Genomic DNA, 71305 nt, shown 5'->3' with positions numbered 1-71305 from the left:
TATGTCATCCTGCATGGCTTGGAGGAAGGTGGGGTCAAATGGCATAGAAAAACTGATGAAGCAGAACTTTCTTTTACCGAAACTATGCAGTTTCTGCTATATGTTTCATAGTTCGGACTTCACTAACACTTAAAACCAATTTACCTGGAACAGAGGCTGCATTAACCGGCCTGCAATTGCCTGGATCCCCTTTTTACAATGGTGGCACAGCAGCTGTCTCCCACTTTTCCGGTAAGGAAGCCTATCTTTGTGAAAAGTTGCACATTTTCATAACAGCAGCAAATACACAGAGTCCTTAAAAGGTTTTTTTGTTATCTGGACCTGATGAAGTTAATTTTCAATTTGTTATTTACTCCTAGAACTACATGTGACTTCACACCTCTATTTGTCAGGCACCACCCCTGATTCAGCCACAGTTATCAGACCTACGTCTTCCCCAGTGAAGATAAATGCAAAGAATTCATTCAGCTTCCCTGGTATTCTCCCTCTTGTACTTTAGTAATGCCTTTCCCACTTCCTGACCACCTCCATAGATTTCCTGGCACTGTCTTTCAAGAAATGTTGGGCGGGTTTAGCCATGTGCTCTTCAAATTCTTTTTTAACTTGCCTTGATTTGCCAGAATTGGAGTGCTTTTCAAATTTCCCTACAATTTTAAAAGGAAGCTTTCTTGCCTTTTATAATTTCCTTGACTTAGTTAGCCTTGCTGGCATCCTCTTAAGACTCCATCACTTTCCTGATGCATGGCAGACTTTCTTTCTCCATTCCTATTCCAGGGCTTTCAGTTATCTCCAATCTTCAAGGACAGAATCTGCAAGACCCCGTGCCCAACTGCTTGGAGTGGCTGCTCAGAGTGCATGAAAAGACACTCTGCACATGTTCAGGGGGAACTCAGTCACTACTGCACACTTGCAAGGATTCTTCAGTCTTTAAAAAAGAATAAGTTACCACATTAAGCTTTTTTGGGAAACAATTTTCACAAGAAGCCCTATTCTGTCCCTGGGTCACATCTATAGGGTTGCCAACATCTAGGAGGTAGCTGGAGATCTCCTGCTATTACAACTGATCTCCAGGTGACAGAGATCAGTCCACCTGGAGAAAATGGCCACTTTGGAAGGTAGACTCTATGGCATTATATCCCATTGAAGTCCCTCCCCAAACCCCATCCTCCTCAATCTTCACCCCCAAAATCTCCAGGTATTTCCCAACCTGGAGCTTGCAACCCTGTCTGCCTACATGAGGGACAACAGATCAGCACTCTAATTTTTTCTCATTTCCCCCCCTCATTTTCTCCCATGGCCACCACTAAATGAATCCACAAATGAGGAGAATGATCAGGAAATTTCCCTTTTCTATTTGCCCCCCAACATCAGGGAAGAAAATGACTTCTGGTGAGCCATTAAGTAAAGCAATGAGCAGGGCAAGATTCTTCCTGCCAGGAATAGGACACACCTGTAAGAGGCATAAGCATTATCAAGAGCTCTTCATCATGACTTAGGAGAAAGAAGATAATGTCTTTCTTCTGAACACCAGCAACTTCTCAGAGATTCTTCCTGGTTTCATCATTTCCTGTTGCTTTGTTACCCCCAGGCTCTTAATCCAGGTTACAGGTGAATTTGTGGATTCTCTGTCACAATTCAGGAACTGTGTCTCCAAAGCAGGTAACTTACTGTGTCCACTGGCGCAGAGTCAAGAGGGCCGGCCATACCTATCCCCTTATGCGCAGAGCTGCAGTCAGCAATGCCCAGCCTGGTGGAGGAAGCCTGGCTATGGGTTGGGGACAAGTGGAGCATTTAACCAGGACATAGGACATTTAACCAGATGTTAAAGGGAGACAAACACATAGTCCCCAGTAGGGTTGCCAACCTCCAGGTGGTGCGAGAGAGGGCAGCACGAGGCTCAAACTAATTTTAAAAAGTATATATAGATAAGACAAGGCTTATTTTGAAAGGTAAATTACTTCATTTAATAATTAATCAAAGGAGCAAAAAAACATGTATATGTACACTCAAAAGAAAGGTCGTGTTATCTTACACATTAATGCCTCGCAGGGCTTAAGGCTAAGAATCCCATATCGGGTTAGAAATTCATAAGGAAAAAAGTAACATTGCAAATATCAGCCACGGAGGGCTAACAATTTTACAACGTGACGCACTGTATAGGTAATGTTCGTATTGAGATTGATAGTGCTTTCATGTATAACTAATCACAAAGAAACAAAAGAAAACAGCAGGTCAATAGCAAGAACGTGTTTCGGATAACCTTCTTCAGCTTGCCGACACGGTTGCTGATGTGGAGATAGTCATTGTGAATGCTTTCAGCTGTTAAGATTTTGCAAATTTCTAAAGTGTAACAGACAGAGTATAATGTAACAACGCATTTATAGGTTAAGGTAAAAATTATTAAGAGAAACATAGTATAAGGATGGCTAACCCACTGCTACAAGAAATTTTTGTGTCAGTGCAGCTCAATAGGTTTCCATGGTGTCTTCAAAGTGTACGAGCAACATGAAAAAAAGCCCTCCTTCAAGAACATTCAGCTGAACGAGCTCAGTAACAATCAAGCATAGCAAGAGATCCCTTTAAAGAAACACTGGAGAATTAAAGAAAACAGGAGAGATCAAAATCCGTGTTCAGTCCGCTAGGGGCTAGGGTTTTAAATAGAAATATGAACCTTCTTTCTTGACAGTTTAATATCTTCCTTACGTCTTGAGCTTGAAATGGTTTTGGCTGGTATTGCCATAGGACAAAAAATCTTATGTCCCAATCATTGTGGCCATGGCTAATGAAATGACTGACAACTGGCGCGTTTTTTACTTGAGCTCTAATTCTGGCATGGTGTTTCCCAATGAGCAGCCTCACCTGTCTAATTGTGCAACCAACATATATTTTTGGATTGGTACAGGAGCAAATTAAGGCGTAAACAACATTGGTAGATGCACAGTACGAAAAATGTTTTAAAGTATAGGTAAATTTGCCGTCCATGGATGTAACCTGTTTTATCGGTAGGCTAAAGGGACAGGCGGCACACCCGTTACATTTGAAATGGCCGCAAGCAGAGGTCTGTGTCCTTAAAGTCAACATGTCAGTTTTTACAAGTTGGTCCCTTAGAGAATAAATTCTTCTTAATCCTAATGTCAGGGGATCTGTACAGCCAGGAATATGGTCAATGATATGCCAATGCCGCTGTATAATCTTCCTGATGTCATATGACAGGTGAGTATAATCAAAAGACGCTGTCAACTTGGAAAAAAACTATTTTGCGGGTTTTTGTGCAATTAATTTGCTACAGTCAGCATTTGCGGCTTTCTGAAAGGCTTGTGATAAGACTGAAACTGATATTGACGAGATCTAAGATCCTTCGTTAAGGATTGAGCTGCTGACAAAAAATCCTCAAAGTTAGAGGCATTGTGCTTAAGGTGTAGATAACTGGCTGTAAGGGAGATTTTTACAGAGGTGAGTCAGATGATGTGACAAAAAATGCAAGCCTCCTCCCCAATCTGTGGGTTTTCTGTAAGGTTTGATCAAGATCTTATCATTCTCAGAGCAAACCGTTTCAATATCTAAAAAAGGTATTGCAGTAGCGTTGCAGTTGCCAGGAAATTTTAAATGAGGATCTAGGTTGTTGATCCAGTCCAGGATAGCTGTATATGATTCTGTAGATTTACAAAGCAATTATAAATCATCCACGAATCTGCGGTAAAGAAGAACATGGGTCATAAAAAAGGAAGAAGATGACAAAAGGTGTTCTTTCTCAAAATGGACCATGAATAAGTTGGCTACCGATGGGACGCAGGCGGCGCCCATTGCCACACCTTTGACTTGAAGATAAAATTGTTGATCATATCTAAAGTAGTTGTAATCAAAAATTATGTCAATCAAACTAAGAATGAAATGGGTGGGTGGATCCTGACAGTTATGTGCAGACAGCCGGCTCTCTATAATGGTTCTGACTTCTTCCAGGGGGATATTGGTATAAAGAGCGGCAACATCTAGGGTGGCAAAAACTGAGTCAGGAGGAATAGAAAGACCTTCAACCTGGGAAATGAAATCTTTTGTGTCAGCTATGTAAGAAGTGTCCTGGGAGAGGCTCCCACCCCCATCTCCCGGGCCTGGTCTCTGCCCCCTCACTCACCCCCGTTCCCTCCAGGGCCGATCCGAAGGGTCTTTCTCTCTCTCCAGTGGCCTGGGGATCCGGACGGGAAGGAGAGGACCCGACTGCCGCCGCTGCTGGAGCAGCGCGACACCGACCCACGAGAGTTGCTGAGGGAGCAGCACGCCCCTGCGCCGCTGCCAACAGGGCGTTGGCTGTAGCGGCCCTCTCCGCGCCCCAGCTGATGAGCAGGCGAGCCAGGGCAGGAAACAGACGCGGACCGCGCCCGGCGTCTTGGGGCTGGGAGGGGCCGTCTTCCAGCCCTTATATGGACTTCCGGGGGGAGGGCTAGGGGCGGAGTTGGGGGAGGAGCTTCTCTGGCCTGGAGGGTATATAAGACCAGAGAAGTCTGACTGCCAGGGAGGAGAGAAGCCAGAGGCTGCCTGCAAGGTGTGTCCTGCGGCAACCTGGCGACGTCTGAGGGAGAGTCGAGCTCTGACTCCCTCTCGGACTGGTCTGAGGCGGGAGAGACTGTCTCAGCCCCAACGTCCTCCCGGGCAGAGACCCACCCAGCGCCTGGGCCGAAGCCCCCACGCGACAAGAAGGAGTGTCAATGGATAAGTCATGCAAAGAAGATTCAAAGTACCGAGAAATAGGTTCGGTGGCAGAGCCTATGGCACTGACAATAGATGTGCCAGGAGGAGAAATTAAAGATTTGTGAACCTTGGGAAGAGTGTAAAATATAGGGGTCCTGTATTGTAAAGGAATAAGGAAGTCAGCAGTTTTTTTAGGAATGTAGTATAAAGCTAGACCTTCCAGGACAGTGGTTTTTATGAGAGAGACTACAGCTGGAGTAGGATCCGTCTTGATTTTTTTTGTAAAAGGATTCATCAGACAGTTGTCTGTGGTTTTCTTGGTCATATGCAAATTTGTCAAGAACGACCAATCCTCCACCTTTATCGGCAGGCTGAAAAATGATAGAATCATCATTGGACAAGTCTAAAAGAAGTTGTTGTTTAGAAAAGTTGCTTCTGTCCTGTGTTCTATTAGCTTTCCTATTTTCCAACTTGTCAACGTCTCTGAGAACTAAAGATTGAAAGTTAAGTACCTGGTGACTGGAGTTTTTAGGGGTAAAAGAAGATGTAGGTTTAAAGGGTGTTTGTACTGAAGGTGAGTTATGAAAAAACTCTTTGAGCTTCACATTTCTAAATAATTTAAAAAGATCTACTCGGGTCTGAAATCTAGAATAATTGGGAGTTGGAACGTACCCAATACCTAGGTTCAAAATAGACAGTTCCTCCTTAGTAAAAATACGGCTGGATAAATTAATTACTGAGTCTGCTTCTTTTGCCGTCCCTGGGGCCAGGGAGCGTAGTAAAAATCCTTTTTCCCAGATCGAAGAGAGTAGGAGGAGCCAGAACTGGAAGCTTTGGAGGAGTCACGTTCGGAAGCAGAAGCGTCCCGGGAAGAAGGTTGCCGAGGGGGATTCCCTCGAAACCTACGTACGCCTTGTCCTATCCAATAGTAAATGCGATTTTGTGCATAATCTTCTTGGTTGCGAGTAAATTTCCTAGTTTTATAGGATTCAATGTTGTTAGCATATTGTTCTAGTTCTTGGTCAATTTTTTCAATTTGTGTGTTGAAGGTTTCTTCCGGGGTAGATTGTTTTAATTCATCTTTACTTTTGTTGGCTTCCTCTCTGGCATTTTCAGTGACTTTTAGCGATTCCTCAATAATGAGGGTCATGAGATCTATTGAACACTTATTAAGTATCGCTATCCATTTGTCATTAAAATCCTTGTTTCGTTGGTATAAGGCTGGGTCTTTTTGCATCCTTAAAACACGAGGAATGATATCTGCCTGTAGATATTCAGACAAGTTTACTGCATGAGCTTCACTCCTAATACTGCGTTTCAAGTGATTAGAACCTTAGTCCCCAGGCAGGAGAATGAGTTACAAGGGGACAGTGCTGAACACTCAGTTTGGGCCTAGTCTGTCCTCCAAAGAGCAAACCTGAAGATTTAATCTCCTTGCCTCATTTCCTGTTGAGGTTTTGCAATGGAGGAGTGGGCATGCAGGAGGACTAGGCATTTTTTAACTAGGCATCTTTTCCCTCCCCAGTCCCAGCCCAGTCTGTAACCAGAGGCAGTGATGCCACCTGCTGGTGAGTGGCACAAGAAGTGGGCAAAGCCAGAGGGCAGTCCAAGAGTATCCCTCCCTTTCCAGTTTCCTTTACAAACAATATTTAAATGGTCAGTCACCCCCTTGGATTAGCTCCATGTGCCCAGATATCATTGGGGTGCCCATTAATGCAATGGGGCAATTGCTCCCCACGCCCTGCCCTACTAAATTATTGATTTAATTACTTACAGAAGTTTAGTTTAAAGAGATAGTACCTCTCTCCGACTGAGGATCCAGGGACTGCAAGACATCTTTACCACCACAGGTCAGCCATAGAGAGAGAAGCAAGATGCCAGGTGGGAAGGGGGCACATAGCAGCCTTTATTTACCCTCTGTGGCTCCAGCCCTGGAGACTCCACAGGGGCTTGCCTGTTCCTGCATCTCCCCCCCCCCTTTGCAGGGGGTGAACAGAGCCATTTTCAGCCACTGCAAAAATGAAGCCTGTGGGGAAAGAAAGAGCACCTGAGTGCGCTAGAGTCATGCAAGAAGAGGTAAGTCCAAAAGTCTAGAGCATCACTGCAACACCCACTTTGCCAGAATGCACTAGCCAAAGTCTGCTCTCCAACCTCTACCCAGTGAAACAAGTTTCATTGCTGGAGAATTTCTGCAGGAAAATGCCCCCAGTATTAACTTGCCTAAGCCAAACTCAGCATCCCCCCGTGACATCTCAGCAAAGCTCCCCAGGACTCAGATCCTTCCCCTCTCCAGGCCTAGTCTGTGATATATTCCTGTAGATCCTCTGCCCTGCTTAAGGTCCTCAATGGCAGCCTGATCCTTATCTACACCAGCATGGTGTAGTGGTTAAGAGCTGTGGTTTGGAGCAGCAGACTCTAATCTAGAGAACCGGGTTTGATTCCCCACTCCTCCACTTGAGTGGTGGAGGCTAATCTGATGAACTGGGTTGGTTTCCCCACTCCTACATATGAAGCCAGCTGGGTGACCTTGGGCTAGTCACAGCTCTCTTCGAGCTCTCTCTGCCACACTTACCTCACAGGGTGTCTGTTGTGGGGAGGGGAAGGGAAGGTGATTGTAAGCCGGTCTGAGTCTCCCTTAAGTAGTAGAGAAAGTCAGCATATAAAAACTAACTCTTCTTCTTTTTCTTACCCATGGAAGTGCTGGTGTCTAAGGAAGCCAAGAGACTGGGTGCCCCCATCATGTCTGGGCCCACCAGAAAGCCAGATGCAGAGTCAGAGGTGGCTTCTGGGTGTGAGTCGCTGTTCTTGGTGATTTTACTTGAGGATATCCAGGTAGGCATCATCCTTTTGGCACGAGATGCTTCTTCTGGCAGAAAATGCCAGCATGAGAAGGAACCCACTTAGTGGGTTCAGAATGGCCTGGGAAGAAAAGACCAAATGAGTAAGGGGAACACAAGCAGTGTGGGAAGAGGCAGGGAGCGTCCTTACAGTTTCCCCTCCCATAGGAAGTGGCTTGGCTTGCTTGCCTGCCTAATCTGGGCACACAGACATCCTGATGTGGCACAGCTGGCTCATTCCTATCCTCTCTGTATGGCATGTCACAGCTGTAAGTCACCCGGGGAGGGGGGGTGCTGCTCTGTGGAGGATACTCTGTCAAGTCAGGAAGTAGTAAGTTCCCAGCCCTACAATTCTGCAGTCGCCTGATGGGGAGGAGAACATACGAAGACCTAACCTTGAGGCTTCAACACTGTCTCAGAGAAGGAGGAAGCAGAGTCCCTTAGGCAGCTGTGGGGCAGAGGCTCAGAAGATGCACCTGCAGAATTATTTTCTATGTACCATTTAGGCCAACTTTCATTCTTGTCTCAAGTATCCAAAGACCCACTAGATACACTCTGCATTACTGTTGTGGTTACTGATACCAACTGTAAAAGGCATTACCTTTTAAATGCAACCTTGTCAGTGAGAAACTCAGAGGTTTTTGGCTACCCTGATCTACAGAGAAAGAACCTGTTCCTCGACAGAGGAACCCAGCACCACAAGAGCGGATGCTGCTCTAACAATCAGCATCCAAATGTGCTGCTTCGACCACAAGCTGTCCCCTCTGCTCCTTCAAGCAGCCAGTGCAGCGCAGTCCCTTCGCCCTGCATGGCGCACGCCTCTGAGACAGCAAGAGACCGCTTCTGAGACCATTTTCCCGCAACACCTCCAACCCACCATGGCAGTCCAGCAGGTAAGAGCAGCCATGTGCAGGTACTGGGTCTCCTGCCTTCATGCGGGCCCCGACTCCAGCCGTAAAAGTATCTCATGCAGTACGTTTGCTGTCCAGCTGAAAGGAAATAGGAAAGCAAGCAGCACTGATCCACAGGCTTCTCCTCAACCCCTGCTTGCTCTGAGCCACTGGAAACAGTCATGCGCACCCCATTTTAACAACTGGTAGCCATCATGTGCAGACACAAGATCACCAGCAGGGGGAGTAATTGTCCATTTCTTCCCGTTATCCACAATGTGGCAGGAAAGCTTGGGAACTTTCCAGATGATTTAAACACAACACACGTGTTTTACACCTACTGAACACCTGTAGTGAAAGTTGATCCCTGTGTACAGTTAGAGAACAGTAATCCAGCTGCTGGGGAAGATACCATGCTGAGCTATATATGGGGATTGCTATAATGCTATTTTTCCAAGTTTCTGATCTTGCATAGATTCCTATAAGGTAAGGAAGAGTTAATGTGAATTCCTTGCTACAACTGGCAACCACTGCATTATTTCTGTTTAAATCATTTGGAAAACATCTGATTATTGGAGACGAGATCAGGATTAGAAGGGCCCTTTCATACCAGGCAAAGAAGGCCACTGAGATGCCAATAAACCTCCTGCGAAGCTTTGTATATCCACATACCCTTCTGCAGCAATGCTGGTACTGTGAGAGAAAAATGTTACAACAATTATTGTTATGCCAAGGCTGCCCACACCTGGGATAGCCAACTGACCCGAACACCAGCACAACTTAAAATGTACACACACCCATGCCCACTTCATATGAAAACACCTTCAATGTCTTACAGCAGGAAATGGCAAAAAGAAAAACTCTTCCAAACTCTTCAGAAACAAACCCCATGCAACTTCACACATTGCCGGGAAGTAGGGAATGAGGAAATATGTTTTTTTCCCCACTCCTTGGGGAAATATGCAAATAGAGAACACCTGCATCTTCCCCCTGGGCAGATCCGCAACACCTAGATCAGTGATGGCGAACCTTTTAGAGACCGAGTGCCCAAACTGCAACCCAAAACCCACTTATTTATCGCCGTGCCAATACGGCAATTTAACCTGAATACTGAGGTTTTAGTTTAGAAAAAACAACTCATACATTCACATATTTTGCGTTAAAAGAAAAACAATGACAGAGCTTTCAATGATACAAACAACTTTTTATTGAAAGGTAAAAGTTTGCATTTGGCATGCATCTCTCCAGGACTCGTCCTCTGCTCAGCCACTGGACATTATTGTACATAAGTAAACAATTATACTGTGCCTGAACCTCCTCAAGAAGTGCTTGAAACTGTCGACAATTCAGAGCACGAGCCATGATGTAATTTACCATTTTTGTGACATCTTTGAGGACATCGTCAATTTTTTTGAACAATTAATGTGATTTTTGCTGTTGTGTGCATGCTGATAATTTGTCTACCCTTGGCTCATACTTTGTAAGTTTAAGAGCAACACATGCAGCACTCAGGTCATCTGTTAGCCTGTTTCTGGTGTCAGATTTGATATAATTCAAAGCTGAAAACAGCTGCTCACAAGCATAAGATGATCCAAACAAAGTAAGGAAAGCAATCCCAAGTGCTTTCATTGACTTAAAATTATTTGGCAGAGAATTCCACACTTTAAGGATTTCATTTTCAGAACTAACTGTGCTGTCCTTTGGCATCCCTTCTATCTTCTCAAGTGTTTCACGCAGGTCATAGAATTTATTTTTCCAGATAGAGCTTTCTTGAAATTCTATTAGCTCCATTTCCAGATTTTCTAAATCTAACCAGTGTAGGCAGGAAAGATCAAGTTCTTCAAATTTGGCTTTATCTGGAGAAGTAAGAAAACACAGGGTTGTCTCCATCTTATGGAACTGTAAAAATCTGTTACTGAAATTCACCTTTGCAGCTGCTACAATGCTAGAAAATTCCTTTCAGATTTCCTGATGGCTTGTAGGATTGTCTGCAAATGTTGTAGAATTTTCTAAATGCTTTTTTAGACAGGTGGGGCCCCAGACAAACTGAAGACGGGTGGGGCCCCCGCAGCTCAGCTGAGAGGGGGGGCGTGGCAAGGTGCTCAGCCACAGCCTTCCGGTCCAAACTGAAGAGGGCGGGGCTCCGACAAACAGCTGAGCTGCGGCTGCAGCTCAGCTGAGAGAGAGGGAGGGCGCCAGCGCAGGCTTGGGGAGCATGGGCTTGGGGAGAAGAAGCACCGCCCTCAGCGCCCTAACCACAACAACACGGCACAGCCCTAGGCAGACGTGACGGATCCGCGCGTGCCCACAGAGAGGGCTCAGCGTGTTGGCTGCGGCACACGTGCTATAGGTTCGCTAACACAGACCTAGATGCTCCCTTTCACATACACCATCCTAGAAGGATGAAGAGGAGCGCAACTTCTTTGCATTCCCTTTTGTGCAGTTTCCCTGTTGACAAATTGGTGCAGGCAACAGCATGCTATTAACAGCAGTCAGTTCAACTTCTCCCCCACCCCCACCAATCCCAAAATTGTCCCCAGGCCCACTCTATAAATCAGATAAGATACCAGTGGCAATGGAATAGCCAGGGACAGGATCCTGTCTGCATTGTGAACCTGCCTACCTGACTAAGGCATTCTGCTTCTAGTCCAATCTTTGCAGCGGCCCCAAACCTCTGCAGCTGGTTGCTTAGTCCAATATTAACATTCTCGGGGGGGGGGGGGAATCACAATTGTTATTGTTTGTGGAGTTTTCTTTTAGTTTTGAGGGGGAAATCTGGAGTGTAGACGTTCGTTTGGTGTCCTTCTCTTGTTTGTATCTTTACAGATATTTCACTACAGCTTTAAAGCTGTTTTTGCTAGTTGTAAGCAGCCTAGAATTAAAAGTAAGGAAGAGTATAAATATATAAAACACTACTTGCATTGCTTTTCTGTTATTAATCAAGCATACAGTTGCACAGGAGCAACTGCATGTCTAGCAGAAGTTGGGGATTTGGGGAATGTCTCCACTAGCTGAGTGAGGTATAGGCTAAGTTGCAGTTTCCCATTACAGGTATTTAAGCCTGGATGGAGAGGGAAGGTGGCATGGTATAGACTGATCTCGTCAGATCACGGAAGATAAGCGGGGGTCAGTACTTGGAAGGGAGACCTATAAGGAAGGCTCTGCAGAGGAAGGCAATGGCAAACCACCTCTGCTTCTCACTTGCGTTGAAAGCCCCTGGCTGGGGTTGCCATAAGTTGGCCACAACTTGACGGCACTTTACACACACACACACACACACACACACACACACACAAGCCCGGAAGTTCAGACAGCTTTTAGCCCATTCTTTGCAGCCTGGTAGCTCTGAGTGAGCTGGGCCAAGGGGACCTGGAAGCTGGAGTTGTACTCCATGTTTTTGTTTGCCTAAATTATGTTTCCTTGTATGCTACATCGGAGAATAATTGGCATAGAAATACTTAAACCAAAAAAGTCCATCACAGACACAGTAATTACAACGCTGTAATTACAAAGTTTCTGGCAGCAGTGATCGTAGACGCACATCCTCTAAACTGGAGTTCAGAGCCGAAGTCAGACACCAAGCCAAAGTGGGGTTTGGTTGTAGACAGAAGGTTATTCCTTTATTTATTTACAGTATTTATAGCTTGTTTTTCTCAAATCCAACAGAAGGGTAAGACCAGCGTGACATGCATCACACTCCTGATAACGGCTATGCAGAGGAGCTGGAAATTTCAGGAAATGTTTCTTATTGGCTGATCAAAATAGCAGCTAATTTCCCACCAACCCTCCCTGTCCCTTCTCACCATACAGCCACCTCTATTTCCATCACCCTCCACCATTACAAAGTTCTGCTAAATCCTGATTAGAAGCAAACCAAACCAGCACTCAATTAGCCAAACACTAAGTCCTTGTGATTACTATCACAATAAATATTGCAATGTTATTATGTATTCAAGACCAATTACAAAAGATCATCCATTGTAAATACAAACAAGGTTACAAAATAACGAATACAGTAAACCGTTAAACATTCAGGGTAAACTACTCGCTTGAGGGCAGTCTTTAATGTTACGGGTTGAAATCCCGCGTTCTGGTAATGCTCTCAGCGTCGGTAACTTGTGGTTCCCTTTGTAGGATGGGGTGCAATTTGCAGTTATACGAGGGTCCAGTTATCACCCTGTTTCGGCCTTTGAGGCCTTCCTCAGGGACCAACGCTAGCTGTTCAGTAACCTGCTCTCGCGTTGGCCCTGATTAGAAGGCAGCAACCCCACCAGCCATCTTGGGGTTCCAGAAGCAGCAAACGTGAGCACGGAATGGCAGCGGGCATAGAGGTATGAAGTGTGGCTTACCTGCCTGGAGTGCCCTGGAAAAGAGCACAGGACTTCCCAGAAACACCAGGGTAAGGGCAATGTAAGTAGCAGGACTTCCAGGACTTGTGCCAGTGGCCAGGGAGAGCTGCAGCTGGGATAGCAGAAGTGGAGCAGCCAGTTGAAAAAGAAAACAGGTTATGCGGTATTTGCTGTTTGCATGAGCTTCTTGCATTTATCATAAGACTGGGTTTTGGCCCAGCAGGCCATGGGATACTTGACAGCCAGCATGGTGTAGTGGTTAAGAGCGGTGTTTTGGAGTGGTGGACTGTAATCTGGAGAACCGGGTTTGGTTCCCTGCTCCCCCACATCAGTGGATGCTAATCTGGTGAACCAGGTTGGTTTCCCCACTCCTACACATGAAGCCAGATGGATGACCTTGAGCTAGTCACAGCTCTCTTAGAGCTCTCTCAGCCCCACCTACCTCACAGGGTGTCTGTTGGGGGGAGGGGGAGGGAAGGTGATTGTAAGCCAGTTTGATTCTTCCTTAAGTGGTAGAGAAAGTCTTGTATGGAAGAAGAGATGCCATTTAATGATCACTGAGCACGCTCAAGAAGGGTCCCGCCAAACAGGGGAGGGGTTTTTCCTTTCTCCCACAGAGCCTACAAAGATGCCTTCATGTAATTAACCGGAATGCTTTGGAGATGTAACCATATCACTGAGAAGAAAACTTCAGAGCAAGTGTAGGGAGCTAGACACCAGCTGGGGATGAAGGTCATCTCCTAAGCTTACAGAATTTGGAGCCTGAAAGGTGAAGAAGCAGGCACTGCAGAATGCAGTATGGGAGGCTTCACATAGCGACCACACCTGGCCAGGGCCTGCAGGAAGCTGACCAAAGGGGCCTTCAGTGTTCTGAAGTGGGGAAAGAAAAGACTATCTGATTGGCATAGTTATCAGGCAGCCAAGAGAGAGTTTCTTAGGGCTCATACATATTGTTCTTTGAACAGTGCAGAACATAATTTCAGAGGGGGTAGCCAAGTTAGCTGGATGCAGCCAAAACAGTCTTGTGACATGTTAGACTCACACCATTTTATTCTAGCAGAAGCTTTCAGGGACAGGAGCCCAAATTTTTGTGGATCTTCACTATGCAGACATTTTATATGGAATTTAACACACATGCGTGTTAACTGTCTTTGCCAAACCTGGAGTTCCCCCGATCCCATTAGAGGTGGTTAACTCTTAGCATAACCAGTGAACAGTCTGTACATTTTCCTTGCTGAGCTTTGAATTTTACACCAAAATATTTTACTCTGTACTTTCATGGCCTCTTGACTCAGCTTTTCATTCCTCCTACATAACATAAGAACGTAAGAAGAGCATTGCCGGATCAGACCCGTGATCCATCTAGTCCAGCATCCTGTCTCACATAGAACATGACTACCTATTGAGGGTTCATTCATTGAATGTGTAGAAGCAGGTTCCTGTTCACAAAGATTTATGCTGGAATAAAATTTCAAGAGTCTTTAACTGACCAAATGTTGTCCCTCTAGCCCAACCCTGAGCCATGGCTCAGTGGGAGAGCATCTGCTTGGCATGCAGAAGGTCCCAGATTCAATCCCCAGCATTTCCAGTTAAAGTAGGTGATGTGAAAGACCTTAGCCTGAGTCCCTGGAGAGCCATTGCCAATCTGAGTAGGCAATACTGACTTTGATGGACCAAGGGTCTGATTCAGTATAAGGCAGTTTCATATGTTCACTCCTAGAGCAAGAACACTACAAGCAAGATTTAAAATCCTCAACTAACTTGTGTCCCTACTTTACTCTTTTACATTTGACGAATAGCAATGAAGAGAAGACTTGCAAACTGTCACAAAAAGCAGATGTGGTATGGTTCATAAATAAGTTTGCCACCACTTCAAGCAGGTTGAATAGTCCTCTGTTTCAAATAAATGCCTCATGTATAGAAAAGAAGCTTGTCTGGGAGATGGCCAGGCTAGGAAGCTTCTCCCTGAAGCACTACTTTTCTGAACCAGGGGATTTATTTGTATGGAGGAACATTCAGTCATGATAGCCTCCACTTGAAAGTAGAGGTATAGTCCAGAGACAGGTCTTCCACCTGTTTGTGAGAAACAGGACACATTTACACCTTTGCCTTGGCCCCCTTGCTGAGGGCCAACCCAGTTTCTTCTCAACTTAGTGCAACTTATTTTGGTAAAGAACAGGTCACCCAGTTCAACAAGTTTCTCTGCTCTTTCCAGTCACATTTTGTTAATTGCTGCTTGTTGGTAATCTTGTGTTGCACCATACCACCTTTGTGAAATCTGCTTGTCAATTGTGTGTGTGTGGGGGAGAAATGATTACCAAGCATCTGCAGCAGACATCAGCAGTTGAACACCAGGAAGACAGTGAGTGTCTGGCACACCCCAACAAAATAGATAGTAAATGGCCAAGGGCCTGGGTAAGAACATAGAAAAAGACCGAAGGCATCAGAGCAAGGATCCAGCAAGTCTAATAGACTGTTGAACACACATCAACCCATGAAACTGCCTTATACGGCGTCAGACCATTGGCATATCTCAAGTTGAGATCTTTCACACCTCTTTTTAACCAATCCTTTCAAGTGGAATTACCGAGGACTGAACCTGAGACCTTCTGCATGCAAAGCAGAGGTACTACTACTAAGCCTTGGCCCCTCTGCTGTTTCCAACAGTGGCAACCAGATGTCTCAGGGAAGTCTGCAAGCAGGGCTGCTTCTACACACAGATGATTCCCCATGTATCTTTTGTTGCTGTTGCAAAAACAGAGGCATCCATGGTGGCCCAGAAGGTCAGACCAGAACCAACGGGTTAAAATTAAATCAAAAGAGTTTCCATCCAGACATTAGGAAGAATTTTCTAACAGTTAGAGCAGTTCCTCAGTGGAACAGGCTTCCTCGGGAGGTGGTAAGTGCTCCTTCCCTGGAGGTTTTTAAGAAGAGGCTAGATTGCCACCTGTCAGCAATGCTGATTCTATGACCTCAGGCAGATCATGAGCGGGAGGGCATCTTGGCCATCTTCTGGGCATGGAGTAGGGGCCGCTGGGGGTGTGTTGGGGAGGTAGTTGTGAAATTCCTGCATTGTGCAGGGGGTTGGACTAGATGACTGTGGTGGTCCCTTCCAACTCTATGATTCTATGGCAACTGAAAACCCACACAAGTTTCCCCTGCATTTTCCGTGCCACTGCCATTCCCTCTGTCAGCACCAGAGGGCTTTTGCATACTTTAAAAGAAAATCAAGATTGAGTCCAGCAATGCGTTAAAGACCAACCAGAGATCCAGCGCAGTATGAAGGTGGGCTTATGGTCTGCAGGTCCCCCTAACTCCAGCTCTACCTCCTATGATCTCAAGCCACAGGAATTAACCCCAGCAAAGTGACCCTGATGGCCTACCACAAATCACCTGCAAAATGAGGCAATTCCAACCCCCGGGCAAACTCCTGCTCCAGGTTTCCATTCCATTACTCCTAACCAACATCTAAAAAGTTGCATAGTGGAAATTCCAACATTACCTGCGGCCTGTTGGGTTGTGCAGCAGCAGAAAAACCTCAGTGAGTAGCAGAAGAAGGCCCAGAAATGGAAGGTAAACCAGTATTGCACCCAGGTCTGTAGGGGAAGAAATCGTCAAGGAGCGAGAGCAAGCCCCCCCACGCTATCCCCTGTGTCTGCCATCATTTCCACAGCACCCTTTGTACACCATCTTCCTACAAACAAGCCACTGTTGTGGCCATTTTACAGAAAAGATGCCGCAGGGGTGCAGACCGCGTGCACCCGCAGAGGAGATGAGGCCTCCCGTAGCCTGACCAGCCTCCCCCTCCTCCAAGCGACCCTTCGCTCCACTTACCAAGATCCCAACACAGAGCAGAGAGGCTGCCCCAGGGCCAGGAGGCACTGCTAGCCACAGTGCTGAGCGGGCAAGGATCCCTAAGGGAGAGCCACACAGTTAGGGCTCAGCCTGGCATGGGCTTGGGAAACCCCTGCTACACCCAGGAAGCCTCTGAGCTTCTAAGGAGAGCCTTCTTTTGACCACTGCAAAAGGCTTCCAAGGCCATTTATGCCTGGGAGGTTTTGCCTTGGATTTGTAGGGTTGCCAACCCCCAGGTACTAGCTGGAGATCTCCTGCTATTACAACTGACCTCCAGCTGATAGAGATCAGTTCACCTGGAGAAAATGGCCGCTTTGGCAATTGGACTCTATGCCATTGAAGTCCCTCCCCAAACCCCGCCCTCCTCATACTATGCCCCAAAAACCTCTCTCCGGTGGCGAAGAGGGACCTGGCAACCCTATGGATTTGCCACTCTCTAGATGCACATTTCCCCATCCGAATCCTCAAACCTCTGTATGGGGGGGCGGCTTATTTTTGAGAATTTGGATGGGGAAAATGAGCCTCTAGAGAGCGGCAAATCCAAGCCGAAACCTCCCAGGCATAAATGGTCCAAGATTGTGGCTCCCTGGGGCAGGCTCAAGGCCTAAGCTAACATCTCCCCCCGAGGAGCGGTCCCCTCTAACCACAGCAGGGCCCGCTGTTCACTCCACGGGGCTGGGACAGGCTCCTGGGCCTTGAATTCGGACCTGCCCCCTTTGGCGCTCGCGCCCGGCCGTCCCAAGCCCCGGCAACGGCCTTCAGCCCTGGCTCAGGAGCTGGGCCAGCCCTCCTTCCGCTCACCCACTGTGCCCGGGCCGTGGATGGAGGCGCATCGGGGCAGGCATCCCATTTCTGAGGCCAGCGGGAAGCGCCGAAATCTCGTGCAGATCGTCAGCCGACCACGAGCCTGTGTTCATTGCCCGGCCCGCCTGCGTCTGAAAAGGACTCAAAGCTCCAGCGCCTCTCTTTTAACAAAGAAATTCATTTCTAAGAGGAGGTGTGGGGATTAAAAACCCTGCAGAAAGCTAGCGCTGTGGCCATTTATGCAGGGTCGGTTTTGATGCTCACGCAAAGCTCCTTTTTTAAATCCGACCTTTAAAATGCCTATTCACGGTCCCGATGCAAGAGGAGAAAGTCAAACAAATTACACACACACTCGCCTGCTCCTTTGTCTGCATAGCCATTAGCAATCCTAACCCGCGACCGTGATTCTTCATGCTTCTTTGAGTGGATGCTTTGAGGCGGGGATGGAGCAAATAAAAAAGGTAGTGTTATAGGGGCTCTTAAGAAAGGAGAAGCAGGTATGTGCTGGCTTCGCAGTGACTTCTGGAATGACAGTTCAGCATGAAGAACTCAAAAAAAATATGCGGGGCACTTCAGCCTGGAACATGCTGCTAATTACCAAGCATAAACGGCCACTGAGTCTGTCTAATTTTACTCAATGTTGCTCCCAGAGGTTGGGTAGTTGGTTCTCCATTCCATTTTTTCCTCTCAACAGACCTGTGAGGTAGGTTAGGCTAACAGGACCAAGTGGACTCAGTGTCATTTTATGTATTTATTTTTTTTCAAAAATTATACCCCACTGTTTCTGCCCTCATCAGGGCCATCAAGACATCTCACAGATTAAAAGCATAATAAGAACACATCTTAAAAACCATTAAAACAAAAAAGTATTTGAACAATTAAAACCAATTTGAAATACACATACAATAAAATAAAACACATGTAACATAAAAACAACAAATGAAAACAGGGCAGGAAGGAGAGATCGCTGAGGAAATGCCAAATGAAAAAAAAAAGTCATCATCTGTTGGCAGAATGAGGGAACAGAAGGGTACAGGCAATTTTCTGAAGAGAGTTCCAGAATTTTGGTGCCGTGTGTGTGTGTGTGTGTGTGTTAAGTGCAGTCACTTCCGACTCATGGCAACCCTATGAATGAAAGTCCTCCAAAATGTCCTATCTTTGACAGCCTTGCTCAGATCTTGCAAATTGAAGGCTGTGGCTTCCTTTATTGAGTCAATCCATCTCTTGGGTCTTCCTCTTTTCCTGCTGCCCTCAACTTTTCCTAGCATGACTGTCTTTTCCAGTGACTCTTGTCGTCTCACGACGTGACCAAAATACGATAGCCTCAGTTTAGTCATTTTAGCTTCTAGGGTCAGTTCAGACTTGATTTGATCTAAAACCCACTGATTTGTTTTTTTGGCGGTCCACGGAATCCGTAACCCTCTCCTCCAACACCACATTTCAAAGGAATCTATTTTCTTCCTATCAGCTTTCTTCACTGTCCAGCTTTCACACCTATACATAGTAATAGGGAATACAATGGCATGAATTAATCTAGTCTTGGTGGCCAGTGACACATTCTTACACTTCAAAATATTTTCTAGCTCCTTTATGGCTGCCCTTCCCAGTCTCAATCTCCTTCTGATTTCTTGGCTGCAGTCTCCCTTTTGGTTGATGGTGGAGCCAATAGAAAGTCTTGAACAATTTCAATTTCCTCATTGTCAACCTTAAAGTTGTGTAATTCTCCTGTAGTCATTACTTTTATTTTCTTGATGTTCAGCTGTAGTGCCATGAGTAACATAAAAACAACAAATTAAAACAGGGCAGGAAGCAAAGATCACTGAGGAAATGCCAAATGAAAAAAAAAAAGTCATCATCTGTTGGCAGAATAAGGGAACAGAAGGGTACAGGCAAGTTTCTGAAGAGAGTGCCAAAATTTTGGTGCCATGAGCAAGAAGGTCCTGTTCTGAGTTGCCGCCTAATCTTAAACGGCAGAGACACCTGAAGCACAGCTTCAGAAGATGACTGTATCTGTTGGGTAGGAGAAAAACCTGTTAGTTACAGGCATGTAGAGGGCTGATTCGTGAGGAGTAGGGGGTTAACCAATCCCAGGCTGTCTTTCCCATCTGAGAGACCCTGGAGAAATCCTGTTTCCCCTTTGGAGTAAACATTGATTTATTTAGATATGTATACTAGCATCTTTCTTCACTGTGGACCCAAAGCAGCTTACAATATCAATCTCCTCCCTTTTATCCTTATACCATCACCGCTCTGTGTGGTGGTTTTGGGTAAGAAGGAGTGACCGGCCCACAGTTGGTCACACAGCAAGCATCCAGGGCAGCAAAGTTGGAATTCAAACCTGGGTCTCTCAAATCCTAGTCTGTGGCTCAGTGCATCTGCTTGGTATGCAGAAGGTCCCAGGTTCAATCCCCGGCATCGCCAGGTAAAGAGACTAAGCAAGTAGGTGATGTGAAAGACCTGCCTGAGACCCTGGAGAGCCACTGCTGGACTGAGTACATAATACTGATTTTGATGGACCAAGGGTCTGATTCAGTATAAGGCAGCTTCATGTGTTCATGTGTACACCACACTAGCTCTCCAGCATGCATGTAATGATGGGGGCAATTTGAATCTAACCTGTTCCTAGAAAAGTTTGGCTCCTGCATCGTGAAGCATGAATGGCAGCCAAAGTGGTGAGGAGAAGGCACTTTGTGGTGAGGAGAAGGCACTTTGCATATGCTCATATGAAGTCTTCTATATTACTGCTTTGGAAATTTGAGTTTGAGAGACTTTTCTCTGCCACTGTTGTGTCTGCACAGAGCCAGCTGACTATACTGTTGAGGGTGGGAAGAGGTCTTTTTGCAAACTGAACGCCAGGAACAAATAGCAGAACATTGTATAGCTCATTGTTACCAATTTGCTAGTCATTTTACTGATAAAGCTGCTTGCATCAAATCCAGCTTGGGCTGCATTAATGGCAGAGTCACTGAATGTTCCTGTGGTTTCTGCTTTTGAGGTTCATATGGATACCTCTCAGTTAATTCAGCCAGAGAAGAGGTGAAACCTACCACCTATCTATTAGTCCCATGCACTTCATGGGTAGTGAAATCTGCCAGGGAGGGTCTAACAAATTGGATGATGCTGAGTATTAATCATTCCCTGCAGGAAGGCACAGTGCCTGCAGTGTTAAAAGGCTGTATTCAGATCCCTCCTGAAGAAACTGTAATTAGTTAGCATGGAACTAAAGAGTTATGGGCCATCCATCTCCATTGTGGGGGCGGGGGCAGGGGAAGAGGTCTTGGAAAGAGTTTTGGCCAAGGCAGGCATTGTTAGATGAAATCACATATCTAGGGTTGCTTCCACATTTCCCATTGTGGATTCATTACTGCTATGTATGCAAACGTGTTTGCAGTGGTAAAGAAACATCCACGTAGGTGTAGTTCTCTGGTTTTTCTTCCCCATCCACTCACACCTGCTTTCCTCTCCCCTCCTCCTGTGGTCCTGGAGGGATTTTCATCTACTTTAAAAAATATTGCAATATACTTATTATTTTTAACAGTTAAAAAGTCCATGCTGAGAGCCAGTATGGTGTAGTGGTTAAGAGCAATGGCCTCTAATCTGGAGTACTGGGTTTGATTCCCCACTCCTCCACATGAGCGGCGGACTCTCATCTGGTGAACCGGGTTGGTTTCCCAACTCCTACACATGAAGCCTGCTGGGTGACCTTGGGCTAGTCACAGTTCTCTCTGAACTCTCTCAGCCCCACCTACCTCACAACGTGTCTGTTGTGGGGAGAGGAAGGGAAGGTGATTGAGACTCTTTTTGAGGGAGAAAATTGGGGTATAAAAACCAACTCTTCTTCTTCTTCAGCAGCAGCAGCAGCAGGGGAGAATGGCAGATTCTTTTATTTAATTTTTAATTTTTATTGAAGTATGCAAGAATATTACAGAATATGTCAAAATATACAAAGAAACAGATTCAAGGGGATGGAGAAAAGAAAATGACCCTGGATGTGGATGGAGTGGTCTGAGAAACTGCATCTTCCCATCCACATGAGGGCTAACCCACTTTGACACTACTGTTTCTGGAAAGATCAGAGCAAAACAGGTTCCAGAGACATCAGAGCAAAGAAGGGGAAACTGAGGAAGGAGAACAGGAAGAGGGTGATGTCATGTAGATGTTTTTTTTTAGGGGGGAAACAACCACCCTGCATTCTCTTGAGCAGATCTTCAGTGCAGAAGAAGCCTAGATCCTTTTCAGCCTGGATCCAGTCCTGATTATGGCACAGAAACGGCATTGGTTGCCCTTAGATGCCTTATGTCAGTTGCCCAACAGGAGGTGTATGTTCCCATCCGTCCTTCTAGATCTCCCAGTACTGGCTTGGAAGGAAAGGATTGGCTTATAGGAAATTGCAAGGATCAATCTTGTCCCCGTGCTTTTTAGCATGCACAGGAAGCTGCTGATGGAGATTATCTGAAGATCTGGAGCACCGGGTCATTAGTACATATATACCATGCAGTGCTAACTTTTCTTTCCATTCAGGGAGGCAGAGGGTAAAACTGATGGCTGTAAATAATGAAGGGTGGGGTTAATAAACTGAAACTTAATCCAGACAAGATAGGAGTGCTAGGAATGAGGACGAAGGCTGATCTCGGAATGGGGGTTCTCCTGATGCTGGATGAGATTATATTATTGAAAGCTCAGTGCGCAGCTTGAGAGTACTTTTTTTTTTTACAGTTGGTCTCCAGGTGACCAAGATCAGTTCCCCTAGAGAAAATGGCTGCTTTGGAAGGTGGACGCTATAGTATTATATCCCGCTGAGGTCACTCTCCTCTCCAAACCCTGCCCTCCACAGGTTCCGTCCCCAAAAGCACCAGGTATTTCCCAACCCTGAGCTGGCAACCTTAGCCCAGAGTACCTGAAGGACCTCCTCCACTCATGTTGACCAACCAGAGACTTGACATCAAACCAAGGGGGACTTTCCTCTGGGATCCAGACTCAGTGTGGGGGTTCAGCTGGCAGGAACTGAGGGGAGGGCTTCTCAAGCTGCTCCCAACTATATAAGTCGCCCCCCAGCAGCTGAGGATGGCAGTTTCTGTAAAAGTCTTCAGGTTGAGTCTTAAGACTGGCCTTTTCTGGAGGACCTTTGAGGTGGATCACAGTGCTGGTGGTGCACACAGAACGTTGGTGCTACCTGATATATGTGTTTTAAAGTGATTTTAATGTATTTCACAGTGTTGTGAACTGCTTTGAGTTGTTTTTAAGCTGTAAATGAACTAAATCGTTGAAAACTTGTCCCTGGGCAGAGCCTTGGCCCAACTGCAGGCAGCAGATTCTGCTTGGCACACCGCCAGATCCAGCAGTCCAGTAGCAGGAGGCCACTCAATTGGGTTCAGCATCACCCCAGATTCTAGACTTGCTGGTTAATTAGAGAGTTGCCCTTTCTTCTTCGGGCTTAGGACGCTCTCAGTGTAACCAGTTACTGCTGGGATAATTAAATTTAATGCAGTAATTTGTTATCTAAAAGTCTCTAACTGCATCTGAGTGGCCACCTGGGGGAATTAACTTCCCCCTACAGTTAACTTCCATGCCTCTCTGGGGACTGGATATGAGATGCCACCTTAGCTTTACATGCAGGGGACTTAAAGCGGAAAGAACCAGGGAAGAGGGCCTGGCAGAAGGTCCCCCGTGTTACAGGGAGGCGATTCATCCTGGCATCTAAAGATGGCAGCCTACAGACCACATGGGCCTGGGAGTCCACCAGGTGGTGATGGTTGCCGCACAATAAAATACTAAATGTGGCCTCTAATGCATTGCTGCTTGGAAAGGCTAAACTTTTAATGTTCTGCTAAAAAGGCAAAACATTATTTTGGTCACGTCATGAGACGACAAGAGTCACTGGAAAAGACAGTCATGCTAGGAAAAGTTGAGGGCAGCAGGAAAAGAGGAAGACCCAACAAGAGATGGATTGACTCAATAAAGGAAGCCACAGCCTTCAATTTGCAAGATCTGATAAAGGCTGTCAAAGATAGGACATTGGTTCTTGTAGGTTATCCGGGCTGTGTAACCGTGGTCTTGGAATTTTCTTTCCTGACGTTTCGCCAGCAACTGTGGCAGGCATCTTCAGAGTAGTAACACTGAAGGACAGTGTCTCTCAGTGTCAAGGGTGTAGGAAGAGTAATATATAGTCAGAAAGGGGTTGGGTTTGAGCTGAGTATTGTCCTGCAAAAGTATTGTCCTGTAAGTATCAAGATAATGTGCTAATGAGGGTATGGTATGTTAATATGGAACCATTGTATCCTGAAGTGATCTGTTAATGTGTGTAATCCAAAACTAATCTGTATGGCTATTGTTGAATGTTGTCTTTGTCTGGAGGTTTTTCAGGGCAGGAAGCCAAGCCTTATTCATTCTTAAACTCTCCTCTTTTCTGTTAAAGTTGTGCTGATGTTTATGAATTTCAATGGCTTCTCTGTGCAATCTGACAAAATAGTTGGTAGAATTGTCCAGTCTTTCAGTGTCTTGGAATAAGACCCTGTGTCCTGTTTGTGTCAGTCCATGTTCAGCCACTGCTGATTTCTCAGGTTGGCCAAGTCTGCAGTATCTTTCATGTTCTTTTATCCTTGTTTGTATGCTGCGTTTTGTGGTCCCGATGTAAACTTCTCCACAGCTGCAAGGTATACGATATACTCCTGCAGAGGTGAGGGGGTCTCTTTTGTCTTTTGCTGATCGTAGCATTTGTTGTATTTTCTTGGTGGGTTTAAACACTGTAGGTTATGTTTTTTCAAAAGTTTCTCCATCCTATCAGTGACTCCTTTAATAAATGGCAAGAAAACCTTTCCTATGGGAGACTGTTTTTCTTGAGTTTTCTGATTTTTGTTTGGTTCAATGGCCCTTCTGATTTCATTCTTGGAGTAGCCGTTTGCTAGCAGTGCGTGATTTAGATGATTAGTTTCTTCCTTGAGAAACTGTGGTTCACAGATCCGTCTTGCACGGTCCATTAATGTTTTGATTATTCCTCTTTTCTGTCGGGGGTGGTGGTTGGAGTTTTTGTGTAAGTAGCGATCTGTGTGAGTTGGTTTCCGGTAGACCTTGTGACCTAACTGAAGGTTTGATTAATGGACCGTGCAAGACGGATCTGTGAACCACAGTTTCTCAAGGAAGAAACTAATCATCTAAATCACGCACTGCTAGCAAACGGCTACTCCAAGAATGAAATCAGAAGGGCCATTGAACCAAACAAAAATCAGAAAACTCAAGAAAAACAGTCTCCCATAGGAAAGGTTTTCTTGCCATTTATTAAAGGAGTCACTGATAGGATGGAGAAACTTTTGAAAAAACATAACCTACAAACAGTGTTTAAACCCACCAAGAAAATACAACAAATGCTACGATCAGCAAAAGACAAAAGAGACCCCCTCACCTCTGCAGGAGTATATCGTATACCTTGCAGCTGTGGAGAAGTTTACATCGGGACCACAAAACGCAGCATACAAACAAGGATAAAAGAACATGAAAGATACTGCAGACTTGGCCAACCTGAGAAATCAGCAGTGGCTGAACATGGACTGACACAAACAGGACACAGGGTCTTATTCCAAGACACTGAAAGACTGGACAATTCTACCAACTATTTTGTCAGATTGCACAGAGAAGCCATTGAAATTCATAAACATCAGCACAACTTTAACAGAAAAGAGGAGAGTTTAAGAATGAATAAGGCTTGGCTTCCTGCCCTGAAAAACCTCCAGACAAAGACAACATTCAACAATAGCCATACAGATTAGTTTTGGATTACACACATTAACAGATCACTTCAGGATACAATGGTTCCATATTAACATACCATACCCTCATTAGCACATTATCTTGATACTTACAGGACAATACTTTTGCAGGACAATACTCAGCTCAAACCCAACCCCTTTCTGACTATATATTACTCTTCCTACACCCTTGACACTGAGAGACACTGTCCTTCAGTGTTACTACTCTGAAGATGCCTGCCACAGTTGCTGGCGAAACGTCAGGAAAGAAAATTCCAAGACCACGGTTACACAGCCCGGATAACCTACAAGAACCAATGAACTCTGACCGTGAAAGCCTTCGACAATAAAGATAGGACATTTTGGAGGACTTTCATTCATAGGGTCGCCATGAGTCGGAAGGGACTTGACGGCACTTAACACACACACACACAAAGGCACACTTCTAGGCCTTGTGGGAAAATCTACTGCGTGGGCAGCATTTGCGTTATGCCACTAGTTTACCAATTCTGGCACCCTGGAATTGCTCAGAAGTGGAACACATTCATAACGGCAGACAATCTCCTGTGAAAGATCTTGCCCTTCACAGACTTGACACATGCCCTTTTAGCAATGCACTGCTTCAAGGCAGTGTTGCATGTGTTATTTTCAAGTGGGGGCAATGGGGAGGTATGAAATAGCATGTACCCCAGAAACACCATGGTTGCATGGTAGATGAGCAGGAGGACCCTGAGGAAGATGAATTACGCAGAAAGGGGACCCTGCCAGTAGTCAGTTTGGAAACTATGGCAATACGTTGCTTGGGCTGGTCATTAGTAATGAATTTCTTTCTCTGCCCACTCATGTTTAATGTTGTATGGTAGGGGGGTGCAGGTTGGGAGGAGGAGGTTTTACTGAATGGTAGGGCCTATTATTATGTATGGGTGTGAAAGCTGGACATTGAAGAAAGGTGAAAGGAAAAAGTAGATTCTTTTGAAATGTAGTGTTGGAGGAGAGTGTTACGGATACTGTGGACGACCCAAAAAAACAAATCAGTGGGTTATAGATCAAATCAAGCCTGAACTGACCCTAGAAGCTAAAATGACTGCTTTCCACATTATGAGAAGGCAAGAGTCACTGGAGAAGACAACCATGACAGGAAAAGTTGAGGGCAGCAGGAAAAGAGGAAGACCCAACAAGAGATGGATGGACTCAATAAAGGAAGCCACAGCCCTCGATTTGCAGGATCTGAGCAAGGCTGTCAAAGATAGGACATTTTGGAGGACTTTGATTCATAGGGTCGCCATGAGTCAGAAGCGAATTGACGGCACTTAACACACACACACACATATGAAGGGGAGGGCACAAGAGAAAAGAACCAATCTCCTTGTGCAGATTCACATGTGATAATCTTCCTCTTGGGAAAAATATGCACAATAAATACCAACCTTCATATGAGAAGAATACACAGATGTCTTCTTTGGATGCATTAGAAGGCTGATAGGGGAACATCCTCCCTGACCTGGATGGCCCAGGGCAGCCTGATCTCATCAGATCTCAGAAGCTAAGCAGGGTCAGCCCTGGTTAGTATTTGGATGGGAGACCACCAAGGAATACCAGGGTTGCCGTGCAGAGGAAGGCACAGGCAAACCACCTCTGTTAGTCTCTTGCCATGAAACCCCCCAAAAAAGGGGTCGCCATAAGTTGGCTGTGACTTGACGGCACTTTACACACACACACGGGAACGTCCAATTGGAGGTGAGGTTCTCATGAAAAGCACGGCCCAAATTGGTAAGGCCCCAGTGGCTGTCTCTGCCATGCCACAGATCCTAGGGGAAGCAGGTTCCCCCCACCATTCATAGAGCAGCCTGTTTGCTATCTGAATGCTGGGATCTGAAGAAAGGCCTGAAAATGCCACAGGAAAATGTGCTTTCTGTTCAGCAGAAAAGGGCTTGCAGTAAGATGACAGTCTTTTGCTTTCTAGCAGTTCTCAAGTGTGTTGGCCTGCCAGAAGTATGGTAAATTTTTACAGCTGTCAATTCTACCCCAAAGGTGAAAACCAGGTATGGCTTACCCATGTGTCAAGACTGGGGTGCTGCTGAATTCCTACAAGTTGGGGAGGGGGAGTTGAATTCTTCCCCTGCCTGAACTATCCCCCCGCCCTCCCAACATGTGCAACCACATCCCCTTTAGGGGCTTCCAGTAGAGTTTCATGGCCTGATGGAAGAGAAATGGGAAAAAGAGTGTGGGGGGCGGAAGCAGAAGTGGGGAGGTGGTAGTGGTTGCTCACCCATGCTGCGCATTTCACTCACCCTGACATACACACATGGGCATTCCTAGGGATTCAGCACAAAGTTGATTAGTGCCGCATCACATTGAGTCTCAGCCAAGAATGCTATTTCTTTAAGAAGCAGGGCTATAAAGACAGCTTGATTAATGAAGCTAATTAGTCTGAAGGGGGGAGTGGGTATAGGAACATATGTAGCTGCATTATACTGAGTCAGACCATTGGTCCATCCAGCCCTGCTTTGTCTTCCCTGACTGGCAGCTGCTTTCCATGATGTCGGCCGGAGAAAGGCCTTTCCCAGATGCTTTAACTGGCATTTGCCTCTCTCTTTTTGCACGCACACCAGTTGGGAAATTGGGGAAGGGGGGGGGGAGAAAGGGAAAGCAGACCCGGGGAAGGCCTAGAATAGTGCTTAAAAGCATGTTTGATTGCCAATTCTGGATTTTGAAGAAGAAGAGTTGGTTTTTATATGCCAACTTTATCACTTAAGGAAGACTCAAACTGACTTACAATCCCCTTCCCTTCCCCTCCCCCCAACAGACACCCTGTGAGGTAGGTGGGGCTGAGAGTGTGTGACTAGCCCAAGGTCACCAGCTGGCTTCATGTGTAGGAGTGGGGAAACAAATCCAGTTCACCAGATTAGCGTCCGCAGCTCATGTGGAGGAGTGGGGAATCAAACCCGGCTCTCCAGATCAGAGCCCACCGCTCCAAAACACTGCTGTTAACCACTACACCACGCTGGCTCTCCATTTTGATAGGGCTCCTGTGTTTTTAAAAGCCGTCAGACTGTCAGAAATTTGGCAGAAGAAGGTTTCCCTATCCTTACATCTCCTAGTGAATGTCTGCTTGTCCAGCAACTGCCACAGACACCCAATATCTAGCAAGGTCTGAGTGCAAACTCAGTTGTTATCAACTCTGGTGAGACCAAGACTCCATCATCCCCATTCTAGGCAAAGCTTTGCAACGCAGATCAGACTTTGTAGACGTCAGTATACTGAGCTGGCACTGCCTACCTTTAAGAGCAAGGTGTCCCTGGGATTCTGTACAGGCCAGGACAGAGAAGGAGGCTTGGATGAAACTCCAGAATGCCACATGCGGAAGATTACACCTTGGGTAAAGGTAAAGGTAAAGGTCCTCTGTGCAAGCACCGGGTCATTCCTTACCCATGGGGTGACGTCACATCCTGACGTTTCCTAGGCAGACTTTGTTTATGGGGTGGTTTGCCAGTGCCTTCCCCAGTCATCTTCCCTTTACACCTTGGGTAAAGGTAAAGGTCCTCTGTGCAAGCACCGGGTCATTCCTTACCCATAGGGTGATGTCACATCCTGACGTTTCCTAGGCAGACTTTGTTTATGGGGTGGTTTGCCAGTGCCTTCCCCAGTCATCTTCCCTTTACCCCCAGCAAGCTGGGTACTCATTTTACCAACCTCGGAAGGATGGAAGGCTGAGTCAACCTTGAGCCGGCTACCTAAAACCAACTTCCGTTGGGATCATACTCAGGTCGTGAGCAGAGCTTGGATTGCAGTACTGCAGCTTACCACTCTGCGCCATGTGACTCCTACACCTTAGACCCCTCCCTTAATTATTGCGGGGGGGATGCTATGCTTCAGTTACAGATTCTTCCATTGAATAAAATTCCCACTTTGTCCATAAAAGTGGGAGGATACAAGTTTTTGCCAACCTCTAACACCCTGGATTGGAGAGTAGTTAAAGGGTAACAAAGGCCCTCAGGTATACACCTGCCCCATTCGCTTGGTCTCCGCGCAGTGGGGTGGGAGGAATACACCACTCTGCTTCCTCTCGCAGTGTGGAGAAGATGGACTGAATTAACAGCTGCCAAGCATCGCTGTTGCCATGGCAACTGTATCAGAAATAGACCGTCAATCTCTATTTGAGTTTGCCCTAGGGCTGGTCTACGTGTTACCTTATTATCCACATGGGAGGCCACGACTCTCCATGCCTGGTGGGGCTGTCTAGTTTGGGCTTGCTGTTCAATACACCAGTTACAGATGCTCAAGGAACGTTTGGTGCTAGTTGATGTAGACAATTGCTGCTGAATTAGGGCGGAGTCTTTGTGGCAAGCTGTGGCTGGAAAACAATACAGGCCTGCTGTGGGAGAAGCAGATGTCTCCTTTCTGCTAAAGGAGTGGGGTCTTGAGTCCCTCAGAGGATGACAGAAAGAGGCGCCAGCAGTGACTGTCTGCCCCTGAGAAAAACAAACGGACCCGCCAAGGGAGGACCATGAAGTAGGGTTACCAACCTCCAGGCACTAGCTGGAGAGCTCCTGCTATTACAGCTGATCTCCAGCCGATAGAGATCAGTTCCCCTGGAGAAAATGGCCGCTTTGGCAATTGGACTCTATGGCGTTGAAGTCCCTCCCCTCCCCAAACCCCACCCTCCTTAGGCTGTCCCCCCCAAATTCCCAGGTATTCTCCAACCCAGAGCTGGCAATCCTACCATGAAGAGAGGCAAATGGGGGAGAGGCTAGCAGGAGGGGCTATGGGGTCAGCCACAGGGAATGCTCAGAGAGAAAAAGTAGCGGAGGCGCTGGAGCTGTGGCTCAGTGGTAGAGCATCTGCTTGGCATGCAGAAGGTCCCAGGTTCAATCCCCGGCATCTCCCGTTAAAGGGACTAGGCAAGTAGGTGGTGTAAACAGACCTCTGCCTGAGACCCTGGAGAGCTGCTGCTGATCTGAGTAGACAGTACTGACTTTGATGGACTGAGGGTCTGATTCAGAATAAGGCAGCTTCATGTGTTCATGTGAGCTGGGATAATATGGAACGTGGGTCAGAATGCAGATGTCTGTGCCAGGGTAACTACAGCTAGCCTTCAACAGTTCCACAAAATAAACATAGTTTAGTTCCACACAAGCGCTTTTGATTTTTCCACAATGTACCAACTAAATTTGCCAGTTCCCCAGTCTGCCAGACCTGCTCGGTGGGAGCAAAACTGCTTCTCTGCTTCCCTCAATTTCAAGGTACTTTAAAGTAACCTTCAGTGTGATCTGTCAGTCTATTTATTTATTTAAAACATTTATATGGTTCTTTTTCATATGCTGGAAGTAAGTGACTTTTGAAACTGAAAAAGAATCAAACATTTGAAGAAGGCAAAGACCCAAACCAATCACCAGCTAAACCCAAACTCATGTGAGACAGCAAAGCTGAAAAAGAGGCTGCTTCCACAGTTCTCTGTGCAAACCTTAATCGCTGCTGCAAACACATCGGCATTCATTACAGAAACGGCGCACCCACAAGACAATTTCCCCAACACTTCCCTGGTCTCAGTTCCAGCAGCTGCTATTCACCACCATCACCATTAGAGGGCAACTTTTTAAAGATCAGTAATTGCTAGACTGTTATGGAATTATAATGATCTATTGCCATGATCTAAATGCTCTTCTGAATTCCCAGGTTTCTTTTTTTTCCCTTTTAAGTCTCTAGACCTTTTTGTTGTAGAAATACTTGATACAACATGATCCAGCCCAGGCGTGTTGCCGAAACAGGATTAATTATGGAGGGATTTTTTTTTGCTGTCTAGTCACAGCTGAGTTATGGTGACCTCCTAGGGTTTTCAAGGCAAGAGACGTTCAGAGGTGGTTTGCCATTGCCTGCCTCTGCGCCACGACCCTGGTATTCCTTGGTGGTCTCCCATCCAAGTACTGCCCAGGGCCAACTCTGCTTAGTTTCTGAGATCTGATGAGATTGGGGTGGGGCTGTGGCTCAGCGGTTGAGCCTCTGCTTGGCATGCAGAAGGTCCCAGTTAAAGGGACTAGGCAAGCAGGTGATGTGAAAGTCCCCTGCCTGAGACCCTGGAGAGCTGCTGCCGGTCTGAGTAGACAATACTGACTTTGATGGACCAAGGGTCTGATTCCGTATAAGGCAGCTTCATGTGTTCATTGGGTTTGCCTGGGCTATCCAGGTCAAGGCTATATGGAGGGATACCCAATTGATAACAATCACCATGACATCTCACCTATGGACTTTGAAACTGGATCTCACTACTTTGCTAGCACATACAAACATTTGAAATCCCCAAAATAAACCCACTTGCATTGTGGGGACAAGATACGGTGTGACTGTTGTAAGATTTAAGATGCAGAAAGTGCCCTTGCAGGATTGTTACATTTTGCAATGAATATTTCCAAGGCGTGGGAACACCAGACTCCATGGAGACAGCTGGATGGTTTTGCTGCTGTCCCGTGAAGCATTTGGTATGTAACTTAAAGCAACAAATATAGCAATTTCCCTCTGTCTAGTAAAGCTTGCCCTCCTTCCCAGCACTCCCTTGGGAGGTTTTGTGGACACAGAAAAGTTGGGCAGAATCCTAAAAGCTCTAAAGCCTGACCTGGATGTGCCTTTCTTGGATTTGTCAGGGATGCTTGGGACTAAAATGCTCCAATTCAAAAGCAGCTGCTAGGCAGGCCTAGAGCGGGGGGGGGGGGGCGGGGGGCGGGGAGAGAGGGGTTGCTGGTCTTCCTGAACCAGCAGAATCACAGAGCCCCGGGCTTCTGCGAGAGCCGAGACTGGCACATCTGGACATTCAGAATCTACAAAACATTTGCCACTCACAGGCTTGTTTTACAAAACATTTGGCAAAAGACGCAGCCCTCCCAGTGGGATAGCGAGCAAATGGCACAAGCAAGCTGCTTTCTCCGGGGGCTACTCTGTGGCTTGACGTCCCCATACAAGCGTTTTGGACAATCGCCAAAATACACTTCCCCTCCAGCCCCTCTGCAATTCGTATTCTTCTTTCAGGTCATATTTTTAGCAACCCCAAGTCTGTAGAGAATTCAGCGCATTGTAAAACGAGAGCTCCAAATTCTACAGCTATCAGAAATTATTAATATTAGCAAAGCCGTTCAGTGCAGTCCCAGAACGGGAAAGCAAGTGGGCAGCCAGATGGGTATGCCTGGAGGGTCACTTGGTTATTATTAGGTACAGATTCAGCACACACCAGTGATTGGCACACAAAGTGAGAAAATGGGTGGTGTGTGCTTCTGCAGATGGTGCAGCTGGGGGAATGTCGAAGATCAAGGCCGGGTTCTCCACCTCATTGCTGCTCACCACCCCACCCCACCCGGCTACTGAGCCACTTTCAAGGGGGAAGGAAGAAACAGAGTCTTCTTACAGCTTCCATCAGATGCCCTAGCTAAGGTGGGCTGGCCCTCTATCCTGCCCCGCCCCAATGCAGGATGCAGTCTATTTCCTAAATCCCCCCAATCCCCCCTATTTCCTTGCTCTGAAGCCTGGTACCTACCGAGCCCTTTCTATTTAGAGCAACGGCTTATGCACCTCCTCCCTACTCTACATATACATTCACGGCTCCAGCCAACATCTGCATGCATGCACCGTTAGCCTAGCCCGGCTCCCCTGCCCCCCAACCCCTCACCAGGCGCAATGGACCATGTGCTCGGTGGAAAGGACTCGGCCCTCAATTCCTGGTTGCCATGGAAACACCATTAGAAATTGCATTAAAAAGAAATGAAACTGGCAGCTTCTTGGCTGGGCACAAAAGGAGATGGGGGAAGAGCATCTGTGCGTGCACTGAGTGGGGATACCCCCCCCCCACACACACAGTTGAACTGGTGCACGAACAGCAGCAAACTGAGAAGAAGCACCTTTCTCCACTCTATCCAGACACACACAGTAGCTCTCTCTCCCAGCATGGTTTGATCTGCTTACTTTCCTGTAATGAAAGGCCATGTGAAGAGAGATCTCTTCTCTTCCATCTGTACCAACCACAAGGTCACCACTTTTTAAACGAGATGGATAGAGGCTCAGTGCTTCATCAGCTACACAGCAGACACAAATTCAACAGGTGTTGTATTCCCTAGCAAGGCAAAAGCTTTGCATGTGGAGAGAGGGCCATAATTTGAGCTTCACCAGAATCAAATTCCTTTGACTTCAGCACTATCCCTCAGACTAAAGGCATTTGGATTCTGTTCTTGAATTGGGCATCCCCCATTTGGAGGGTTATCCCTGTTTCCCCACCTCCTGCTTGCTGGTATCAGTAGTTCTTTCTAGGCAAGCAGCTGCTGCTGGCCATTTTGCTTGATGTGGGGAAATGATGTGGTGGTTGCTAAGTAACTATAGGATGCAGTGCATGTCTTAATTCCTGGTGTTTGTAAAATGAACCAAAACCTTCTACTGGGAATTTGTTGTGGGGGGTGGGGGGGAAACACCTTGGAATGAGGAGCCACAATGAAATTTCTACACAAAAGTCACTTTTGCATAGATATTGGCATGAAGGCTGTGTGAGCATACTCAGAACTCATGATCCGACATTCCCTCAGTTTGCACACAGCAAATTACATGCATGTAGGATCATCATCATGCCCTGACCTGGATGGCCCAGGCTAGCCTGATCTTGTCAGATCTCAGAAGCTAAGCAGGGTCAGCCCTGGTTAGTATTTGGATGGGAGACCACCAAGGAATACCAGGTTGCTGTGTAGAGGAAGGCACTGGCAAACCACCTCTGTTAGTCTGTTGCCGTGAAAACCCCCAAAAGGGGGTTGCCATAAGTCGGCTGTGACTTGACGGCACTTTACACACACACACACACACACACACACAGGATCATCATGCACATTTATCTACATACAGCACTCATGCAGATTCCTAAAGAGAAGCAAGAATTTTGGCATGCATGGGGCATCCTGAAGGACATCATATCTTCTATTTTAAAAAGAAACAGAACAATATTGTATATTTTATATTGGTCAGAAAGGGACCTATTTCATGGAACATGGCAGTTCTGGCTAGAATATGCTGAGGTTTCTGAAGATGGTTTCCTATTGGTTAGAGAGCATTTGCTGGTGCCCTCCAGTGGGGGAGGGGGAGCTGCGCTCAGGAACATCCCTGATCGTGAAATGTAGGACCTCCAAAGGGACAGCCTGCTGCTCATCATCACCAGCCGCAATTATGGGGTACCACCAAATGGCTAGCTTAGGAAGACTCTGGGGAAAGCAGTACTAAAAGAGAAAGGCCCTAGGAGCTGGCTAGACTGGGCTTGGAAAAAGGAGACCTTAGGCTAAGTACTATTTCAGAATTGCTAGAGGCGACCATACCTTCCTGGATCAGACCCCAGCACCATCCTCCATGGGTCTGTGTAACCATCTGTGCTGCACCCGAGCCTTACCTTGGTCCAGGTAGATCTGTGCTGCTGCTGACTAGACAGCAGCTAAGTCATTTGACCAGGGGTATTCGGCAAGCACCAAGCTTGGTCCTGAGTGCAGAATTCAACATCCTGAGACAGTCAGCATGTTCTCTCTCTCTTTTAAAGCAGGTGTCTCATCCTTGGGGCTGAGAAGACAGAGCAATGCTTGGTGAGAACTTAGAATCTAGGCTAAAGAGGAGCATAAGGGGGCACAGCCCCCTAACGAGTAAGAGTACATTTTGCCAAGCCGGCACATGAAGTTTTTCTCAGCGCCAGATAATTTGTACAGATTGCAGAACCCACTTTTTTCATGTGGCTGTGGGACTGTGTGTGTGTTTGTTCCCTTTTAGCAGTCTTGGCTAAGCAATGGATCCTCTTTCCCTGAAACAGTCACCTTCCCCTCCAAGCTGTGGTGTTGCCTTCTTGTTGTATTATGACCCTTCTGCTTTCTTTGTTGCCAAATTAAGAGCATCTCTCCAAGCTGAAACAGTACCATTTTTAGCAATCGGATCAGGGACTGCCCTCCATCCAACAAAAAAAGGTACTTTCGCGCTAGCTCCCTTTCCCCCAGTGAAGCAATGGGGTTGAACACGAGACCCCCAGGAGCCCCTCAAGCTGGAAGTGATTTGGGAGATCGAGCATTGCTTCCAACAGATCCTAGAGATAGTCCCATGAAGCTGCCTTATACTGAATCAGACCACTGATCTGTCAAAAGTCAGTATTGTCTCCTAAGACTGGCTGCAGCTCTCCAGGGTCTCAGACCCGGGTTCTTCATATCCTTAATGTATATTTTGGAGTGGTGGAGTCTGATTGGAGAACTGGGTTTGTTTCCCCACACAGGAAGCCAGCTGGATGACCTTGGGCGAGTCACACTCTCTCAGCCCCACCTACCTCACAGGGTGTCTGTTGTGGGGAGGGGAAGGGAAGGTGATTGTAAGCCAGATTGATTCTGCCTTAAGTGGTAGAGAAAGTCGGCATATAAAAAACAACTCTTCTTCTTCTACTACTTCATTTCAACTGGAGATGCCAGGGATTGAACCTGGGACCTTCAGATGCTCTACCACTGAGCCACAGCCCCTCCCCACTCGTCCAAGATGGGGCCCTGATGCACCTGTGCCCAGTCAACAGTGGGAAGTCCCTCCCTTAAAGCAATATAGACCATTGGTTGATCTATCCTAGTATTGTCTACTCTGACTGGCAGCACTACCTGAGATTGCCTAAATTGGAGATGTCAGAGATTGAATCTGGGACCTTATGCATGAAAAACAGATGCTCTGTAAATATACCAATGCCCTTCCCCAAACTCCTTCCCACTACTGCCCTGTTCCCTCAAGAACCAGACAGGACGGCAGATGGTTAAAAATACCCCCTCCGTTTTATTTGGAATTCTTTACTCTGCGCAGGTGATTGACAGGGCTTAAATACATTCTCAGCCAAAAATGCTCATCTTCCATCCTTACTCCTGCTAGGTAGGATACTGCCCTCTACAGCAGGGCTATGGCAGGGACAGGGTGGGGGGGACTTAGTGCAGAAGGGTCCACCACAACCCCTTCTGAATACTTTGGCTGTGGGGCAGAAGCTATGAGGCTTCTGAGCAAGCCAGACTAAATCCTTTTGGCTCTGCCCCCACATGCCCCCACAGCCGCCTCTCGGGGGGGGGGCAAAGCTCCTGTTTCTGCTTCTCCAACCTGAAAGGCCGCCTCCCGCAAACCGATTCAAGTGTTCTGGTCTCTCTCATGGGGCTCCTGCCTTGCTGTTTGTGCAGTGCAGTCTGATACAAACCAGGCCGGATTCCTGCCCACGCCCGGCTCTGCTGCAAGTCTGTCACCTCAGCCACCTTCCTTGAACTCCACCCCCTATCTCCCAAGCCTGACCCCTGTTTATTGGGCTGCCTTTCACTCAAAAACCTAGAGCCAGCTCTACGCCTCTTCTGTAACACAACTTACAGCCTCCTTGATACCAGTGGATAAGGCTGCCCCCTGAAGGGATGGGTTTTGCCAAACGATCTCGCGGCCAGCTGTGCGGGAGCAGACAGCCCTTCTCCTCCATGTTTCAAGCCCCATTGCATTCACACTGTGCCACTGCCCTCTTCCAGGGTTTCTCCTCGTCTCCACTGGGGACGCACCCAGGTACAATGAAGGAACTGCAGCACAATCCAATTTGGAAAGAGGAGAAGGACGTGGGAGGCAGCCTATTGGAGGTCAGAGTAAGTCGTGGGCTGGCAAGGAAGCGGGGGAGGAGTGAGCTGGCAGGGGGAGGCTCGGGCAACCTGTGAAAGGGTTGAGATTTGGCACAGTGGGTGGCAAGGGTAGTGGCGTAGTGTGGCCAGAGCAATGGGGACATTGGCAGAAGAGAGAAGGGGTCCAGCTCATCCTCAGATCCAGGTTGCTTGGGTGAGACATACAGATATGAATGGTGGCAGAAGGGCGTATCAAAAATACAAAAGGGTCTCGTGGCCGGCTCCGGCCTGCCGCCCACCCCGAGCAAAGTCTGCTGGTTTCTCGGTTTGGCACAGGGCGATGCTGGAGGGGCCCGCAGCACAGAGGTGGCTGGCGTGTATGTGTCTGCATGTGTATGTGTGTGCACGCGTGTGTCTGTCTCTCTGGCTTTATCAAGAACACTTAGTTTAAAATCTTTACAAAGGACCAAACACGGGCATCTCCGTTAGTGTTTAAAGAACTAAAGATCTGCTTTAAAAAACCTCTTTTGGAAAGAAACAACAGACAGAAATTTTCTCCGCAACACGAAGAGCGTGGGGGGGGGGTAGGGGGGGTTAGGGGACCAGACAGCATCTGTTGGACCCAGTACCAAGTCCAGGCTCTCCAGAACCCATTATCAGTACGTTGGGGGGGGGGCAGTGCCAGACCACGCCTGTCTGGTGCTCCCCGGGCACGGTGCCAGCAATTCCAAGCAGCTACCTCTCACGGTGACTCAGCTTGCAAGAGCAGTTTCCATGGCACTTCGATTGGTAAATCTCTAGTGATGACAAGGGGATGGCGGGTGGATGACCATTTGGGTGGTGCCGAGCCCCCCGTTCCCCCCCCGTCCCCCAGCAGGGTCAACATGGCCCCATAAGGCCCTTGGGAGCCTCCTTCAGGACAGAAAGCCTCACAGGCTCCAGATCTCCTCCTGCGCAGGGTGTGTCTGGACTCGGGAGCAAAGGGTGGGGTGGCTCTCGGAGCACAGTTCACCTCCTTTGCCCTTGCTGGGCTGTACCCCACTGGGCCAGGATGGGTCCCGCTGCCCCTGCTGGGCACTAGGAGAGTCAAAAGCACTTGATACAAATGAAATCCCCAAAGAGCGAGCCAGCGGAGCTTGTCGCGTCTGCCCCCCGCAGCGCCAGGTCCAGTGAGCATGGAGTATATGTGCATGGGACTGCGGGGTGCTTGGGGTGCAGCTATACCCGCGTTGTGGAGTGTGAGTGTGGGAGCCCGGTATTGCTGAAGCTGGCAGCAAAGGTGTTGTAAGGGTGCAAGGTCTGCAAGCCCACCAGGGAGTTGGGGATCATGGTGATCGTGTTGGGCGTCATTAGTGGAATGTCGTCCGGGGAGCGGCGCAGCGTGAGCGTATAGTCGGGCAAGGCGGTGAGGCGGAGGGCGTCGTGGGGCGGCACGGCCTCACAGTCCCCGTGGTGTGTCTGGTTAGCCTGCAGCGAGGGCATCTCCTCCTCTGGCGTGTGGCCAATGTCATTGTTGGTGGTGGCACGCTGCGGGCTGGGCTGGCGGTGGGTGTCCTGTCGCCGTTTGTCCTTGCGGTAGTACAGCGCGGCAAAGGCCAAGACGTTGAGGAAGAGAAGTGAGGCCCCCACGGCAATGGTGACACTGAGCTCCGTCGAATAGTCGCGGGGGTTCTCAACCAGCAGTGTGCCCGCGCCATCCTGCTCCGGATTCCACTTCTCCTGGGAGCCCTCACTGGTGTAGGCGGTGGAGATGGCTGGCCGCTTGGTGCTCCAAGTCTTGCCGTTGGGCCGGCGCGTGATGTGTGAGTTCTGGGTGGTGTCGGGTGGCGGCACCTTGGTGGTGGTCGATGTGTAATGAAACATGTCATGCAGGTTGTACAGGTGTGGGACCAGGTGCTTCCAGAAGGCAACCTTGGTAGCCCGGTAGTGGTCGCGCACCCGTGGCTTGAGGCCGATGTGCAGGTAGAGCTGGTCACGGGGGTTGTATTTGGACCAAGCCACTTCTTCAAAGCGGTTGGCCTTCGTGTGGATGAATTTGGTGTCTTGGGGCACGGGCTTGTTTGGGTCCCTGAGAGAAAGAGAAACAGAGAAAGAAAACCATATGCAGCAATGTTTGATGGCCACTGTGGTGTAGTTGTTAGAATACTGGACTAGGATCTGGGAGACCCATGTTCAAAATCCCACTCTGCCATGAATGGTTGCTTGGTTGCCTTAGCACAGTCACATACTCTCAGCCACATCTACCTCACAGGGATGTTGTGAGGCTAAAATAGAGGAGTGGAAAATGATGTCAACCCCCTTGGGTTCCCAATGGGAGAAAGGTGGTATGTAAGCGAAGCAAATATATAACAATGGCCATTTTTGCATGGTCAATTTTGATGCTCGCTCAAAGCTGTTTTTTAAAATGCGACTTTAAAAATGCCTTTTCATGGTACGAAGCAAAAGGAGAAGTTCCACCCCCCCTCGCCTGCTCCTTTGTTCCTGTTTGCATTGTCATTAACATATGCATAGCTAACGCACCTCTGTTGTTTTGCATTGTCCTTGAGGGGGATTCTTCGAGGCATACACCAAAGGTCGCGTTAAATGGGCTTTTTTGTAACGCGAAGCAGGTCTGCGCAGGCTTCGCAGTCACTTCCGGAATGACGGTTCAGGGTGCAAAATTCAAAAAAATATGCGGGGCAATTCAGCCTGGAACGCGCTGCTAATTATCATGCAAAAATGGCCAATGTGGTCCTCCAGGGGGAAGAAGCCTGTGCACGTTCAGAGTAAAAAAGGTAAAGGTAGCCCCGTGTGCAAGCACCGGGTCATTCCTGACCCATGGGGTGACATCACATCCCGACGTTTACTAGGCAGACTTTGTTTACGGGGTGGTTTGCAATTGCCTCCAGCAAGCTGGGGCCTCATTTTACCAACCTCGGAAGGATGGAAGGCTAAGTCACCTTGAGCCGGCTACCTAAAACCGACTTCTGTTGGGATCGAGCTCTGAGGGAAAACAGAAACCAAGAATGCCATTTTCGCTGCAGCACGTGTGGCTTTTAAAAGCAAACTTGCGAATGTAGATACTTTGAAGGACAGGCCCTATCCTTCTTAGTAAACAGTAAACAGTACCTTTATTGGCATTAACAATAGAAAAACAAAACAAAGAAACAGTTAAATATAAAACTAAAAACAAAGAATTACACATTTCATCAATAATTATATTATAAAACAGTTAATTGTGAGCCCCCTCCTTCTTTCTTCCTCCTTCAGAACCTTGGCCAAAAACTCAGCTACCTGGTTGGTAACTTCAGGACATTTATCAGCAAGTAAATGATCTATATCTCCGGTGGACACCGCATTAATAAATTGAGGAAGAGAACTAATTAAACTGAGCCGAAGCTGTGTGAAGAGTGGACAATACAAGAGAATATGATGTATTGTGTCGGGTTCTTTACATTGACACCTACAACATCTGGCTTCTCGTGAAATTCCCTTATATCTACCACTAACAACAGCTGAAGGAAATATGTTGAATCTGGCCATCAAAAATGCTCTACGGTGAGAGGGTATAATTAAGTTAAAAAAATACTGAGCCATAGAGTTTATTTGGTAAGAAAGGCCTAAAAAACATGGGGAACAAATATCTTCTGCACCAGCTTTTATTAATTGAGAGTCAATGTCCCAGATCCTTTTTTGGATTGTCCTAAATATATAGATTTCACTAGAGTTGGACAAGGAATCAAGATCGATCCCAAGTCCACTTCTTCTGAATTACCTAGTGGTTATAGAGGAATCTAGTGCTGGGAACAGACACGGATGCCTGCGTGATCTCTCAAAGCATATTTTAGTGGCTTTTTTGGGAACAGCGATGCTATATCTCATCAGCAAATCATTTGATATGCGTGAGGGGAGGAGGTTCAGTTGTGCTGTGGCCCAGCCCTTTAAAAATATTAAGCTAGATATGTGATTCTGCATAGGAGCTGGCAGCGGGGAAGTGCTGGAGTGCACAGCCTGTCCACCAGTGGTTCCCAAAGTGGGCAGTACCACAACCTGGGGGTGGGTGGGATTACCTAGGGGGGCATTAAAAGGCAAGGGGGCAGCAGGGGGGCACTAGAGGTGGCCCCCTTCAACTGTTTGTTGCATCGGGTAGGGGGCGCTGGGGTTGAGTTTGTGGAACCAAGGGGGCAGTGGCCTGAAAAGTGTGGGAACCACTGCTGTACACCATAAAAAACCTTGTTATTCCAACTCCTGTCCCATCCTTTGCTTGGATGTTGGCTAGCACAGCCAGCTGGAGGAGAGTCAGCATCCCCAACTGGATAGCATCCCCTATGCAGTAGTCTAGACAGGCACAATACAGAAGAGCTGGAGGAATGGAACCTACCCTGTCTTGGCAAAGTTAGTCCAGTAGGTCATGACCACAGCACTCAGCATGACGTCATTCTTGGAGAAGTTGCAGGGAAAGAGGTCGGTGGGGCCGATCATGGGAATCCCAAAGACGTAAGGCACCTCATCCCCATGGGCAGCGTCAGACCAGGCTGGTTTCATTATGCTCTGGCAGTGGTGATAAAAGGCGTAGAAGTAAGTGGGGGAGCCATAGCGGGCGTGGAGATCGGCGGTCACCACTGATGGCTCCACCCACTGGTGGTCAGTGAAGAGAGCCACTAGTGTCTTGCGGCGTGTCTCAGGGTTGTCCCGGTCAGCCCAGTCAGTGTACATGAACTTGATGGTCTCGCGCAGAGTGTCTTTGCCCTCAGGGTAGCCGTACAGGTTGTCCACGAAGTTGGAAACAGAATAGTCAAAATCGCTGCCTGAGACCCCATTCTCTTGATCTACTACCGACTCAACAAACTTGAGGCCCTCGCCCTGGTTAACGCCCAGCATGATGTCATAGTTGAGGAACTCGCCTTGCTCCATCAGGATTTCCGGGTCATCTGGGATGACGTCCCCATCAATGACGGGCCCGAAGGCCACATGGTAGCGTGCCGGCTGGATGTCCTGCTCCACTAGTTCCTTGGCGCTCTTCTTCCGCAAGCAGTCCACCATGTCCACTGTGTCCAGGACATTGCAGCCCACCTTGTCGGCCAGCAAGCTGGTGTATTTCACAGGTTGGTAGTTGACAGCCCAGCTTGACAGCGCTGAGCCACTCTGAATAATGGCTCTCTGGAAAAGGCCTGCAGGGGAAACACAGGCAACAGCAGACATGAATAGTCCATCAAGCTGAGTCTAACGAGCTCTCCCATAGACTGAAGAAACCCTTAAGACACCCCATGTTCTTACCCATGGCATGGGACCATCGATCTTAGCCTCTGTAAGAAAGTTAAGATATACAGGTTAGGCTGCCTGCTGACCTATTTTACTCGTGACTTTTCCGAGAAGCCAGGAGAGCTTCTCTTCCTGGTAAAGCTTTCCAATAACTCCCCAGGAGAGGAAAAGAAGGGGACTGTGTGGAAGAGCTAGACTGTCCCCTCTTTGCAGAATCAGGCCAGTGTTGTATTTGTTCTAGGCCTTGCTGGAGGCAGTGCATTCTGGGCCTGTGGCATTAGCATAAGCCTGCTCCAGCGCCCATTAATCCATCACCAGCAACTAGGATTACCAGGTCCCTCTTCACCACCGGTGGGAGGTTTTGGGGGTGAAGCCTGAGGAAGGCATGGTTTGGGGAGGGGAGGGACTTCAATGCCATAGAGTCCAATTGCCAAAGCGGCCATTTTCTCCAGGTGAACTGATCCCTATCGGCTGGAGATCAGTTGTAATAGCAGGAGCTCTCCAGCTAGTACCTGGAGGTTGTAGCAAACAAACGTTACCTGGCAACCCTAGCAGCAACTCCTATGCTCTGGCAAGGCTGAGTCCCATTCCTCCCCAAGCCGCCTGCTGCTGTGAACAATCCAGTGCGGGAGGGCTGGCACAAGCCTAGCCCTTTCACGCAAGGCTGCTCAAGACTGGCAGCTAATGGGTTAAGCCTGTGCCACTTAACCCTGTGTATGCCAGTGAGCACAGTCCTCACTTCCTGCCCAGCTGGGCCCCTGCTCTGTGCCAATGTGGGCTCGGAGAGCAACACATTCCCCAGTGGCACAAAGAAGCCTTTTTGCTGGAGGGAACATGAGAGGCAGGGGACGCTGGGTCTAGGAAGCGGGCCCACAAAGGCCTTGGGGCTGGCAGAGGAATGCTGGGCCCTGCGCCAGTGCCTTTTCCAGGCGGCTTGTCCTTGGAATACAAAAAGGCCCCAGGAAATGCAGCCTCTGCAGCTGAGACAAGAGGAAGGGGGCAGGGGGCACTGTTCCCCCAGCACTAAGAGGCCCGGGATCTTGGCCTCCGCTCTTTGCACTGGTACCTCACACATGCAGAGGATCAGGGCCATGCCTACTCATCCCACTACCCCCAAATAAAGGAGCAGAGCTATCTTCTTGTAGGCATGAGAAGAATATCTATTTTTGTAGTTGCTTTCTCCAAAACAAAAACAAACAAAAAACCCTCATCCAGCTGTGTCTTTGGTTAATGTTCAGGGGTTCCCACCTATGTTTCTCTGGTTCACTTGTGAAAAGTGGTATGTGTGTATGTGCAGGAGAGAATTAGTCAAAAGGATTACTTTTCCAGGACCCTCTTCAGTGAGTCTCAGAGTGTGTCTGAATCAGCCAATTCTAAACAAGATTGTGCACCTGAAAAACATAGCTGGCACTTTCTGAGGTCCATCACATCTCCTCCTAGCAAGCGTGGTGTATGGTGGCCAAACTGTGCACCGGAAAGATCCTGTTTCAACTCTCACCTTAGCCACACACTCACTTAAGCAAGCCATTTTCTCAGCCCCCCAACTTCAATGTAGGGTTAATACCACCAGCCTATTTTGCAGGGCTGTTGTAAAAACTACAACATGACAATTGCATGAAGTGTTTTGAGCATTCACAACACCCCTGCATGTGACACATTCTCCTCCTACTCCAGGTTTCTTGGTGTGCAAAGTTAGCACCTCCTGAAGCAAGGGGCTCAGCAGTGAAGAGAGGGAGCAGTGAACTGAGGAAGGCCTTTATCTATCTATCTGTCTGTCTGTCTATGCCTCATTTATGTTCCCTGCCATGACTTATTCCTGCCCACTGCCCAGCTGTTCATTTGAGCTGGATGCACTAAACTGACCTCTCGTCTTTCTCACCCTGCCTAGCTCCTGGCCCAAATGCCCCTCCTTCAGCTACCTGACCACTGTACATGCTTCAGCAGCTGACCCTGCATGTTGAAACCCCTCCTAGAGGCCATGCCCCTGCAGGAAGTCACCAAGATCCACCAGAAACATGACAGGGGGCCAATAGGCATACAACATCTGTCCACTATGGCACTACAGGTTGGAAGCTACGATAGGTTGCCTTTGTCCTGTATCTTGGAAATGCCAAGAGAATAGGCCCACCCATCATCTGGACACGATCACAGCCAATAAGGTATTATATTGTTCATTAGCACCAACAGCAGAGAACAGCACACACATTCCTCCCCCCTCCCAGCTTCTTGCTTATCCACCCGTTCCTAATGTGTGTGGTGCATCCCCTTTCTTGGTGCTTGTTTGCTGTGACTCATCTTGGGCCTTTGCCTGGCTGTATTCAGTCCTGACATCTTTGTGCCATTCCTGTATGCACATCTTTAGTCACACATAACAGCTCTCCATTTCCTGTAAGCTTGCCTTTTCGGGTTCAGGCTGTTAGAAGTCTCCTTGCGCAACCACCAGGGTCTCACGGGATCCTTCTGGATTGTCCTTTGCATCAGAATAGCATGTGGGCGTGTCTCTGAGATTGTTCCTTTGAAGAACCACCAGCTGTCTCTGGCTCCTCATCCCTGCTTTGTTGTCCTGTGTGCAGGACCCGATTCAACAGTTCACTCAAAGATGTTCTAGTGAAGCCCTTGCTCTGCACACACACACACACCCGCCGCCGTCATGGAAAAGTACAGAACAACACGATTTGCACTCTCATGTGAAATTCAGCATTGCACTTTTACCTTCTCCTGTGCACACTGGCTGCACTGGAGTGACATCTGTGCCTCCCAATTTCGTTTTGACTGTCATATTCGGTACAAGGCATCTTTTGGGTTGTGCGTTTTGCTTTCACACCACGAAAACCACATGTTCTAAAATGATCTCATGGCCACCAAGCTGTCCAACCCTCCGTCAGATGCAGAATCCTACCAAAAAGCTATGCTCGCCCAGGGACAGCTGCAGCTTCACTGCACTGGTGGATGCTTTCATTTTACCTGGTTGATAATTGCACACACATTTTATATGGGAGACATATACAACCCAGTATAACAACTTGTAGACAATCCAAACAGATGTTTGTATAGTTGGAAATATACTATTCAACCTATATACATGCCTGGTCTGACATATAATAGTCAATATATGTGTATATATCTGTAAACATGTGTGTATGTTTTACATGGGGTTCAATTGACCACTGAGGAAGGCCAAACAGGCCAAAACACGTCTGGCAGGTGGTTATAGTATATCAACCTAGGAGATGCCATTGTGCTGTTTTAATGATAATTTAAGATATTTTCTATCCTGACATAGCACCTTAAATAAATTATATTTTCTTTATCTATTTATTTTATTTATCCCACCCAACCTTTGGTACCCAGCTTCTGTTTTTCAGGTTGGGTCTCATTCCCCTTCTCTTTTTTTCCTTGATACTCTTGAATACACACATGAAAAGGCTCGTCTGGTTTATCTTCTTGATGTGGTGGTGGGGATAACTACACTAGTCCCGCCAAATGCCTCTCTAAGCCACTGCTAAAAGTCTTCAAGGACAAAGTTTCCTTATGCCCCTCGGTAGCCTTACCCAGTGCTTTGCTATGCTTATGTTTGGGGAAATACTTCCCGAGGTACAACCTGTAACGTAGCCTGCTTAGCAAAACTGTTTGCTGCAGAGAAATCTGCAACAGTCCTAACTTGCTGCTTTCACCGAGCCCACAGAGACAACCGTTCCAGCTCACATGGGATCCCATAGTGGCAGCAGATGCACAGTGAAATTCTCCTTACTGCTCGGTAGGATGATACATATAAGCAAGCTACCCCAGGATAATTTGATTGCCTGTGCAAGCTCTCTGTTCGCACCCTCCAAAGCGGTAAGGGGAAAAAGAAATATGTAGACGTGTGTTAAAATGGTCTGCCTCTCCCCCTCCCCCGCAACCCTTACAGTTTTCCCACTACTGAACAATAAGTGGTTGTTGTAGCTCTTAATGTAGCTATTTGGTATTTTCTTGACTAGCTTATATTGCTTCACTGCTCACAGGGGCCATTGTCCCAAACGGGCTCAAGTTTGCACCCTCTGGCCTTCTTGGTCTTTGCATTGGTCAATAGGGGGTGTTTTTGTTGGGGTAACACCAGAAGCCAGGGTCTCTCTTCTCATGCAGAGTAACAGAAGAAAGAATTCCAGCTCGGCCACTTTTATTCTACTCCCCTCTGCAGGGGCATTCCCAGGCCACGGACAAACCCACAGCTGGCCCCCTTCTCCCAGGGCCTCTTCTCCACTGCCTGGCTCAGAGGACCTACATATTTCCCCTGCCTCTGGGGGCTGCCAGACGGCATGCATCTTCCTGCCAGGTTCATTTTCAAGCAAACAAAGGCTGGATTGGATCCCCATCTTGAGCTACAAGCTGCTTTTTTGTTTGTTTGTTTGTTTAAAGGCTGCACAATGGAAGCAAGAGAACAAGCAGAATCTCTCCTATTGCACACTGATTAGCCAGCATCTATAGGGCAGCTCTAGGGCCAGGCCTTCACCCTGCAGGCAGGAATGCAATGGAAGCTTTAATATATTAGAGCAATGGGGAGAGAAGATGCAGTCCTGGGTGGGCTGAACATGTGCAGTATCTGAGCAAGGGCTCCCACCTTCTTTCAGCACACAAATGCACCGCTCCTCCCCACGCATTCTAGATGACCCTTGATTAATATAGCCATCTGGCCTTGCTGCACACTCATCTCATTAATTCAGCTTCCATTTATATATTCCACCAACACACACACACACACACCTCCGAAGATCTGAAGATCCCCTGTAGCAAGGAACACATTCTTGAGCAAGAATGTGCTCACCCTCCCACTTGCGAGCCTGCTGTCAAATGGAAGACATAGGAATGTATGAGGCTGCCTTTCACTGAGTCAACCCATCAGTCTAGCTAGCCCAGCAGAGGAAGGTCTCTTTTAGCATCTTAATGGGCATGGATTGAACCCAGGTACATGCAAAGAAGCAGTAGCAGTGTCGTGGTTTTACCATCACTCTCTCGAGCAGCCAACTTCACTGGGCAAGGGCATTATGTAGGGCTGCCAACCTCCAGGTACTCAGTTAGTGTTAGGGTAAGAGTAATCTTCCTTGTCTGTGCTGTATGCTGTAAATATATATAGACTTTGAGCTACGTGCTGTTTGTTATTTCTTGAGACAACCTCCAGGTACTAGCTGGAGATCTCCTGCTATTACAACTGATCTCCAGCCAATACAGATCAGTTCCCCAGGAGAAAATGGCCGCTTTGGCAATTGGACTCTATGGCATTGAAGTCCTTCCCCTCCCCAAACGCTGCTCTCCTCAGGCCTCGCCCCCAAAACCTCCCACCAGTGGCGAAATGGGGCCTGGCAACCCTAGCATTATGTGAAGGTAGCTCAAGGGACCGCTCGCAGGCAAGGGTGGGGTTTCCCTAAGTATGCAAGGAAAAAAACAGTTTGCAAATTAAAAAAAAAGACCCCCTCCCTTCTCCAGATTGATGAGGACCGAGCAAATTCATTGTCTTTGGAATTTTGAGAGCAGCTGAGAGTCAAAGGAAAGGTGTGTGTGTGGTGGGGGAGAGAGGGAGAAGAGAAAACTGGTTGCTCAAGCTCTTGAGAGCATGTAATATCCTGGAACGGGAGGGTTAGGGTAATGGGGGGGGGGAGCTTTCCCAATCATTTATGCCCCTGCAATTCCCACAGGTCCCTAATGTATGCCCTACTGCTAAGCTATGGACCCTGTCCATAAAACCTCCTCTTCCACAGGCCGTGTTTCATACATAGTAACAACCAACATCCTCCATCCTATTCTCTCTTCTTCAGTTACAATCCATTTGAAGCATTTCAAAGAAGCATACAGTCACCCAAGGCAATCAGAAAGGAGGGGAGCCTTTCTGGAGAGGGGAAAGGAATCTTTTGCTCTATTTCCCTATGGCTACTGATCCACCAATCTCAAATAAGTCAATGAAGCAATGAAATTAACAAGGCTGAAGTGTAAGCTGCTTCTGGTTTAGTCCATTTCAACCCTAAGGGAAATATTAAAACGCTCTTAAATGGTGAGGGGCATTGTTTTGAGGAAGATGTTGCTTTCTCCTAACTTAATTTTTTTTTAAAGAGGGTTCTACAATCGCTTATTCAGTAGAGGATAAATACTCCACCTTTACTGTGTTAAATTAAATAAAGCTAAGCTAAGCAAAGCATTGGAGGGAGGGAGGGGGTGATCACCAATGAGGTCACCGACACTGTCCAATAGGGGCCAGTTATGTTTGTACACAATCCAGTGGCAGTTGTGCTGAGACAGTGCCAGCAAGGAGAAAACTGGGTTTTGCTGGTTCCCACATTGTGCCTGATGACCCAGTTTTGAGTTCAGTTTGCTAGTTTCTGGCAGCACCAGCCTCACCCTGTCAAGTTAGCCTGGAGTTCCTGTTGCTCAGAAAGCTGGGTTCCCTCTAGTCTCAAGCAGCATTTTTGTCCAGGCCAGGATTTTATATGCAGGCCAGAGAGCATATATCCTGGGCGCAGCATGAGTCAGCCCTACAGATCTTTTATATTAAAAATAATAATAATAAAGCAGGTAAGAACATAAGAATGGCCCTGCTGGATCAGACCAGTGGTCCATCCTGTCTCGCACAGTGGCCAACCAGTTCCTCTGGAGGGCCAACAACAGGACACAGAGGCCGAGGCCTTCCCCTGATGTCACCTCCTGGCACTGGGATTCAGAGGTTGACTGCCTCTGAATGTGGAGGTTCCCTTTAGTCGCCACAGCTAGTAACCACTTATAGACCTCTCCTCCATGAATCTATCTAATCCCCCTTTAAAGTTGCCTGTTCCTGTGGCCATCATTACATCCTCTAGCAGCGAATTCCAAATTGAATCACTCACTGAGTAAAGAAGTATTTCCTTTGTTCACACCTTCTTTAGCTATGGAGGGTGAACTTTACAGAGTCACTTGGAATGGACAGATGTGGCCTTCTGCTTGGCATGTGCAAAGAACCAGAAGCATCCCGCAGTGGGCTTGTCCTGCAGCTCGTATCTTTAGTTTTTAAAAATGCCTCTGCGTCAGATTTAACCCCTCTTGGCCTTTTGCCATTTCATGGGCTATCAAGTTGCTTCCCCTCATTGCAACTGACTTCCCCCCTTAGGCTAGTTTCACAGCTGCCAATTCTTAGCGCTATGCTTCTGTCCTTCCGGATATAGTTGTGGCCCTGAGAGTTTCTTATGTTCCCTTCAACGAATGCCTGATGAGAATCTGACCCTGTCCAACCACTCAAGCCACCCCCCTCCTAGTTTTTGTTGTTCTTCTCCCTCCCTCCCTCTTGCAACATAAAAAGCCATCTCCCCATCCATCAATCCTTTCCTGGACCACTCAGGCCAGAGAGGCACTACTTGCATGTAGAGTTTTGGCTTCAATATCCTAAGAATTGTCCTTATTAAAGACATGCAAACTTGAAGAAAAAGAAGAAGAGTTGGTTTTATATGCTGACTTTCTCTACTACTTAAGGAAGAATCAAACCGGCTTACAATCACCTTCCCTCCCCCTCCCCACAACAGACACCGTGAGGTAGGTGGGGCTGAGAGAGTGTGACTAGCCCAAGGTCACCCAGCTGGCTTCATGTGTAGGAGTGGGGAAACAAATCCAGACCACCAGATTAGCCTCCGCCACTCATGTGGAGGAGTGGGGAATCAAACTTGGTTCTCCAGATCAGAGTCCACTGCTCCAAACCACTGCTCTTAACCACTACACCACGCTGAGATGTTTTACAGAACAACTAAAACATGGCATGCCTTAAAGCTGCAGCTGAATCCAGACAAGACAGAGGTTTAGGTTATGATATTTGGAAATGCCGATGTCCTAGAGGAAATTAAAGGTAATGTTAACTGATGAGAAGGAAAGCTTTGAGGCTCTTCTGGATCCTTTGTTATTATTTAAAGAAGTAGGTTGGGATAGTGACACAGAACACCTTTCTTCAGGTAATCTTATCCATAAACTATCCTCTCTTCTGGACACAACCAATGTAGCCGTATTAATCCATGTTACTGTAAGCCTGTGGCTGGACTACAGCAATGTGTTCATGAAGGAGCTGCCCTTGATGACAACTTGGATGCTTTAGCTAGTGCAGGCTGCACTTTGCCTGCTTACCGGTACTAGGCATCATGAGCATTTTACACTGGTATCATAGATAACTGCTGGCTATCAGTTTGCTTTAATTAAGTGCCAGTTTTTACCTGTGAAGCACATCGACCCTGACCCATGAAGGATCATCTCTCCTGGTATCAGCTTAGACCTTTCCACCAATCATTTTTACTTATCACCTTGACCACACTTCCACACGGCACTGCTGCCACTATCGTTGCACTATAGCTGTCACTTGCAACTGGATTTTTCTGTGTGAACAAGACAATCCACAGCAACAAAATGGCTGCCGCAGAAGGCAGTGCTAACCACAAAATGGCTGCCACAGGAGATGGAGCCAACCACAAAATGCCAGGGAGAGTTATGCATAACTCTTCAGCATTTAAGGCAGAAGCTCTGTCTAACAGGATGCCTTTTATTCTGCACAGCTGATCAGTTCTCCAGTGGCCAATCAGAAGTCCTGCTGAGTGCCAGCCACACCTGGCCCTGCCCACTTTCTAAAAACACCTGGGAAGCACAAAGAAAGGTGCTGGCAGCCATCATGTCACCTGTGGGCACCATGTATGGGCACGTGGGTAGACAATACTGACTTTGATAGACCAATGGTCTGATTCAGTATAAGGCAACTGGATAACAATAGGTTACATACAAAAAATCTACAAAGCTTTAATACATTTTACAGTATACGGCAACTTCATGCATATGATTTTTAAAATAAATTCTCCATCCCTCTCTTGCCCCTTCTCTGCCTTCACACTGGAGTCTTTTAATTTTAAAATGTACATTAAAAACAAAGTGTGTGTGTGTGGGGGGGGATTTGCACCACTGCACCGCCTTCAACAAGATTCCTTGTTAATTTCATCTGCTATTTGGAAGATAAACTCAGACACTTCATGATCCCGGAATACAGTTAACTCACAGTACTTCATTATCTCCCCCCCACCCTGGGGGACACTTTTCACCAACTGATGTATGGCAAGAGTATGGGTACAGATGCAAACAAACAAACAAAACCCCATTAAAAACAAAACAAAACCTTGAATCCTGAAATTCCAGGAGGACAAAATGCATCCAAATGGCAAATGCACATAGGCAAGTGCCAGCTCTCTTCGTGTGTTTCCATAACCTGGCTTTCAGTTCAAAATGGGTAGAGAAGCCCAGGAATGTTTTTTTTTTGGGGGGGGTAGCCTCTTTTCCAGCCACTCCATCATCCTGGTAGATACAGCACTGGAAGACTGTGGGGAGGCTTGCTCTCTTACCTTCAGAGTGGTGAGACAGGGTGAGCAAGCTAACACAGGAGGCGCCGATGCCTGAGCCGAAGACAGTGATACGCAAGGGGTCGCCACCAAAGAAGACAATGTTTTCACTGATCCAACGCAGTGCCTGGATCTGGTCAAGCAGCCCGTAGTTGCCCTTGGCAGCCTGGTCCCCAGTACTCAGGAACCCTGTGGGCAAGCAGAGGGTGGTCAGCTCTAAGATGACTTAGGCCCATCCCCATCCTCCTTCTTCTCACACAAGGCAGCATGGGGACAGTCCCTTAGAGAGAGGGGCCCATAAGATCTGATAGCAGTTGCTGAAAATGCCCTGAGGAGTACAGCTCATCCAGTTGGGACCCTAAAGTAGAGGAAGGGCTGAGGCCTAAGGGGTTTCCTCAGCATACCGGTGAAGTCCTTTTAAGGTCCAAGATGATGGAAGGGTCCCAGCCGGGTTCAGGCTGACTATTGGAGCCAGCTGTGAGTGAAGAAGGGCCCCCAGCCTTTGCTATGGAGTGTAATGTACAAGCCACACCACTGGTTGAGTTGGCTATTTTCTGCAGCTGCCCACCATTCATGGCAACTGGGTCATCTTGATTGACCATCATAAGCACAAACTGGCATCTTGCTCAGCCCATGTTCAAAAGGTTTGCAGTGGGGGGAGCCATTTAATGCATATTTGCCACAGGCAGAGCCCCGTGGGGCCGAGTGGCAAGCTGCAGTACTGCAGTCCAAGCTCTGCTCACGACCTGAGTTTGATCCCAACAGAAGTCAGTTTCAGGTAGCCGGCTCAAGGTTGACTCAGCCTTCACTCCTTCCGAGGTTGGAAAAATGAGTACCCAGCTGGCTGGGGGTAAAGGGAAGATGACTGGGGAAGGCACTGGCAAACAAAGTCTGCCTAGTAAACGTCGGGATGTGACATCACCCCATGGGTCAGGAATGACTTGGTTCTTGCACAGGGGACCTTTACCTTTAGGGATGGAAAGCTGCAAGCAGGGGGCAGAATATACATTGTGTCCTCAGTGGGAAAACAGACTCCATAGGGACATCTCTCTCATATTACAGGAGTTTCGAGACACTTGATAATGTATGATACTTCATGCATTTTGAATGTATACTTTGTTCCAAACTTCTCTCAATAACATTTAGTGGAGTGGCATATACATTTTTAAATGCATAAACAAGAAACTCAGGCCAGCCCCATCCTCCTCCCTTGTGATGTTCCAACCCCAGCCCAGGAGGGGGGAAATCCAAGCTCTTTGGGAGCCAGGCCATTTCCTTTAGAGTTCCCAATCCAGCCTGAAAACAATATAGCCAATTGCCTCCAAGCACAGCTAGGAGCACTTTGGCACTCACAAAGCCAGAATAGGCACAGTCCCCATTCTGCTACTGAGGAAATAAATCCTGCACTAGACCAGGCTAGTGGGGAGGGAGAAAACAGATAATGCTCCAGGACAGAACGGCAAGAGAGCCCTCCAGCAAAACAGTCAGACACTATCTGGGTAGGAAAAGCTCGCGCTTTCAACCCACTCTGGGAAGCTGCGGAGTTTTGTTCCAGAGGGCTGGTGATGCCGCCCCGTGGTGCTCGCCCATCTGTTTCCAGAGGCAGTGTGGCCGCACCCTTGCGGGGACACGGAATACTCCCATTGGTACATCTCATTAGCAGCACTCGCCAGGCAGCGCAGGAGGAGGAGATGGGTAAACATGGTTATTCAATATTTAACTGCAGATCAATATTTGCTCTCCACTGTGCCAGGATGTGCAAATGAAACAGAATTCCCAAGCAGGGACCAGAGCTATGTTGCTCAGCTTGGCTTTGGTAAGGGGCGGAATTATGCTGGAGATAAGGTGTAAGTCGGTAAGAGTGAGGCCAGAAGGCGCTTTAGTGAGAAAATGGTCACAGATAGATGGGGGGGGGGGGTTAACACCTGCAAGCCAGCATGGGACAATTTTTGACAGGCAAGGAAATGTCTTGGTATGTCAGCAAAGGCCAAAGTCAAGAAAACAGAGGGGGGGTCAATGCTCATGTCTCATGGCGTTCTCACAAATAACTCTTTGGGACATGCGGAGGGCCCATGGAGACAGCACAGGGGGGTTGCCTGGCGAGGAGGTGGAGAGTTGAGCTCACTTTTACGCACAGCAGAACAGATGGGGTTTTTTTTTCATTCTCTCCCTCCCCAAATTCCTCTTTATAGCAAAGTCTGCTCAAAATATGGAAAGGGAACAAGACGCAGAGTGACCGACTGCATCTGGCCCTCCAGAGGAACTCCTCCTGGATCCAGGCATTCTTCAACCGTGTTCCAACTACAAGGTGAGCCAGCCAGGGTCTCCTTCCCTGCTCGTGGAGCTGTGGTTTGAAGCAGCTCCAATACTTGCTCCCCATCCACCTCATGCCACTCTAAGGTTGCCAGCCTCCAGGTGGGGCCTGGAGATCTCCTGGAATTACAATTTATCTTGCTCTGGAAGGTAGACTATGGCATTATCCCCCCCGAGGTCCCGCTCCTCCCTAAACCCTGCCCTCCCCAGCCCCCGTGCCCCAATCTTCAGGAATTTCCCCAACTGGTGTTGGCAACCCTATCCCACAGTCTAACAGCCAGTCTGGCCCTGCACCCCCATCCCGACAGGTCTCTCTGGCTCCATACCCAGTACTCCGACACGGTAGTTGAGGGTGATGACGATGACGTTCCCATAGCTGGCCAGCACGCTGCCGTCAATCATGTTGCCGGTCCCTTCCATGTACGAGCCACCGTGGATGTACACCATTACCGGCTTGGCTCCGCTGTCTCGGATGTCTGCAAGGGGGAGAAGCTAGAGAGAGGACTCTGACAGAACTTCCTGGGTGCCTCCAGCCCACCGGGGCCATTTATGGGCAGTTCCTGGCAAGGGGTGGGCGAAGAGGTCTGCTCTGGTTCCACTCACAGTGCCCACACACACTCACGATCACACACGCATACGCACACAGAACCCAGCCAACAGAGACCCAAGGCCATTGTTCAGCCCGGGAATTTCCAACCTCTCGGGGATAAGCACAGCTCCCTCCCCACACAGCAAGGCAGCCAATGTGAGAAGACCCTGAGGGCTTGCAGGTGTTGTGGGCCAGTCAACACCCCCTTCCAAGTCAGGCCCAGTGGAAGAACACAGCCCACGCTGCCCAGCAGAGGCTACAGACTCAGGGCCAAGATGGTGCCTCAGGAAGTTTTTGCAATTGTGTCTCCTGAATGGAGGTATGAAGCGCCTGGAGAAACTGAGCAGGAAGATCCACCTGATGCTCTGCACCTCTGGAAGACTGCGCAGTCTCAAGATGCATATGCCAACCACAGACACATAAGAGGAGTGTGGGGGGGAGTAGGATATGGGGGATGCAGACAACTTCTCCCTCTTGTTGGGGAGGAAGGGATGCACTGGGAGGGTATGAACAGACAGGTATGAGTTAGGTCTTGGACGTGGAAGGAAAGGGCTGAAGGGGCTGGGCTACCACCTTTTTCTGCCCAGCAAATCCCTCTTCTGCCCGCATCCCTGCCAGCAAAGGGGTTTGGTTTGCACCAGCTAGATTCTGTCTTGCTCAGTCTTCATGTCTCTCTCTTTCTCTCCCCCTCCCTCGTAGCAGGTGCTGCCCCTGAAGAACTGCATACCCACCTAGGGCAGCCTGAACCAGAGGAAGGAGGCTTCTGTGTGCCTCCCCCACCTCAAGAAGCAGCCCCCGCTCCACAGCGCTAATTAGGTCCACTCCAACCGCACTGCCTAGCCATGCTGAGCCCATGCTTTCAAGGTTGCCAAGGTGGGCTGGGGTCACCAGACCCCCTTCATAGAAAACTGTGCCCTGAAAGGCAGAGAGGAAAGCAGCCAGGTCACGGGGCATCCCAGGGACAGACTTTTTATCAATAAGGAGAAGGTGCTATCACATGTCTCACGTTAACCTAGGAAAGCCTAGTAAAACCCAGAATAAGTTGGGCAACCAAAAGAGCCCATGCGGGTGTCCCCAGACACCCATTCCTGCCATTCCTAGTGACCCAGCACAGCCACAGAGTTGTGGCATTAGCAGAGCAGCAGTGGTGTGCATTTCTCCTTGCAAACAAGCACACTGGCTAATTACACTCCTTTGTATTTAAAGAGCAGAAAAGTCTCCAGTAAGGCCACAGCTTAAAGGAGTTGGGTGGGGGGAATCCATTTTGCCTGGAAAGGCCAGGTGCTGGGAAGTAGCAGACAGCGGAGAAATAATTCAAAGCCTGATCATCACCACTCCTGACCACCAGCAACTCTTGAGGAATCCATCCTCTGCCCTCTATTCTGCATGCTAAACCGAGGCCTTTTATGCATGGGTTGTTCTTGTCATGGTAAACCCCCCCCCAACTATTTTGGGGCTTTGTTTTAATTATGCGTGTATTTTCTGACCTTCAGAAGTCACCTCACTCTCTCCTCGCATTTTCAGGATGCTGCTTTACCCCGAGTTTAAAGTCTGCCTCAATCCTAAATCGAAAGCCGGTCCTGTACATACTTGTCACTTCAGGTTTTTCTTCGCATGCCCATTCTCGCTTCTCCCTCCCTTGTGTCTGTCCCCCTCATCCAACCCCTTCCATGGAATCCGTTATCTAGTGCACTAGCAAGAGAATAATGCTGGAATACCATGAGGCTGCTTATTTGGTCAGTTTCACAGCAAGTGTGGGCCAGTTTCCATTCTCAGCAGGATGGAACAGGGCCAGGCTGATTTGCTGCCCTCCCCTTATACACATCCTCTTATAGGCATGAAAGCCTTTTTTTGTGAGTGCAAGACTACCGATGGAACGATGAATGTCACAAATGACGGTGTTAGTATTTTTATGTTCTTGTGATCCCTGCATTGAGTTACGCAGAAACAAATTGGTCGTGGGGAGGAGTTGTCCGGACCCTTCTCTGCTTTGGCTGTAAAATGGTCACATTTCAGATCAAATGAAAGAATCCCACTGTGGGGCTGGTAGGGGCTCGTGATGTATTTTTTTTAAAAAAAACCCACCACAGCCAATTACAAAGCAGTGTTTTCAGGGGGGGGAGGGATTCATGCGTGGTTCAGAAGCTCCGCATTTCTGCTGGGGATGTATAATTGATCACAAAGTACTCCTAGAATTTCTTTGTGGCAAAAAGACCCTGTGCATAGTGTTTTGAGAATTTGACTGCAAATACTGTGCAGGTAGATAGCAGCAGATCCAGTGGAAACACACCATGCACAAAAGGCCTGAGAAGATGTCATTTTGGTTTTCACATGCAAAAATGACAAAACCTGGAGGAATCCCACTGCTTCCACCATGTTTGCTGCCTGTAATGTGGACAGGTAGGAGTATCAGCATGGGCCAAAGATGCAAGCTCAGTGGCCTCTCATCCTCCTACACCACTGCATTAAAGGCTTGCTTTAAACAGCCTCTCCTTCTGACCCTCCATGGTGCACTTGGCTTTCCTTCCCTAGACTCTGAGACTCTGGGGAGACAGAAAGAGTCCTACATTAACCACTCAACCTCCAGCTGATGTCTTGGTCACTTGACAGGGGTTGGGAACACCCTGGGGATTTGCTCCAGGGATGAACTGGCTGCCCTGCTGCTCCCTGATGGAAGTGAATCCATCTGCAGGAAGACTTAGGAGAGACATCTGCAAAACAACTAGGACTTGCAAGGGCTTCTCCAGGCATTTTGTACATTCACAGTTTCTTGAACTGGCTCTGGATGGCATTTGCCCAGTGTTCTTAAATAATTCTGATAAGAAGTTGTTGATCTCCTAACAAAAATATGCAACTAAAATCAACCTCCTTGAAGATCCTGAAAGTCTGGAAATAAGCAAATTTAATACCATTTAGAAAGGAGGGTTCAAGGGAAAGCAGGAAATTATAGACTAATTACCTTAATGTTTGTCCCAGGTAAACTGGTGCAAACATTGGCAAAGACCAAATTATTAATTGTACAGAAGAACAAGAGGATAGAAAAAGCCATTTATGCTAGGGATAATTAGGAAAGAGACTCAAGTCTGTATTGTAATGCCATTGTAGAGATCTATGGTGCAGAAGATGCATTTGGAATACTTGGGTACATGTCAGGTTTCCCCCATCTGAAAAAGGATTTGGTAGAACTGGACCCAATGCAGAAAAGGGAGACCAAAACCATTGCAAGAAAAGGCTTAAGAATCTGGAGTATTTTAGTTTATATATCTTAAAAGAGACGATGAAAGGGGAACATTCAAGATCTATACAATTGTGCATCGTGTGATGAAAGTGGATACAGAAAATGTTTTCCCTTCTCCCAGTAACAAAAGAAAGTGCATCACACAATGCATAACGAATTTATGGCATTCGCTACTAGAAGATGTGGTTGTGGCCACTAGCTTAGAAAGGCTTTTTAAAAGGATTAGACAAATTAATGGAAGATATTCTATTGACGTTTAGACATGTTTGATAAATGGAACTTCTGTGTCTAAAGGTAGTGGACCAGTTGCTGCAGAACAACAGCAAGGGAAGTCTTCATTCTCTGTGGGCCTTATGGGAACATCTGAGTCTCCACTGTGGGAAACAGCAAACTCAACAAACTTTTGACTGACCCAACAAGGCTCTTCTGTTCTGAACTGCTTTTCAGATTAGCATGATGAGGCTTTTTATCCCTCCTCCATGTAGCAGCTGATCAACCACTTTGCACAGTCCTGGCTCTTTTATTATGCAAACATGATGCCCATCAATCCAGACAGACACTTATCTCTTATGATACTGATTGGGATGGGGGCGGGGAATGAGTTCCTGTGTGTTCTTTGAAGAGCAAGTCAACACACAAGGGGTGAGCTGCTGCATCCTCAGTTGGTTCCATGGCCCAAGGGGTAACAAATCCACGATACCTGCTTACATAGTAGCTGTCTCTAGATGTTTAATGGACTAAGCTGTTAAACAGATAATTGCAAATAAATCCGAACTATTCCACATGCGAATTCATTCTCCTAACAAGTCGCCCGTTGCCCCAGTACATTTTGCAATTCAGAAACATCCTGAGGGCTTAGCAGTAACTCACAAGCTAGGGGGAAGCCCTGGGGCTGTCTTTGACCTCTCCAACACCTTCAGCACAGCTCACAGCCATGCTGAAGGATGCCTTCCTCTGCCAGGCTCCAGGGCTGTCCAATTGGCTGCACTGGCACACCGACACCAGGACTGCCCTTGGACTGCAGCCACACAGAGCTGCCCGTTCTCTTCACAAGACAGCATCTCTTCTCCCAGAGGTTTCCTCTGAAGGATGGAATAACTGCTTTCCTATCAAACCTGCCTGTGGGAGAGAAAAAAACAGTGCCTGCCCCACCTCTCAGGATCAGCAATGCCTTGTGGGGACTATGCACTTGCCCCTTCTGCCAGCAGCCCAGAGCAGGCACTGACCAACTCTGCCTCCGAAAGGCAACGCAGTGCATCTGAGAGGTTTGGGTTTGGCACCCAGGCACAGCTGCTCCTTCTAGGGAGAGGCCAGGAAGCACAGCACAGTGCCACAGCCTCCCCGCTTCCAGGGTTCAGCCTAATTCCCAAGAGTGTCCAAGAGAGAGAAAGAGAGCATGAGCAACAAGAAAGGCAGTGAGAGAGACATGTCGCCGGCAGCAGGTTCTGGGTGCTCCTTTCCTGGGCCTGGGCAGCCCCCTCCCACATGCATGCCCCCTGCAAGCCAGGCAGACCTTTGGAAGCCCAGACCCTCTCTGCGTGGTAGTGGTGGCAGAAAACCCAGAAGGGGAAACTTCTTTTGTCCAAATAGTTCCTTCCTGATGGCTGGTGGAGAAGAAGACTGGAGGGAAAGACTGAGCCGCGTGCCCCTTGCCTCGCTTTACTGCCAGCTCCACGTGCCACCAAAGAGCCCGGCCCGTTCCCCCAAGCGAGACAAGGCCAGCAAGCTCCTAAGTGACCATACCACAGCTCCGTGCCCCCTTCCCCCTCTCCCCCCACCCCTGGAAGAGAAGGATGAGGCTCAACAAGGGTCACCGTCCCCTTCCCATGCAGCCGCTCGGTAGCGCAAGGAGACAGAAAGACACAAAGAGCTGGGGACTTCCTGGGATGGCAGCAAATGGAGAGCGCGCATGAGAGAGCGTGAAAGAGCAGGTTCATGCAGCAACAGCCACCTGGCGCACACAAATACCTTCATCTTCATCCCCGTCATTATCCGCTAAGTCCTCGCCCTGTTTCTTAGCGCTGGAGCCTGGGGACCAAACACGAGGAGACAGAACACAAAAAAAGGAAAAAAAAGAAAAAAGAAAGAAAGAGAAGAAAGGAAAACAAAAACAGGAAGAAGAAAACAAAGAAAACAAAAGAGAATTCAAAAATAGCATGATTGCAGAGAAGGTGGGCACGTTACCTGGGCAGCGCTCGGGATCCGCTAAGCATAAATTTGCCCCACTGTCCTCCAAAAGCAGCACTGGGGGGGGGGGAGAGACTGTCCACAGCAGCTTTCCTTCCCCCATTCCTGGGGGTGGGGTAGCATGAGGAAAAGGAAGGGAGGGCTTTCTGTCACAGGATGCCCATCTGGGTGGCAGGAAGCAGAAGCTAGAACCCACAGGGCTCTCCAGCACCCAACCTGCCGCCCTCCTCTTCCTGTGGAGGAAACACTAGGATTGGTAGCCAAGGTAGGATGGCACCTTGACAACACCAGCCAACAGCTCCCAAGAAACTGATGCTTAGGAACTGGCACAATCATCTTTACTTAGGGAGGCAGCATGGAGTGGTGGTTTGTGGGCAACGGGGCATGCCGCCTTGTGGTCAGGCTGGGGGGGGGGCTAAATAATGCACTCAGAGTGACTGTTTACTTGCACACACGTGGTGGGGAGAAGACCCTTGCCTGCCCATTGCTGCAGGGTTTGGAAACTGTACATGCACAAGTCCAGTCTCCGTGTGTGCCCCCCACCCCGGGTGGTGCATGTGTGTATTCAACTCAGTGTGAACATGCTCACATGCATGTGACAATGGTGGGCTATCCTAAAAAGTGACAGAGAATCCAGCATCTCACCTCTCCAGGGCCTCTCTGTCCATCTCCTCGTTATTCACCCCTTGGGTGTTTGTAATGCTGGGACCAGATAGCACTTGGATGTGGGGGCCAAGGGCATAGGACATCTGCCATCAGGGAAAAGCATTTAGGTTGCTATCCCTCCAAGTGAGGCAGGCAAATGACTGTCTAAAGGGAACAGCGACGGGCAAGCCACTTCTCTGGACTAGCACCTGGCAAGATAGGGGAGGGCTCTTGGCAAGCTGATGCACGCAATGCTAAGAATGGCTTTTAGGCTTGACCACCTCTCTTCTGAACACTCTTCATATGCTCTAGAAAGCTGTGGGAAGCAATTTATACATCCTAATCAGCACACTCTCTTCATTCAATTTCTGAATTTTTTAGGAGGGGTCATTTTTGACCGCATCCCTAGAAGACCATCCCACACAGAGCAGTTCCCTAGCTTCCTTCTCCTGGGGCCAGCCCAGACTTTCTGGATGAAGACAGCCAAGGTGTCTCTGCTTTAACTGGCACTCCTCACAGAAGGCAGCTGGGAGCGGACCCCCGGTTGTTTTCAACTGGTAGCAATTGCTTACTAGAAAAAATACAAATGGAAGGACATTGAGCAAAGAGCTGTTATGACAGAAGAGCCATGGACAAGTACAGTCAGTGAGGTTTCTGTCCTACCGTTGCCATCTTGCAGGGACCAGGGACCTCCCCCTTTCCACCAGGAAGACAGACAGAAGCCAGTGCAAGGCCTTGACCTCTAGGTTTAAACATCCACACAAGGGCAGAGGCCACCAACCCTCCTTCCTACACACACAGGCCATGGTGGCTTCAGCCTCATTGCCCTGGCTCACTGCCCTGCCTATGCTGACCCGCATACGGGCTTTGAAGCAAACCACGATGATTCTTCAGGCTGCAGACAGCGGTGGCTATAAACAGGCCAGGGTGACACCGGTGGTGATACACCACCTCTTCCTTTCCACAAAGCTGCAAAAGAACGGCTGTCCATCTGCCCCCATCCCCAAAGTCTTCATGGCTCATCCCACGCAAGGGGGACCTGTGCAGGAGGGGTCACTAGGCAGGCGCTAAGACCCCACAAAGTTGAGGGGGGGGGAGGAGATAGGCTGGGGCGAGAACAAAGCCTTGCCTGGACCAAACAAAGCTCTCCTGTCTGTGCTCGCTCAGATTCTAGGCCTGCATGGTAACCATGGATACCAAGGCAGACTCTGTATTTCCCATTCAGAAGCACAGAATCTCTCCCCCTTCCCCACAGGGCCCTCTGTCCTGCCACTGCTGGGGACAACGTCACCCTCTTCCCGCCTCTGCTCCCTACCCCCATACCCAGGTTAGAACTGCAGAGGCAGTGGAGGAATCTATGGGAGGTGACCATCGTTTGTTTCCCTCCCCGCTTCACCATCCCGCCTCAGATCTCCACACCCACCCACAAGCTGTGCCAGCACATGGGTCTGTGTGGTAGTTCCACAAGAAACCAAGGAAATGCAGGAATTAGTTCCCAAAGCTTGCCGTGCACAGCAGAGGCAGAGAGAGAGAGAGAGAGAGAGAGAGAGAGAGAGAGAGAGAGAGAGAGAGAGAGAGAGAGAGAGAGAGAGAGAGAGAGACGCGCCAGGGGACTGGCATTTCGATGGGCGGATACTGCCGTGGTGCTGCTGCCTCCCAAGATTCAGCCACTCAGAGCCAGCCTGAGATGAGGCAAGACAAAGGGGAGGCAGCGGCTGCACCAGCAGAAACACACATGCCTGTGCAACCTGGGAAAGGTGGACTGACGCCACCAGAACGTCCCAGTGTATTTCAAGCTGTGACATACAAAGCTCTAGAAGGGCCAGAGGAAGCTACCAGACTTGTAAAAAGGTGTGACCCACACCCCTCACTGTATGGGCCCGGGGCCTCTAGAACTGATAATTCTCTTGACCTCCAGAATTATCTGTGTGTATAGTGGAGGGTGCATACCCTCTTTGGGAGCGGGCAGAAAGAAAAAGTGCAATGCCAAAGTCCCTTGCCAGGGGCTACAGTTAACACTCTTGCCCTTCCCAAATGCAAATGCAACATGGACAGAGAAGCTGACCCATAGATTGCAGTTAATATAAGGTGGCCACGCCCCTCTCGCAGCCGGATGAAGGGTGTCCGTGTGTTTGAATGCAAGTCATGTAGAAGGTGACTCTTCAAACAGTTCTCCTGGATACTCTGGTTTTGGCACACACTGGTGGGTAAGTGCAACCAGAAAGCTTTTGAACTGGCACAAGATTTCTTGGTTGTTTTTTTCAGCTTGCAGACTGATAAGCAAGACATGTAAATCTTTAAAGAAAGAAAAAAACCTTCCAGAACAGAACACCCGAGAACAAAGAGTACAGGAAGCAAACTGGGCATCTGGGACATCCCCTAGCCACCAGAAGGCTTCTGCCAGGCCCTGCATTCGGAAAAGTTACTTAGCCAAGATGCAAAAAATCTGTATCACATTTTTATCTTACTTTTCCTCCCAGTTGCTCAGGGTGGTTTACACAGTCCTCCCTTCCTCTGTTTTATCTTAACAACCACTCTGTGGTTGGTGGTGAGGGTGTGACTGATCCAAGGTCACCCAGTGAGCTTCAGAGCCAAATGAGGATTTGAGACTAGGTCTCCACCAGTCCTTAGTCCAATGCTGACCACTGCACTGTACTGCACTGGGTCTCGAGGTGCTCACTGTCTAGCCCCAAAAGGGATGAGCACAAGCCCTCCCTCCTTCACTAAGGACTTCACCTCATGCCTATTTTGTTACCCAGGGTGAGCCTCGGTGGGAAAGGTGGAATATGAAGGAAGTAAAGAAATAAATCAATGTGAAGGAAACCTATTTCTTTTGTTCCTCTGTGTGTGTGTGTTCATGCCTGCCCTCAAGGAAATGAAGAAGCAAATGACTCTCTTTTGGGGTGTGTGCGTGCATGCCTCCCCCTCCCTTTTCTATTGGCAAACAAAGAAGCCATTTTGACAACATGAACAGGCAACCAAGTTGTACTGGGACAGCTTGGCTATTGGCCCTATCCTGCCAAGTAATAAGGACAACTTATATACAGGGTGCAATTGTAGGACAAGATGTCATTTGGGGCCACCCTATCTTTCTGCAGAATTCACAGTTACATGCCAGCCACTTTAACTGTCAGCTTAGGGAAACAAACCCACCCACTCCACTTAGGGGCATCTAACTATTCCTTGAAGAATCCAACTTCCAGTAGGAAGGCTTACTTTGAAAAAATGCTCTCTTCTACACCTCTCCAGGTAAAGAAAACCATTCTTTGCAGCCACATTGTCCCCTCAAGATAGAGAAAGAGGGACTGCACCAGTTTGGCTTTTTTAATAAAAATTTTAAATATTTCGTTAGTGACTTCCAAGCCAAATCTCTCCCCCACAATCCTATCTCAGTAGGAGTCAATGGGTAAACATTCCCATAATAAAAATAAATCATCATATGCTGATGAGTTCTCACTTTCCCTCCCTCTTGTCAAAGTGTTCTCATGACTAGACTGATCATTGAAAGAGCAATTAGCAGTGCAGAGTAATGACCACACCAGCTCTTGGATCTAGGCTGAGATGGAAGATGTTTCTGCACAGAAGCATCTCCACACATGCACCTGGGCACATGGGTAGCAGTGCCAAAGTTACCATGTCCAGCAGGGGATCACTTAGCTTATCTTTCTACTATGCGGTTTCAGGTCTCTGCGCTAAGCCTACAGTTCCCCCCACCCTTTAGAAGAGGTACCACAGGAGCGGCCTTGTCCATAAATGGGGTATTTCTGTGCATAATTAAGCATGCCATACATTTTAGGACACAGAAAGGGAGGCTGTAATTATTCTGCACGCTTGTTTCCTATACCTGCAAATCCAAGAACATGTAAATGAGGTTCAAGATCAACTCAGTGCTGTGGCATCTCCTGAAGGAGAGTTCTTTCTCAGCTTTAAGGCTGTCCCTGTCTCATCACAGCCAGTGGGGAGCCTCCACCCTGACTTGGTTGAAGGGTAATGGAAATATCCCAACAATATTTTTTACCCAAGCATTCTCCATCTGGAACCTGGCACTCCATCATTAAAGCTCAGCTGAGCGCTTGCCAAGTAGGAAGGAACAGGGTGTGCAAGCTATTCTGGAGTTCTGTGGATACATGCCGATTTGGCAGGTGTTTGAGGGACCAGAGATCACTCTGAGGGCCGGCACTGGAAGACTCTTAGCACTTCCCCTCTTCCCTCTGCACGGTGGGCATGGTGGGGCCTAAAAAGCCCTAGGAGCAGGGCAAAGTCATTGAAGCAGCTAGTCGCTGGCACCATACATAGGGTTGCCAGGTCCCTCTTCAACACCAGCAGGAGGTTTTTGGGGCAGAGCCTGAGGAAGGCGGGGTTTGGGGAAGGGAGCAACTTCAGTGCTATAAAGTCCAATTACCAAAGTGGCCGTTTTCTCCAGGTGAACTGATCTCTATCGGCTGGAGGTCAGTTGTAATAGCAGGAGATCTCCAGCTAGTACCTGGTGGTTGGCAACTCTAGCCCTAACAGGGCAGTCTCAGTGCTTGGAGAGAATCCATATGAATAGGTAAGGCAGGAAGCAACTGGGACAGCAAAGCAAAGGGCCCAGAGAACAGGAATCAGAAAAGGGGGAGCCAGCCAGCTTTCCTCACAGAGTCAGCCAAGGAAAAGACTAGGGTTGCTAGGTCCCTCTTCACCACTGGCAGGAGGTTTTGGGGGCAGAGCCTGAGGAGGGCGGGGTTTGGGGAGGGGAGGGACTTCAATGCCATGGAGTCCAATTGCCAAAGCAGCCATTTTCTTCAGGTGAACTGATCTCTGTTGGCTGGAGATCAGTTGTAATAGCAGGAGATCTCCAGCTACTAACTGGAGGTTGGCAACCCTAGAAAAGAGGAAGATGCTCATAGAAGCTCAGGGCTGACTGGTGGTGTGATCCATGCTGTACATCTATGCCATAGCAAGAATGAGGAAGTGACCATCCAAAGGGACCCCAGAAGCAAGGGGGACATGGAGGAGGGTCTCTCAGGGTTGTGCATGGAAGACAGAAAAGCCAGGGGGTGCAGTTCAGTGCATAGGTGTGTAGGGGCGCAAACGCACACTCAAGGACCTTGAGCCAACAGCTCTATGTGGAAGCAACACCAGGGCAGAGATGGCACACCGAGCCAGGCAGTTCCCATGGCAACTAGAGACAGCCACGTCCTGGCCACACACCCTACATACAAAGTGTGGGGGGGGGGAAGAAGGGGGAATGCCAGCAAGGCACCATTTTGTTTGGACAAATTTCAGCAGGCCCTCGAACAAGGTCCCAGAGCCGGCAGTTCTTTCCCCTCTGCGAAACCTCGTCAGGATGCCACCATACAAATGGATTAGCAAAAACTGGTTCTACTGAGCAACATTCGAAACCACCTTAGAAGGTGGAAGCTTGGCCCTGCCAGTGGGAAAGGGAAGGCCAGAGGGACCTCCCTTCTCTGACCATCCTGAACAGTCCAGGGATAACTGTGCCTAGATGGGAAGGCCGAAGACCCTACATCTTTTGCCGATTCTAGCCAGAGCGAGCAATCTCCCCTTGTACTTGAAAAGGGAGCATCTCAGGAAGCTCCCCAGAGGCCGGCTTGCTGGCCAGGCAGATAGAAAGACAGATAGAGACAGACAGACCCGCAAGGAACCCCGTAGGAAGGCCCTCCACCTCCCCCCGGAGAACAAGGAGGGGGACGCTGCAGCAGCATGGGGCAGGCCAGGCGCCCCCTCGCTCCCACTGTCTCTCTTGCTCCTCTCTGTGCCCCTCTGCCAAGCTCCGGCTCGCTACCTACCTCCTTTCCTACATATTTTCTTGTTGGGCTTTCTGGCGCATTCCTTGGAAATCCGTTTTACTGTAAAATGAATAAAAGACTACAAAATAACAGGAGGCTCCAGGACGGCGTGGGCATGCAATTCCCTCCTCTTCCCCGCTTGCCCACCCGTCCATCCAGCCGTCCATCCATCCCCAACACCCCAGCCCCCCTTCCCACCCTTGGGACTGACCGCAGGAAAAGGAGAGGGGAAGGGGGCTGCTGCTCTGGGAGGAAAACTCTGGAGCCATGTATTTGCTGGGAGGGGAGGGAAGTGCTAAGCATGAAGCCCCCCACCTCACCTCTGGGGGGGAGGAGGGGAGGGGCAGGGGTTGCCAGCTCTCCCCAGTGCTGCTGTACATGTAGGGTTGCCAGGTCCCTCTTCGCCATCGGCAGGAGGTTTTTGGGGCGGAGCCAGAGGAGGGTGGGGTTTGGGGAGGGACTTCAATGCCATAGAGTCCAATTGCCAAAGCGGCCATTTTCTCCAGGGGAACTGATCTGTATCGGCTGGAGATCAGTTGTAATAGCAAGAGATCCCCAGCTAGTACCTGGAGGTTGGCAACCCTATGTACAGGTGAGAGGCTTCCCCATCCAATGGGCTCCCCACCCCCCTTGTGGTGAGTCTGGGAAGGCCTTCCTGGTGCTGCGACTTACCGTTGGGAGGGAATCCCCTGGAAAGGAAGTGTTAGAGAATGGCGTCCAGCCTCACCACAAAAGGTCCAGGTCCCACTGCACTGTAGTCCAGGCGGCCCCATCACACCCACCTTGCTTATCAGGCCCCAGGGAGAGAAGGAAGCCCTGCAACTCGGCCTTCGGGGGAGCGGGGCGGCACTGCTGTCCCTGTATGAGAGAGCATGTTCCTCCCAGCCAGTCCCTGCCCCCACAACTAACGTATGAATCTTCAGAAAGTGGGGGGGGGACAGAGAAGGGAGAGGAAAGGACAACCCCAAAGCAAAGTCAAGACAGAACCTGGCCCTTGGTGCCCCCAAACCAGCCACTCGCTGTGAAGGTCTGAGGTCGGCCGGAGAGTTTTCTCATCTTTTGCAACACAAGAGAGGAGCCCGTGATGATGCCATGGCAGGGGAGGGGCGTAATGGGGCGAGGCAGCGCACATGAGAGAGAGAGAGAGAGAGCAGCGAGACAGAGAGAGAAAAAGAGAGAGAGACAGCAGGAGGGCACAGGGCACAAGCAGAGTGACCAGAGAAGCATCTCCACAAACAGACGGCATGCGTCAGGCAGGGGAGGGCAACGCTGGCATGCTGCAACCGCGTGAGACCAACCACTGAGAGAGAAAGAGAGAGCCATGTGTCCTGACAGCACCCCGCTGGGGACTCACCATCCTCCGTCGGGATGTAGATGTTGAGATACAGGCAGTCCTCATTTGGATCTTGGATGTAGGTGGCTACAAAATCCAGGTTGGACGTGAACCAGATGGGCAGCATGATCTCGGGCACGGCCGTGTGGATGTTCTGCGGACACACTGGGGAGAAGTGGGTGGCGTTCCGTATCCCTGACCAGGAGGATGGCGGCTCCGGGGGCATGAACCGCTTGTCCCCAACAGGAGGCGCTGCATAGGGCACCCCCAGGTACTGGTCCACGGGGCCCAGGATTTCGCTGGGCAGCGGCACCCGCACTCCACGGAGCTTCCCGTAGTGCGTGTTGACGGTGGGTGAGTACACCTGGCTCTCCATCTGCACCACCGACGAGGCAAAGCTGAGAATCCACAGGGCCAGGCGCACCTCCCAGCCGACAGTTGCCTCAGGCACTTGCAGAAAGGGGAAGAGGGGCGGGCATTGGAGGATTGACCGCCACATGGTCTGGGAAGGGCAGCACTGGCAGCCAGGCCTCAAGCAGACTCCTGGGGCTCACAGAACCCCCATGGCGGAGAAGGATCGTCGTCCGCAAGGGGAGCCGGCAGGCAGAGCAATCCTAAGGGTGGCCGGGAGGTTTCTCTTCAGAGCCCTTCGGCTGCCCCCATCAGCTCCCTGGCAGATGGAGCAGCTCTTCCAAGACTGGCAGCTCTGTAGGAGAGAGGGAGAAGAGAGATAAAAGAAGAGTTTAAGAGTGATGGGTTTGCCTGGGGCAGCATCCCCTCCACCAGCCAAAGTAAGCCGTAGTACAGAAGTCCTGTGGACTTTCACACATGGCCCAAGGTACCCACGGGAGGTAGACCAAGACAAGGTGATCTATGCCATCCCCACATGTAGGGTTGCCAGGTCCTTCTTTGCCACCGGCGGGAGGTTTTTGGGGCGGAGCCTGAAGAGGGTGGGTTTTAAGGAGGGGAGGGACTTCGATGCCATAGAGTCCAGTTGCCAAAGCGGCCATTTTCTCCAGGGGAACTGATCTCTATCACCTAGAGTTCAGTTGTAATAGCAGGAGATCTCCAGCTAGTACCTGGAGGTTGGTAACCCTACTTCATGGTCCTCCCTTGGTGGGTACCTGGAGGTTAGCAACCCGACCCATATCGGGCTGCTCCACCACCACTTTGCCCTGGAGCAGGGGACCCCAACGTGGTGGCCGAAACCTTTTTTGGTGCCCGCCAAGTGTTTTTAGGAAGCAGGTGGGGCCAGGTAGGGCTTTTGCCCAGCAAGGCTTCTGATTGACTATTGGAGAGTCAATTGGCTGTGTAGATTTTTGTTAAATGTTGCTTCAGCAGCAGCCACCACCACAGCACAAGGATCTACACTGAGTTAAGCTGTGGCGATCATTTTGTGGCTGGCTCCGGCTCCTGTGGCAGCCATTTGTGGCAGCCATTTTGTTGCTGTGCTCACCACACATGTCAGAGTTCCAAATGTGGCAGCAGGCTCAAAAGGGTTGGGGACCCCTCGAGGTAGCAGCTGGAGATCTCCTGCTATTTCAACTGATCTACAGGTGATAGAGATCAGTTCACCTGGAGAAAATGGCCGCTTTGGCAATTGGACTCTATAGCATTGCAGTCCCTCCCCTCCCCAAACCCCACCGTCCTCAGGCTCCGCACCAAAAACCTCCCGCCGGTAATGAAGAGGGACCTGGCAACCCTAACCCCTGCCCTAGAGTCTCTCCGACTGGAGGCCACAAGCAACACATGAGTAAACCTCCCCAAGAACAACGAGCTTTTATGGAATCAAGGCAGGCACAGAACCCTTGGGAGCAAAATAACCCAACATGCCATACACACACACACACACACACAAAGTAGCCAAGCTGATGTAGCCCACGACATAAGGAAATGGACTCCAAATCCCTATATGCTACAAACTTTAAAAAATGCTTCAATAGGTACCTCTTCCACAAAGGAATACTGGGAATTGTAGTTCTGGAGCAGGAATGTGTGCACTCAGCACCCACAATTGAAGAAACTACGACTGAGAAAGGACATGACAATTCAAGGGGTTACAGTGTAGTGAAGGCTGAGAAGTCTCAGACTCAGAGCCTGGTTAGTAGTTCTGCGTCTCAGCATCTCACTGGCTGCAAGCCCTTGGCTGCTAGAAGCAGGAGGCAAGGTAGGGTTGCCAACCTCCAGGTGGTAGCTGGAGATCTCCTGGGATTATAACTGATCTCCAGGTAACCGATATGAGTTCACCTGGAGAAAATAGCCTCTTTGGAAGGTGGACACTATGGCATTATACCCCACTGAAGTACCTCTCCTCCCCAAACCCTGCTCTCTTCAGGCTCCATCCCCAAAATCTCCATGTATTTCACAACCTGGAGCTGGCAACCCTAAAGCAAGGCAGGATGGGGACTGTTGGCCCCATCCAGCAGATATCTGTATAGATCAGTGGTTCCCAACCTTTTTTTGACCAGGGACCACTAGGACTTTTTTGTTCGGTGCAGGGACCCCAAGGTTCAAAATAAAAATTATAGAATTTGAAAATAAACTTTAGTCATAACTGTTAGTTAAACAATAAACTTAGAATAATATTTGAATATATATATTTTATAATAGAGAACTTTTAATTGAAAATATTAATTTATTATGGGTTTATAACTTTGTTTCGCAGACCTTAATTTAGTTCTCGCGGACCCCTGGGGGTCCACGGACCCCCGGTTGGGAACCAGTGGTATAAATGCTGAAAATCTGCCTGGAAATTGCCCCTCTGGTCTGGAGAGTATTACCTTTGATTTGCATGCATTGTGCTAGGGCTATTCTCAGCTAGCGATGTGGAGAGAAATGCTCAGTTACTGTTAGCCTTGCTTCATATGCCTCAGAGCTAAATCAGTTTAAGCCCCCTCAGGAAGATCTAAGCCCAGCCACCCAAAACAAAGTCCAGGAGGCCTGGAAAGTATCAAAGGGTGGCTCCTTCTGAGAAAAAACACAACAAAGTGACAGCTTTGAGCTAGAAAATTCAACACAAAAGCAGATCTCGGCGGGTTCTTATACAGCTCATATCTTGCTTGCAAGTTTTACACTGAGGGAAATCTCACTCACCCACTGGTTGGATCAATATCTACCAGGCCAGCCTCCTGGATTGCTTTTTATAGAACAAACAGGTTTTGTTGTCCATGAGGACTACACCATTGAAGTACTTGACTTCTTGCATTCAGGCGTCCAAAGACAATCAGCATTTCGCCCCTCACTTGAAACCAGTCGGGCAACCCCTAACCCAGGTTCCCCTCTCTGATCGTACGAATTAATCTCCTTAAGCATTCTGAGCCAGTCCAGATCAGAGGTTCGTTATTTCCATTTTTCCTCATAGATTTTGGATAACAGCCCTTACTTTAAAGCTCTCTGAGGGCGTGAGATGTATTATCACCTGTCTTTTAGCATTAAAAATACACAATTTGGAGACACAAATGAAGAGAAATCATGTATTTTAGACACATCCACCTTAGAGCTTGGAGCTTTCACAATGTGCAGGGTTCTTCAGCAGACAATGGCTTGCCTCAGGGGGCCACCTTAACCTCCCCCAACCCAGTTTGTAACGTGGAGATGTATTACAGAAGCCTGCACTAACCTGCCCCTCTAGAAAACTTCTTTAAAGTTGTCTGTTTAAATTTTAATTTCATGCTGGCACTATTTTTGGATACTCGCAGGAACTTGGGTTTGTGCTGGTTTTATCTGATGTTTGTCATCGATTCAGCATTGCGTCTACTGGTATTTTGCAGATTTTATATAATACTGGTCTGCCTTGCAGGGATGTTAAAAGGCTTACCAAGAAAGGATGCACGATATTGCCATGGCTG

General features: G+C 48.4%; 1 protein-coding gene across 3 annotated transcripts; it reads right to left on the bottom strand.

The window, feature by feature from the left end:
- Positions 1-37955: 37955 nt before the first annotated feature.
- On the bottom strand, positions 37956-68076 carry NLGN3 (neuroligin 3). Of its 3 annotated transcripts, XM_056859801.1 has the most exons (7): positions 67479-68076; positions 66125-66184; positions 59472-59531; positions 54003-54152; positions 51367-51552; positions 41124-41913; positions 37956-38831 (listed from the first exon to the last, which is right to left on the bottom strand). In XM_056859801.1, exons 1-7 carry the CDS (start codon positions 67954-67956, stop codon positions 37982-37984), a joined length of 2574 nt encoding a protein of 857 aa, XP_056715779.1. In that variant the 5' UTR covers positions 67957-68076; the 3' UTR covers positions 37956-37981. The 3 variants fall into 3 exon arrangements, with proteins under 3 accessions (XP_056715779.1, XP_056715781.1, XP_056715782.1); XM_056859803.1 differs by lacking the exon at positions 66125-66184; XM_056859804.1 differs by lacking the exons at positions 59472-59531; positions 66125-66184.
- Positions 68077-71305: the final 3229 nt, after the last annotated feature.

Source organism: Euleptes europaea, chromosome 13 (genome assembly GCF_029931775.1).
Source record: "Euleptes europaea isolate rEulEur1 chromosome 13, rEulEur1.hap1, whole genome shotgun sequence".
Lineage (NCBI taxonomy): Eukaryota > Metazoa > Chordata > Lepidosauria > Squamata > Sphaerodactylidae > Euleptes > Euleptes europaea.
This window is presented reverse-complemented; position numbering and strand designations above follow the sequence as displayed.

Bases quoted from the DNA above. Each gene is read 5' to 3' on its own strand.
- NLGN3 (XM_056859801.1), bottom strand. From the start codon at position 67,956: ATGTGGCGGTCAATCCTCCAATGCCCGCCCCTCTTCCCCTTTCTGCAA. The intron at 54,153-59,471 runs GTATTTGTGTGC...TCCCCCTTGCAG, and splicing joins TGACGGGGATGAAGATGAAG to ACATCCGAGACAGCGGAGCC. The intron at 41,914-51,366 runs GTAAGAGAGCAA...TTTCCCCTGCAG, and splicing joins CCTGTCTCACCACTCTGAAG to GCCTTTTCCAGAGAGCCATT.